Source organism: Solea senegalensis, linkage group LG15, assembly GCF_019176455.1.
Source record: "Solea senegalensis isolate Sse05_10M linkage group LG15, IFAPA_SoseM_1, whole genome shotgun sequence".
NCBI lineage: Eukaryota > Metazoa > Chordata > Actinopteri > Pleuronectiformes > Soleidae > Solea > Solea senegalensis.
In genome coordinates, this window is record NC_058035.1 from 3,204,006 (window position 1) to 3,276,094 (window position 72,089).

The following is a 72,089-nucleotide window of genomic DNA, read 5'->3' on the forward strand; positions in this document are numbered from 1 at the left end:
CTTCTGCCTCCATCAGTAAGCTCAAATCTGTTATTTTGTGAATTCTTCACTCTTATTCACCTCAGTAACACAAACATACTAAACAAGACAGCATTCAACCAGCAGCTCCTGTGGTTTGCTGAGCTTAAAATGCTGATTTTTCTCTATGGACTTCTGGAAATCTGACACAAACTTCAGTTTCCAGTTGGAAAAGGCTCGCTAACCGTGCAATGAAGTGGTGAACATATTCTCAAATTACCATAGATTTAAGCTGGGGAAGATTGTATTAAGTGAGTCTTTTATTAGGTGGCTAAAAACGTAAAGGTGTAATCGTAGTAACCCGAGGGAAATGTTCCTGTAAAACTACTTAATGATCTTCATGCTTCCTCCCGTCCCATGTTCTCACCTAATCTGACTTTTATTCCTTCTTTTTTGACTCTTTTTTAAAGCACTGCACATAAGCTTCTGGTTGCGATCCATGTTTGTGTTGTTTTAAAAACGTGGCACAACTGCAGAGGAATCTTCCACTTGTTCGGCGTGTGGTCAACCGTGTCTCCTCCGTCATCAGGTTTATTTTTCCTCTGGACTGTCAACACAAATTGGTGCAAGTTGATGGAAACAAACTCTGTGTGGTTTTGTCCAGCCTTTAAGCTTTTACCCTTAGGACTGTCCTGAGTTTCAAAGGATTTTGTCACGTCTGTCAAAACAACTCTCACAGGCTAGCATGTACAGTGGAGGCATTATTGGTTTGTGTATTTGTTCCTCTTGCACTAGTTCTTTTGTTTTCAATAGAATTGAAAAAAAAAACCACAATCTTAGTTTCATGTAAAGTGCTCCACTGAGGTTTAAACAGTCTGAGGCGCTCAAATTAAGTGTGTGTCTTCCATAGTTGCGGTCCAAATTTCCTCTTTGTGTTTCCACAGACGGTGTTTTCTTTGCCGTCTAGCTCACACCTCTGAAACGTTGTATAAGCTTTGGCTGAATTTGGAATAAATCTTCATGGGTCGTGGGAAATGGGTTTTGTCCTCCAGCATTTATACTGAAACAGTGATGATGGACAGGAGAAAGCAAAACAGACTTAACAATGTGAACATGTCCTTTAACCTCCAGGCCACTAGGGTGCGCAGTACTATTTGTTTTGATATGCAGATGTGACATGCTGTAACTAATAATTCAATAAATGGCATTTAATGTAATAATTAATTATGTATGTTGTTATTCACACACATACAGACAGTTTTATTACAAAGCGCCAAATGAACTTCCAGACAGTGGAGCTAAGATGACACCTCTGCACTGCTTCCTTCATCTCGTATTTCTTCGGCACAATCACACAAACATAGGAAGTGTCTGTCTGTAAAGATTCATAGACACGTCTCTCGTTCTTATTCCCCCCTCCCCCACTTTCTCTCAGTTGACTTGTCTTGTTTCCATAGATTTTTTTACAGCCTTCAAACTCTTAAATTTGTTTGTCGCTCTCTGCTCTGGCTTCGGCAGAAGAGAAGTACGTTACAGTGCAGCCGTATTCCAGCCAAGGCAAGGACGAAATTGCTTTTGAGAAAGAAGTTATTGTGGAAGTGATTCAGAAGAACCTGGAGGGATGGTGGTTTATCAGGTAATCCTCCTATAATCACTTCACTTCAGAGACTGTTTTGATTTCTTTTATTCTAAAAAATATATATATATGGTCGTCACAGGTACCAGGATAAAGAGGGCTGGGCTCCGGCTTCTTACCTGAAGAAGGTGAAGGACGACTTATCTCCACGCAAGAAGACCGTTACTGGCCCAGTGGAGATAATCGGAAACATCATGGAGATCAGTAACCTCCTCAACAAGAAGGCCTCCAGTGAGAAGGACGTGCAGACTGAAGGTGTTCCAGAGAGCCCCCAGGTGGCCAGGAAGGAGATCAGCCTGCCGATCCCCTGCGCTGACTCCAGTCCACTTAATTCCCCGCAGGATGTTAAGAGTAAAGCAGAGCCCGCTTCGCCGGCGATAGCCCGCATCGCTCCTCATCGGGTGGAAATTGGTAAGTCCTGTCAATGGTTAAAGTAGTTGAATGAATGGCTCCGTTGTAATTTCTCTTTCTGTCATGAATTACGTTCCTGTCCAAGATATTTTTTGAGTGTCAGAGGAAACTGTTTGGTATATATGGGGAAAATTGAGCTACTACAAACACGGGAAAGACACACAAACAAGAACAAAAGACCAGAATGCAACTCACATAAAGCAAAAATGCAATAAGTGATTGACTTATACTGTATAATATGCATTATGTACTCTTAAATCTATGTTTTCTTCTCTGTGATTGTTTAACAGGTTCCCCTGTTCTCAGACAGAAACCTCCTCCTCGTAGAGACGCAACCCTGGTAAGAATGTACTTGTTTTATAAAAGGTTAATAATGTTGCCATAGCTTGAAGAGCCCCTATATCCTAACAGGTGACGCACAGAAAAAATGACTGTATAATGACTATAGCTGTCAGAAGTGGAAATCATTTAAATTATCTCACAGTGACCTTCTCCTATGATGATTGGTGGATTAGAAGAAGGGAAATAACACATTTCTGGAATAAAACACAGATGATGATAATTAAACACGTTTATTTATTTTTTTCAGACTAGATTTTCTACTCTGTAAATAATTGGTCATGGTTCCACATGTGCGGAACCATGACCAATTATTTAAATGAAACCATCTTAGGAGTTAAAAGGGCAGATTTGTAGATTGGCAGAGCTTGACTGGGGTGCTCTGTTTTATAAGATTTAAAAGTAATATCTACTGCAGGATGATTAATTCAAAACTGGAGTAAGTGCAGTACTTGAGAAAATGTACTTATTCAGCAGTAAGTCAATCTTCTTTTCTTCCCAGGGATTTCAGCTGCCCTCCCCACCAGAGCCACCTACAGTTGAAGCAGAGTATTACACCATTGCAGACTTTCAGTCCTGCATCTCTGATGGTATCAGTTTCAATGGAGGACAGAAGGCAGAGGTGAGAGACATTGCTCTATCAAAGACAAAACCTTGAAATTAACCATTGAATGTCTTCATAAAAAGCGTAAACTCTCTCTTGAACCTGTATCGTAGGTCATCGAGAAGAACTCTGGTGGTTGGTGGTATGTCCACATAGGAGAGAAGGAGGGCTGGGCTCCCTGTTCCTACATTGATAAGCGTAAAAAGCCTAATCTTAATCGCAGAACAAGCACTCTGTGTCGCCCTAAAGTTCCACCCCCAGCTCCACCTGTAAAAAAGCAAGACTCGGCAGAGACTGCTCCTTCCAGCAGCCCCAGCAGCCCCGGGTCTGAAGCTCCAGAGTCACCCGTGTCTCCCGGAAGGCCGGTGTATGAAGAGCCAGAATATGATGTCCCTGCCATTGGAGATCTGGACCTGGAGTCTGAGTTTGAGTTTTTGAGAGGAGAAGGTTCCTTGGTGGACCCAAAGAATGAGGACACGTCCTCGGAGAAGGGTTCCCATCTGTCCTCTAAGCCCTCGCCTGCGTCATCGCTCCACAGTGCTTCATTCAAGCTGGGTGAGTCATTTGAAGATGGCCACGAGGCAGAGGGAGAGGAAGAGTGTATCTATGAGAATGATGGCTTCCGGCCCTTCAGAGAAACCCCGGAGAGGCAGTGCAGCAGGGACTCCAATTCGTCCAAGACAAGTGCTTTGACAGAAACTGGCAAGACTGCAAACTTGACCTCGGCGGGACGGAAACGTGCAGGGAACAAGCTCAAGATTGACTTGAATGGCAGCCCGTTTTCATCCAAAGCTGAGGAGGCCTCTGGTCCGAAATCTGCCTCCTCTGAATCCACCCCAGATCTTTCCAGATTGCAGAAAGAACAAGAGGAAAGTAAGGTGTCCTCTCACACCAAATCCTCCTCCAAACCAAAGCCAGTGGTGAGGCCTAAACCACAGATAACCAAAGCCTCCAGTGCTGAGAAGATGGACATCAGCTCCTTGAGAAGACAGCTGCGGCCAACAGGGCAGCTGAAGAATGGCACCAAAACTAAAGGGGAGGACTCTGAGACAGCTTCAGTCATCTCCTCTGAGGACTCCTTCTCTTCTCAGAGCACATCCGATCTCTCCTCCATCTACTCCAAAGGCAGCCGCGGAGACTCTGACTTGGAAGGCGGGTGCAGCCTGTATCGTACCACAGATCCCTATGAGAAAGTCCTAGAGTCTGAGCTCAGTTTCCCTGCTGGAGTCGAGGTGGAAGTGGTCGAGAAGCAGGAGAGTGGTTGGTGGTATGTCCGCTGGGGAGATACCGAGGGTTGGGCTCCAACTTACTTCCTGGAGCCTGCCAGGCAACAAGATGACATGGCAGGGTCCGAGTCTGATGGAACCCCAACTAAACCTGGAAGCCTCAGTAAGTCCAACAGTCTGGAGAAGAATGAACAAAGGGTGCAGGCATTAAATAACATTAACCAAAACCTGAAGAAGGTCACCCCACCCATTCCCTCAAAACCTCCAGGTGGCCTCTCCAAACCTACCGGCTTGTTCAGCTCACGGAAACAGAACAACACCAAACAGCAGCAGGTTGTCAGACCTCAGTCTGTTTTTATATCAGCCCCGATCAGGGACGGTCCCAGCCCTGTTGGCTCTCTCAGGAGAAACGAGTCCCTCAACTCCACAGACCATCCTCGCGCCAGCCCCACTGTGCGGCGCAACGCCTCCTTTGGCACCGTGCCACGTAGCCTGGTGTCAAACAACTTTGCGTTGCCCAACAGGAACAGATCTGGTACGGGCAGCGCTGAGTCCCTCGGCCAAAGCTCTCCGAAGAACGCTCTCCCTGTGTCCACAGTGAGGCCCAAGCCCCACATCATCCATAACAACCTGAGAGAGGTGTACGTCTCCATAGCGGATTATCATGGCGACGAGGAGACCATGGGATTTCCCGAGGGGACAAGTCTGGAGGTCCTGGAGAGGAACCCCAATGGGTGGTGGTACTGCAAGGTGCTGGACAATGGCAGACCGAGGAAAGGATGGGTCCCGTCAAATTACCTCGAGAGAAAGCACTAGCATCCGAGCGTGGAGGCGGCAGAACTCTTTAACACGCGTGTAAAGACTACTCACAGAGATGCATTTATTTTGTGAAAATGGCTAACCCCTTTGATGTTAAATAAGGACTGACTGATATCTTACCCCGGTACCTTTGCCAAAATAAGCAACAACCGATCAAATTGTGACTGAAAATGACAACGAGAGATCTGGTGAAATGAGTCGTCGCCATACACTGCAGGGTATCGAGGACTCAGATGACCCAGACAGAGCGGACACCAGAATGAGTTTGTGCTATTTCTCTGTAGTTACCGTTAACTTGAAATAAGATGTAGTTTTGTGTCCACTCATTGAACCTTTTTGTTTTTTTTGTAAGTTTATAATGTATTGTTTTAAAAAGCATTTAAAGCTTGTTTGCATGTTTGAAATGATTCATTATACTGACGACGCCTTGAGCTGTTGAAATTAAAGTGTTTTTCTACTCCTTCATTTGACAGAAACTCTGCCTAAGCTGCTTTGTTAGTCTCATTTTGGTGCTCTCTGCATGTTTTTTTATATCTCTTTATACTGTATGTCGCCTTTATGTGAAATATTCTACCCATTTCATTGTGTAATAATGTCCTTGTGAAACAATTTGTGAGCATTTACCTAAATTGGAAAAGAGTCAAGAGAAGGTTTTTTTGCTGGCTTATTATCTAAAAAACGAACTTCCCTCACATCAGCGAAGATCATATTTATTCATTTCATTAATATTGTTTTATTATTACTTTTTTTTATTTTGTACCGTTTCAAAAAAAAAAAAAATGAAAACAGCGCTAACATTTCCAAGAACTGCTCTGTTAAATGTAACTTCCTTTGTTTTTTGAATTTCTGCTGGGCAGTAAATTTGACATCAGTCTTCAGCGGCAGTGTTACTGCGATGCTCACGTTTGTTTCACGTGAACTGTGTTGACCAGTGACGATAAACTGAAGTGCCAAAAAAAACGAATGAACCAAATAAATGCACTTTTGAATAACGACATGTACTTTCTCATTTGACATTTTACAGCTCAGCACCCCACCCGTTAGGTCAGGGGTGTCAAACACAAGGCCTGCGGCCCGAAACCGGCCCACCAGAGGGTCCAATTCGGCACTTCAGGATGAATTTCTGAACATTTCACAGATACATGACTAAATATTTTGTGCCTTTGTAGATCCACTATGATCTGTAGATTGTAAAGCACATGTCCATCCATCCACAGTAGGGTCACGCCATCCCAGCTGACATAGGGTGATAGGCGAGGTCACGCCCTGGACAGTTCGGCAGGTCATCGCAGGGCCACTAACAACTATTCACTCTCACTCTCACACCTATGGTCAATTTAACGTGTATTACCCATATTGCATGTTTTTGGGCTGTAGGAGGAAGCCAGAGAACCCGAGTGTGGCCCATGTAGGCATAATATTATTGAAATTGCACTTATTTTTCTCTAGAAATTTGTTCATAATGTACAAACATTTGTAAAAAATATACTTCATTTATGTAAAACAAACTTGTTTATAGGTTATTATGCTATTACTTTGCTGGTGTGGCTCCTGAACTAAAATGAGTTTGACACCCCCTGCATTAGGTTATGATCCTTAGTTTAGTTTCTTGTGTGGTACAGTGTATATAATATAGCCCAGTGGTCAGTGATAGGTGGCCCGTGGGCCAAAAACGGCCTGCCAGCATTGGTATCTGGCCCAGCAGATGATTGAACAAATCTCATCTTAAATGAATTTGCTTATCTATAAAATGTCATATTGAGTTCAGAGTTGACAGTTGACAGTTAACATAAACTACACGTTTGGTTTGACAAATAACAATAAAAACACTGCTGTTAGGAAGGCAAATAAACTGCTTGGATCCAAATGCACGAGACAGGAGGCACGATGAAGGATTCAAGAGTTTTTATTTTCCTCTTGAGAAGACAAACAAAATCAAAATCACTTCTTCCTTGAAGTAGAAGAAACAAAACAACACTCGGCACTAGAGCTAACTTGGCAAAAGGCGACACAGACTGTAGCATAAACGACGCACTGGCACATGACAGAGGGACTGGGGACACTATATAGCGAAGAGGGCATCAAGGGCAGGTGCCAGTGATTACTTAAGGATCACCAGGTGAAGTGCATGAGGGAATTAGAGGAGATGAAGAAACCATGTGACAGGAAGACATGAACCTTACCAAAATAAAAGAGGAAGTGAAAATAAACCCACACCAAAGGTGACATGAACTTAACCTGACTTTAAACAAAAACACTAACAGATCTGACGCCTCCTGACAACTTTGAGGACTAAATGTCTGTAAAATAACTACTTGGCTAAAAGAAGAAGCAGTAATTCTTAAAATTGAAAGGATGCACAGTAAATATTAACAGTACAAGCACGTATCTCATTTGTCTTCGTAACGAGCTGCTGATTAAAGACAACATCCACATTATTGTTAGCTTAAGGCAGCAGACGTGTGTTCTTGTTTCTGACCGAAGACGTTTAAGACACTTTTGCCTGATGGAGATATCAAGTTTTGCCCCAAATATTCTATTGCTTACAAAACCACATTTATCCACCACATTTACTCACCGATCCCTGCTGTTGTCGATCAGATAAAAAGACAAAAACAAAAAACAAAAGCTTGACTTCATCGACATCCTGCAATTGAGCTAAACTAGACAAGTGAAATAAATTGGCGCAAGACGCCGGGAGTTTGCTGTGGGTTGAGATTTAGCAACTGCCTCTAATTTGCCACAGTTAAACTATTTATGAAGGCAATTTTCAAACACTCTAAATATTAACAACTCTTATCCGACTCCACACACACACACACACACAGCAGTATACACTCTTTGTCCCCGTTGCAAATCAAGCCCGGCGTTCAGCTAAGGTTCAGCTTGTGCTGCCTTCCCTGCATAATGAACTCAAACATTTAAAACATTATCTCTGGTTGTAAACAGCGAGCCTCTCAGCTGTATTGTATTAAGAGCCTGCAATAATGGAAGGATCACAATATCAAATGTGTTTCTATCTAATATAAACTCATAACTGTGAAAAAATATATGATCCGACGGAGATACTGGACCAGCTGGATGCTGTTATGCAAATAAATTACATTACACACCCCTTTCATTTCTTCCCTGGAGCTCTGAGCCAGAATTGTTCAAGACCTGGCAGCTTTGTGCTTCGGGAGAACCTGCACCGCTGCACATATGACTTTGCTTAAAAGATAGTTTTCAGTTTGGGCTGCTCAAAGGTTTAAGTTACCACTCTGGAGTTCTGATATAATACTGTTATTATCCGCTATGATTTGACAGATGTCGGAAATATAATACGATTGACGTCCTGCATGATTTGAATCGTTTTACAGTATGTTAGTGAAACACATCCGTCCCACACTTTGATACACTGCTCTAATTTGATTGAAAGTTGTGCTCGCACACGTCGTATAGACGTCAGAAAGAAAGAGGGGGAAAAGCAACATTACATTACATGTCATTTAGCAGACGCTTTTATCCAAAGCGACTTACAATGGAATTGAATACAGTCAGCGAGGCAGGTGAGACAAAGACGTGTGAGACAACGTGTGCAGGTGAGACAAAGACGTCCATGAGTCTAATGCGATCACATATGGAGGACGTAATCTTGAGTTTAAAGTTTATGGTTGTTTCTTCGTGTAGTGTAAATCCAAAAGAAAGTCAAACTATAAATAACGTTGTCAAAGTTCATAACTGGTGTCATGATGTGATTTTTAAGTCTTTTACAGATAAAGATTACTAGAAAGTGCAAATTGTTTCTGTGCACTTTGCCCCAAAATGAAAGTAATGTAAACACATAATGTGTCAAAAAAATGGGTCAAAGGTCACAAATGCTTTAACTTTCTCACTCATTCTGGGACCTTAATTAACGCCAGTTCACCTGTCCTCCGCATTCACTTGTCCTCATTATTCATTCACCTGTCCTCCTCATTCACTTGTCAGGGGCATTCACGTGCCCCTGAGCAAGGCGTCCAATCCCCATCACTAATTCACTATCACAAAATGTGTGTGTGCAAAAATAATTCTTTCTAATCCATGAGGGCGTCTCTCTGTTGTGCAACAAGGTGTTGTTGCTGCATGTGGCCACTGGAGGGCAGCAGCACTCAGCCTCTCAGCATCACAGTAACCTTCACGTCTGTCTTTAACAGTGATTAAAAAAGTAAGTGCACAAGTGCAATGGATATTTGAGAACTTTGTTGTGCTTTTAAATAAAATCAAATATAATCAAACCTCTCCACAGAGTTCGTCCTTTGGGGATTTTGATTTTTACATCAAACACCAAAAGCTCAAAGCCTGAGCAACAACAAAGGGAGAAGCCCTAACTGAGACAAGTTAAAATGTCTGGTTAAAATTCTTTGTCAATCGTGTCACACTTGACTGGAATATAAATTGGGACATGATAATGGTGGACGTGTGTGTGTGTGTGTGTGTGCGTGTTTGAGAAGAGACACCACAACCCGCCGAGTCCCTCACAAGCCTGGAGGAGGAGGAGGAGGAGGAAGAGGCCGCGGTGGCGGCCGACAGCCAGGTTCACTGAGAGGTCTGAGTGGAAAGTCTGCGAGTACACAGACACTGGGTGACACACACACACACACACACACACTCAGTGTATTCATGTCACTTTCACAGACCCCGGCTGTGCATTTCCACCCCCAACACCTCCAGAGAACACTTGGCCACGAGCAGCAGCAGCAGCAGCCTCTGCCGCCTGTTTCATGTCTGGACGTCACAGCTTGTGTTCGCTCGGTATAAAACAGTGTTGCATTTAGAGGCTGCTCTCGCCGGGGCAGTAAATAACAGATGATGTTCACTCTGGACTCAGGTCTACATACCACAACTCTAAACACTTTCTCCCTGAGTTATAGCTGTTTACTAAAAGCCCTCGCCTTTGTTATTCATGTAGTATATGGCAGGATGTTAGTCATGTATACTATTGTGAGGATGGATTGGGTTGGACGTGTGAGAGATGGCTGCCTCTCTGTTCTTTAACTCTTGTCCAATTTGACTTGGGGAGGAGGTAATTGCACTGATGCGTCCTCATGTCCTCCCCTCCCCTCGCCTCCTCTCGCCTCCTGCTTCTGAACCAGAGTGACTTCAGTCTCCTGCTGTGCATAAAAATCTGATAAAGATTATAGCTGTGAAATGGAAACCGGTCAGTCTTAATTTCATTTTATTACAGTCTCACTCAAATGCCAAAAAAAATGAAATGAAAAGAACAGGCACAAGTGACTCAGACTTTGACTTTATTTACCAAACATGAACAGAACTCTGAAACATCTCAAAACATAGAATATAAATCCCAAAGTCCAGGAAACCAAAGGTACTGAGCTTGATTTCTATGTGCACAAAGCTCAACATCACTTCTTACTCGTCGCTCATGAAAAGATACAGAGGTAACGCCGTCTTCACCACATCACAAAGTCAAGAGAACGTCAATATGCACAAAATTTCACACACATCATTTTTCACCCACTCGTATTTGTGCCAATTCTGAACATTAGTATTCCTTCCATATTTGTCGTTATCATTCAAATGTTTTACATTTTTGGGGAAATACGCTCGCTCTTTGCAGAGAATTAGATGAAAAGATGCCTTTAGCACTCTTGTGATTTAAAATTGCAGGTGGTTACCTTAGCGAAGATACTTAAGATACATTTACACAAACATAAAATCCACACGAACGCTCACTACAAAAGAAATAAAAGTGAGACGAGTGCCTGTGTTGGTCCATGTGATCCAACATTAAAAGACACAAATAGATGATGATTGTATGAAACTTTGACTGGTACTATGTCGCCCTGAGATTGGCACATAAAGCGGTAGAAGATGGATGTTTGACTGGTTTCAGATAAACGTTGCTTAGAATAATTCTGTTTGATGTAACTTCTGCGCCCGAGTGTCAAAGTAGTTTTGTTGTCATCAACAAAACGGCGGACCATGGAGAGTTGGAGTGTAAATGTTGGATGATTCGAAGGCCGTGAATGAAAAATAAGCATTTATTTGCTGAGGGCAGGTAGTGGGATTTTATTTATATTTTCAAACCTCTCCCTCTGAGTGATTTCAGTAATAAAATCTAATTTCTGCAGGATCTCAATCAGCCACTGACAATCGCTGTCAATTTAAACAAAACTGCTCTCTTGTCTCTGTGATCATTTCATTCCCCCCCTCCTCCATCACATCCACAGCTTTTGGTCAATCGTCCACTCATCGTCTCCGTCATCATCTCATCACCTGATGGGCTGAGTGGATGGCGGCGCTGGTTTTCAGCCACGGTGACATCACGCTGTGCTCTGAGCACAAAAACTGACCCATTTATATCACTCTCTCCTCCTCCTGTCATAGCTATCGATAAAACCTGCTCCCTTTGTCAATTGAGGTCTCTGCAAATTTGAGTTGAACTCGATAGATTGAGCAGACGGCGACACAGAGCAACAGCACCTGTCCACCCGGTGACTCTGATTACAATATTACCGCTTTTTCAGCTCCGTTTTGTGGAGGAAAATCCGTCTCTTTATCTGCTCATGCTGCACTGTGTTGTCCTGGCTGTGTCCTCTGGTGCTGGTGCTATCACATCAGTGCTGTGATCACAGAGTGAACTGAAGCTGCAGGTGAATCATCTTACTTTGTATAAACACGCGCGCTCTGACATTGGGTCATTTTATCACTTTATTCGGATTTATATAATTGTAATTTCTTCTAAGATCAGAATTCCCAAACTTTTCTGAGATTCTGTAACCAGATTATTCCAGAAGTTTAACTTTGTTGCTCTAAATGTTTGTATTTTTAATGCAAATCATCCCTGGACCCCCATGTGTGTCACGGCCCCTAGTTTGGACACCACTTTTCTAAGTTGATTAAGTGTCCTAAATGTGAATCCAACAACTACAGCCCTCAAATGAATGTATGGGACTAAACATTAACATTTCCTTCTGAATTGTAGTGTTTAATTTGGGAATACAGTTGGAAATAAAGTACAAATACATAAAAATAAAACCGTAGAGAGTGAAGGCACATCACTTGTTAAATCCCACCACTGAAGACAGATATTGACTGATCGTCTCATCTAATTCTCCCACAAATTAGCATATTTTCCCAAAACCAATCATTAAAAACAACCACCGCACGTCCTTCAAGTGAAAATCAGCTGACACGAAAAAGAAAATGCTCTGTATTATTCTTCGCCTGTTGGTTTTTGACGATGCAGCACAAGGAAATTATTCTAAAGTCATACACATACAGTGATAGTTCTTTATAGTAGCATTGACAAAAATAAATAAACCTCATAATGTACAGCTAAACGTTATACCCATCAACACCATCATTTTCTATCAGAAAAAGAACGAATCACAACATGTTATTAATGGTCGGTCATATTTGGTCAGGAAGTAAAATGAAACAGAAGATAATATAAAAGTTTTTGGGGGCAGGAGAGGGGAGGAGGGGATTCTGAAGCACAACAAAATTCCAGTATAATGCAACACAGTGACAAACAGGACAAGGCAGCATTAAAGCATTTTAAAGCATTTCATCTCGGGCGTCTTCACGCACTGATATTCTGGTTTTGTGTGGTTGAAAACACGGCCGGAAACTGAAGTTTGTAACTTCCTGCACCAAACCCCAGAGAGAAAATCAGTGTTTTTAGCTCACAGGAACACTGGACTCGTTGGTCTACTGCTGCCTTGTTTTGGTAAGTTTATGTCACGTAGTTAAATCTATACGAGAGATTTCTAACACAGAAGTCACCAAAAACACATTTAAACTTAGAGATGAAGGCAGCAGGGCGTTACCAACCCCTGTGTGCTGTGATGTAAAACTGATGATTTTCTCTATGGAGTTTGGTTCCTTCAGCAAAGACCGCGTAACGTCGAGATAAAACACAACCACTTGCAAATAAACCAGAACGATCACTTTGTGTTTGAAAAGTCAACCTCAGAGACCTCACAACCACGCGAGAGCGATGTTACAACACGACCGTCGACCTCCTGATTTTTATGGCGAGGAGTAAACGTCGGTCCAGACTCCTCTTCTCAAAGGCACACGAGGAAACTTCACCGCTGTGCGACATAATTGCCAGTCAAAGCGGCGAGTTGACGGAGCTTAAAACGTAAAAAAAAAAAACTAAAACCATTAGCAATTACTACTTAACAAACTACGGAGTAATGGTTCAGCGAGGCCAGAACAACACCTGGAAATAGCACGGCAATTTAAATCAGCGCATAATGCACGAGATTAGTCGAGTGGAAATGTCCTTGGGAGTTTATTTATATCGACACGAGCAGCAGCAGCACTGACAAAGTGATTCTCGCAATGTCCCGCAAACAACACGCTACATCAGGGGTGTCAAACTCATTTTTGTTCAGGGGCCACATACAGCACAGTTTGATCTCAAGGGGGCCGGACCAGTAAAAATAGTAAAATAATAGCATAATAACCTATGAATAACAAGAACTCCTTTGTTTTTTCTCCTTTGTTTTACATTTAATGAAGGATAATTTTACAAAACATGAAAGTGCTATTTCAACAATATCGTGCCTAAATGTACTATTTACACAGCACACTGGGTCTATAAAGGCACAAACATTTAGTCACGGGTACCTGGAGCATTTGACATTACGTTTAGATTAGTGTGAAATTTCAACAAATTCATCCTGTGGGCCGGATTGGACCCTCCGGCGGGCCGGTTCTGGCCCCCGGGCCGTATGTTTGACACCCCTGCGCTACATCATTGTCACCAAGTTTTACGGATTTATTTTCCACCTGGAGACGCAGTGTACAGAAATACATTACCAACGCGCTAACGTTCTTAATGAAAGACGAGTGAGTCACCTGAAGTACGCACAGCCATCTGGAGCTTCAACAATTCACGGGTCCATTCATCACACGGCCTTTTCAGAACCAAAGGGTTATTTATTTGCGTCCACACACCAAACCTATGCATGTCCCACATTTGACTTCTGTGAGAGCAAACACTGTCTCTGCACCTAAACACTGTCTGCAGACGTGTAGCAAAGGTTCCCCCTCTTCCTGCAACTGTCCACGTCCTAAACTTACAACATCCTCCCTCCCTCGCTCGCTGATTTACGTATATCCTCATTTCACCGCCAGCGTGACCTTCTATGGCGACAACATTCACACTTCTTTTCTTTCTTGTTTAGCCTTCGCCCAATCTCCCCCTGCTTTAAGTTCACTGAACAGAGCTGCTCGTGTAATATATGCCAGACATCGTTTCATGTATTACACAACTGGTGAGGTTAAAGCTGCAGTGCGTAACTTTGTGAACAGAAATGATGAAACAAACCGTCTCTTTCTTACTCTCCGTCTTATCTTGACATGAAACTTATTACTTCTACTCGAGCTTCATCAGCATTTCGTGAACTCATTATCAGTTAATACTTAAAATTACGCACCACAGCTTTAAGGGCTCGGGTTAAACCATTTGCTTTGTGTTTTGTGGCCAGTTAGAAAGGACCACTTTCTAACTCCTTCCTCTCAACCCTCACTGGCAAGCGGAACCTTCCTGGGGAATCAAATACAACGATCTTATCTTGATTTTTTTCCACTTTTAGGGGACAATTAATTCTCCTTGTAAAGCAGCATTTTCTTTGACCCAAAACGCTTCGTGACAAGCGGAGAAGAAGCAGCTGGAGAAACGGTGGATTTACTCTCCCTCATTTCTTCCGCAGCTCTGGACAATTTTACTTCCTCTGAAACAGACGCGGGAGAATATTGTGACTGCGTGTGGGACACAATATACAGCCTTTATCAGATTTACCCTCTCTCTTCAAAACATGCACAGAGTCACTCGTAGGTCGTGGTTTCAGTCGATGACTCTGTGGTTTTTCATGGTCTCCAGTGGAGTTCATGAGTGTGGGACCACTATGAAATGTCCAGGTGATGGCATTTAAAGTCCTGCTGTTGTGTACCTGAGCCAAAACAACCACGGTTTTCACGTGTGCTGCGTCCATCTACGCAAAGTCTTTCATGGCTTTGACAGTCGCCCAGCGCCGATTTCCTGATGATGCGAGAGCGACTACATGCTCCTGTACGTCTTGATGATATCTTTGATCGTCCGCCGACAGATGGGACAGGACGCGTTGTCCATCTTCTTGAGTTTGAGGCCGCAGGAGTAGCAGAGACACATGTGTCCGCAGGCGTAGAGGACCGTGTCCACCACGTTCTCGTAGCAAATGGTGCACTCGTCGCTCCACGAGCCCGAGCACGGGGGGAAGTTGGGTGACTCTGGGTGGCCGGAGAAAGGAGAGCTCGGGGTCGTACCTGCGGTGATGAGCGAGAAAAGACATTAGCGAGGTGTGAATGAGTGCGAAAGGAGGGAAAGCAAATGAAAAAAGGTGCCAAAGGGAGACGGGAGGAAAGCTTTCAGGTAGTTCAGGCGGACAACGCGCGCCGACACCCTCTGCTCACTGCATCATATACGTGACACACCTTTTATTTCGTCTGTCAATACGCCGCCAACTGCTACTCCCTGCTAATGAAGTGTCAGGACGACTTTATCGAGGAATAATTGTCCCTGCCCGGCCTCCAGCCCCCCCCTCCCGCTCTACCATCACCTTCCCAGAGTTTTCCTGTCATTCCGTCTGCAGCAGTGTCAAGAGATCAGTGCTTCACATCGCCGGGGTAAATATTTGCTCCATGAGCTAACTAGCATATCGCCTTGGTGCTGTTGAGTCAGCGCCGCCGGCTGCATTTTAATCAGTTTCATAAACAAAAATCTCATAAACACACAGAGAGAGAAAAAAGACAATCAAGACAATTTGGGTGTGGAATGCACAGCACAGAAATCCTTGAACTCAGAGGCCAAGGATGTGGCTTTTATAGATTTTTCTCCTAATGAGTATGTGGTTATTATTAGGACGCTTTGATTGTGGGGACCGTTGGACATTAACCCAGGAGGAACTCACGGAGAGATAGAGAGAGGATGAATACATCACACAAACCTGTGGAGGAAGCAAAGACTGCGTGGTAGCTGGAGTTGAAGCTCGAATTGAGGTTGATGTTCAACGGCGCGTCGAGGCTGGACTCCGAGTTGCCGCCGCAAAGCATTGTGGGGGTGTTGGGTGTGCAGGACGGGGAGCTGGGTATCGAAGGACCGCGCAGATCTGGGTGCTGAGATGAGCCTGGAGGTACAGAAGAGAGCGTTTACGCAGATGAATTAAATTAATTATAGTAAGTGTAATAACTGTGTAGTTGTTGGGTGTACTCGCTCAAACAAAAACAAGAACAACAAGAGTAAACACTGACAGTGGGGAGAACACCCTTGGCTGACGGACAGCCTCAAACTGAATCTGATTGCCCAAAGTCTTTGCTGGAGTATTTACAAAAAAAGGTTTAACATTTCTCAACTTGTACTCGGCGTGCAAAACACAAACAATGCATCACATTACAGATCTGGCAACCCACGGCGTAAAAAAGAAAAGAAAAATGACATCAGCCAATTCCAAGTGAATGAGCAGCAGTTTCAGTTTGAAACACACGTGTGAAAAGTCTTTGTTTCCTCAGTGAAGTCAATCAGGAAGTAAAGCTATACTGAACAGCCACCAGGAGGCAACAATGCTGGTTGTAAACTAAGAAAAAAACATTTAGTCTATGTCTCACCTGATTTAAAACGTCAGTAATATGATGGTGAAGTGAGCACATGTGAGTGGACACTAGGGGTGGGTCAAAATATCGATTTGGTGAGATATCGTCGTCATTCGTCGCGCAACACGAGAATCAGCGCGCCACGGCAAACATTGATATTTTAATGAATAAATTAAGGCCAGTTTCACTCGTCAGGGGCCGTCACTACTTCACGTCATCACACGGCGGCGCTGCTCAAATGAATGAATGGGAAACTTGGGTGGAAGTTACCTGGCCGAAGAGGAGGGAGTTTACAGTGGGATAATGCTACGCTAAGAGATGCATACAAGAATACATACAATAGAACCATACATAGACTGTATGCACTTTGTTCTCGTGCACTTTTAACTTTTCACAGACGTTTTATTCGTGACTGTCTTGATATATATTGATTATCACAGAATCGTGATATTATTTGATATCGTGGACCATGTATTGTGGATCATAAAGCGAGGGACCCTGTGATTCCAAACCCCTAGTGGACACCAGTAGGTACCAATGACAGCTGGTATGGTCCAATAGGAGCCCGCTCGCAGGTGACGCCTCTGAACTTTCCGCAGGCTTCATATGGGAGTCCAGATTCTGTGTCGTCTCATCAGAGAAACCCAGCACCCATTCCTCCGTCCTCCCTCATGAGCCCCTGATCCCTGCGGCTGGGACACAAAATGCCCCGGCGGTCAATCCGTTGTCTTTCCCCCACCCCCGGTTTGATCCGTCCTGAGCTGCGCCCCCCTCCCCCTTCTCCCCATAACCGCCCAGCTCTGGCATGAGATCACATATTGGCAGCTCATGCCTCCTCACAGATGACCCTGATTCCACAAACAAAATTCTGAACCGCTTTGGCCTGCCAGTCACGCTGCATCATTGTTTACATATTGTCCTTCAACTGACCATGGCGGAAATAATCCTACACTGCCTGCCTGGCTATTCGCTTGGCACCGGCCTCCTTCCATGTGTCAAACAAACCAATATTGGTAGTTTACATCCGATGCCACAATTGTGTGACTACAGTGTGTGTTGGACCACAGACGGTGAGAAATTCCAGGGAAAAACAGAACAGAGAGAGACACCAGTGTGGTCCACTCTTGGCAAGAGAATGTACACAGTTGAGTTGCATAACTCCGGCTATGTCATGTGACCTCATCCATCGCGCTCTGGACCACTTCAGCTACCACAGTCTCAGTTTTCATCTACATATATAAACAAATCATAGTAGCTTTTTAAGTCCGTGCAACAAGAGTCACTCTGCGGCCAAAGCAGTCAACAGTTTCTGCACGAGCATAGCACCTCTGGTAATCCATACTAGTCAAGACTGTATATTTATTTATTCTTCCATTACCCACTTAACATGACCAATGTGGCAGCCCGGCGATGAGCAAATACCACCGTCATCTCTAATAAGGCACGATGGATAACCTTCGTGTCTATTCATGCACCCTCTCATCAGGGATACCTCTCATCTTTTCCCCCCGTGTTATGAATTTATCGCTGCCTTTGTGGGTATGCGAGCGTCTCTAGCTGTTGCAGGACATTTATTTGTGGCGGAGCATGTGCATGGAGGCGTTCACCACTCACTTATCAAAGAGAATCTCGGAGAGAATTCGCCCTCGAGGACCCCTCCCCACATCAGGCTGTTTTTGTTTCAGATTAATAACTGGATTATTTCTAACACTCATCAGCTGATTCTTTTGGTCACTTGTGATCCATGAGAAGAGCCACGTAAACACACCACAGACAATAATATCGCTGTGGCGGCTGCTGCAGAAGGGCGGACGCAATTACTCGATGAATAGATGATCAGTTTGAGTGTTTTCTTTAAAGAATTTAAACCAAGTTTTCTGATTTCTTCTGCTTCTTAAACGTGAATATTTTCATTTTCGAGGTTTGAAAAATGCTGAACAAACATTTTCTGACATTATATGGACCAACGGATTACTAAATAATCCACAGATTAACGCTTATGTTCTCCTCTCACTCCACTGGCCCTGATCTCGTCTTCAGTTAATATCTTGTGCTTGAAGCAGTGAGGATAAGGAGCAGGAGCAAGTGCTACAGTGACCTTTCCAGACCTCACTTTTGCTCCCAGTGGCAAAATGTAACTGTACTTTTTTTCTTTATTGAAAAAGGTTTTTTTATTTTAGGGCAGTCTGCTTTTAGACAAGTGTTCCATTTCCCCCAGAAAAAAAGGTCAGAGGTTGTGGTTTGGGAAACGAACAAAACACTGCAACAAATGGGCCATTGGGTGGTGGAAGGAATAAAAGTCCCAGTGATGCTATCAAAATGATGGATGAGCAAAAAAAACTGGACCCAAAAAGAGAGAGAGAAAAAACACAGAGGGAACAAAATAAACGACCATGAGGAAAAACACACTTGCAAAAGACAAGCAACTCTTGATTTTCATTCAAAACAGAAACACAGAAGGTGTGTCGACCTTCTGGAGTCACAAAACCCAACAGAGCACAGAATCTCCGCCTGAATATAAAACCTCCCTCCCGTCCAGGGTGATTGTCCACAGGTGTGGCAGAGAACACAGGTGAACCCAATCACTCCTGATACCTGGATTCTGTTTTCCTTCTTTGATGGAAATATCATTTTACTAAGAGGAAAATGGTTACAATACAGCTTATGTAGGTTACTTCCAAATTAAATGTCAAGTGTGAAGCAGCCAGATTTCGAGTGTTTAAAAGCAAGTTTTAATAGATATTAACTCTGTTTTTGAGGTTTTTATATCACCGAGAGGGACAAAAAAAGAATAAGTACTAAACACAGAGGATAGTACGAAAGCTTACACATGGAGATCAACTCTAAATGTCTACTAAGTGCATAAAAGCACAATAAGGTATTTGTTTTTGTTGATTTGCTCTCATCTTTGGTGGAACAAACATCAGCCAAAACAAAACATGACGTTTGACAAACTTTGTTTGAATGTTCTTTTTGAGTTCAATTATAATTATAATAACTCATTTCCATACTTGTGAGCACTGTGGCCTGACGTCAGTTCTGAACGGACTTTTCTGCCGCCCACAACAAAACTTAATCTTATCACAACTCTTATAAACTCACACATTCCTCTCTCTCTCTCCACCATCAGTCACTCGTGCCAAACCCAGCACATAATGAATTAATGAATTATTCCATCACATTTGGTTCCCACCCTATTTTCAGAGGATTTTCCAGCCTGAACTTGAGGAGTCAACACTTCAGTGACACCTATTATACTGAGATCGTTGTAAAACAATCTGGATAAAGAAGAATATAAAGCTCCTTTTTTAAAACAACTTTTAGTGGCCTACCGACCCACTTGCAGTTCCGTCACAGCCCACTAGAAGGCAATGGTCCACACTTTGTGAAAATAATGATCCAAACAATGAACAGAAAGATTGATTTGGGAGCTGCACAGTTTGGATGAAAGTTTCCTTCCTCTTTCATTTATTACATAAAAAGCCGCTTGAACAACACAGTTGTATGTAAACTGAGAGCAGGACACGTGTCATGAGGGCACACACGATTACCACAGAGGCCATCACATGACTCCCCGATGGAATCATGAAATCTTTCATTCCTGCGACAACACTGACAAAGATGACCGAGCGAGAGTCGCACACTCCCATCTGTTCCACTTCACAGGCTCCGACAACGCCCCAGCCATGACAACCTGTCACTTGCCTCGGTGGATGGATGTTTCCATGGCAACTCGTGGCAACGCGGCTGCAGCGCGTGGGTGAGCGGAGACGTCACAAACCCATCTCCCCCCCCCCCACAGATGGATTGGGTAATGGCTCTAAGAGCGCTCACACCCCATTGAATCGAAGGGGGGGGGAAATGCAAGAGGAAAAGAGGACGGACAGAGCTCAGTGGAGGACCAATGATAAGTGGAAGGACTGTGGGTGGAAAAGCCAGCATCTCAGACCTCCCTGCATTTACATTTTAATAATACATATAAAGAACATCATAAGGAGCTATCACGGACCCCCTCCTGATACATAATGCTGGGTGCGAGGAACCCACGCAAGACAGAAATAACCTCGTCAGCCCGGTCTGACTGACTACATGAAAGAGAGCGAGGAGGAGGAGGAGGAGGAGGAGGTGGAGGAGGACGTGTAATCCAAAAATGAATTATGAGAGAAAATAAACCCAGAAACTTTGATCATCTGTGGAGGAAAAACTTCACCTACAATTATTGATTTCTTGCAAAAAAAAAAAATGAAATAAAAAAATCATAATCAACTGAACCAGAATAGAAATGAAACACACGCTTTGGAACGTGAATGTTTTTCAAAGACTTGAGATGAACTAACGCCTGGAGCCGCGGCAACCGTAAACAAATCAAAGGCAGCCACATCTGCTCGCGGCCCTATTTCACACTCACATGGTCAGATACTGAGTTCAAGTCACGCCTCGGCTCCATCTTATGAAAAATAGAGAATAAAAAAAAAAACCTCTTTAAGTGTTCAAACTTACCATGTCAGAGTAAATGTTTTATTTAAACTTCAATTACAGTTGCACAGCAGAATGTGGTGGAGTAAAAGCATTTTCACGTCGTTTCCAACATTTACACCCGGGGGTGGAGTGGTCTAATTGGTTGTCTTTTAACTGCAAGGTTGGGGGTTCAATCCCCAGACCTTATGCACATATGACAGAAGTGAAATGAGAGGAAAAATGAATGAACGTGTGGTGTTTGTGGTCATCAAGGCCAGAAAAAAGCTTTATAAACACATACATATTTACCCTTTCACCGAAGCTCTACGTCTATTTTTCTTTTGAAATTCTCTAAAGTTGCCACAGTGAACTGTAATTACCGCGCGCACAAATCAACAGTTAAACAATAAAATAACCTGTCGATCGTCACTGAGAGACAAAAGCAGAAAAGCCTGTTTGGGTCTACAAATCATCTAAACCATAATCTTCCACATGTTTGTATCCCGGGCCTGTGATCACCACCGCAGCGTTTCGATGGTACATGTATGGTTTGACTTAGAGACTGAAGAATAAACACAGCGCGGGACGTCTTCACGAGAAGGAAATTATCGCACGGCTCCTGAACCTGTTAGCCATTAAATGTTCTTATTCGGCTAGTTTTTCGAGTCAGACAGTCATAAACTGTGCATGCAAGGCTGAGAGAAAGCCTTCTTAACCGCAGCTTCAAAGTCAACAGTCGTATGCAAACTGCGGGGGCAGAAGTAAATCCCACAGATATAAGAGTTGATAAAAAGAAAAGTCAGAGAGCTCAGCCCAGGCAGCAAATTCATGACTTGGCCGAATGAATGCTCCAAAGGTCGTTCAAGGACAATGGACAGCATTATCCTCTGAATGGAAACTTTCCAATGACATAAGATCTGAGGGACAACTATTAAATGTCAACATTGATGAAACCTGATATTCCTTTATTTTGAATAGGTGAATAAGTGATAAAGCGACATTATTTGTTCAACTGAACACTGCCTTTTCTCAATTAATCGATGAGTTATTTGGTCAAATGTCAGTAAATGTTAAAAAAATGTTCATTAGTTCTTCCCAAACCTCAAAACAATGACGTCTTGTTTTGTCCACAAACCAAAACTATTCCTTTTTTAATGATTTACTGGTTATGTGGAGCAAAGCTGTTAAAGAGAACTTGTTGTTAATTACTAAAAACACTCATCATTTATCAAAAGACTTATGAATTGTTGCCCTAGCAGGTACCATGTTGTGCTGTGTCATAATAAACATCCCTGTGTGTAAAAAACACAATAAATACCAGGTGAAAAGTGTCGTCTTCTTTGTTTTGCACATGGAATAATGCAGTTACCTTGAGCCATAAATCCGATTTCTGCCACATCCCAGAAAATATATAAAAACAAGGCTAACCAGGGACCGACATAAACATGATTTGTGTAATTTCTCTTTTACAAAACCATAAAACGTTGTCTGGTCTTTCTTCAAGTACAAGTAATTGTGTTTTTCTTACATGTCTCTGTGTCCAAGAACATAGGAAAGGTCACGCTATTGGTCTCCTTTAAAACTAGAGCAGCTTTTGTTGTGGATGTGTTGCTTTCCCAAGCTAGTTCTGTCCCAATCACAGTCTTTTATTGTGAAAAGCCCTTTCCTTAAGTTTCACATCTAAAAAGACTTTAATTAGAAGGTTATAAATCTGTTTTATTCATCCATTTACTACTGCTTATCCTCTTAATGGTCACAGGGGGCACTCCAGTCAAGTATTTTACCGGGCCAACACCTGTTTCAGGTTGTAATAGATATATTACTAATACTTCTAAAAGAGAAAAGGTGGACATACCTAAAATCCTGAGTTGTGTGACGGTGCCGTGCAGACCGTAAAACATCCACAGAGGTCTGGAGTTGTCGACACACAGCTGCATCCCTGCGCTGACGCCATTATGGCTCATTACGACCTCCCCGTCTGAGTTCACCAGAAAGCCCAGGATATCTCCACTGTGGAGTGGCACCCCGACTCGACACATGGCCCAGAATTCCTTGCGGTCAACCAGAGACTCTGGGTTGGATGGGAGGTCGCTGGGCCTCAGGGTGGCCGGGTCACAGGACGTCACGCCGTAAGAAAGGCAAGCGGGCCGCGAAGCGCCGGACTTCACCTTCACGAACACAGTCTCGGAGCAGCGCATGGGCCTGCTGGTGAACACCAGGGTCCTCTCGTCACCGCGGTGATCCAGCCGCGCGACTGTCTGCTTATCCAGCGCGGTAACATGGCTGCCATGCACCGAGTGGAAGTGGAGATCGGTGTCCAAATGGCTGGGCAGCAGCGAACACTGCTGCAAGTTCTGAGAGTTTTGGGGAACATGGCAAGAGGTGGAGCTTAAGGGTTGCAGTCGCTCTTCGTCCTCTTCATTATCTTCCTCCAGATGCTGCAGGCTCAGGTCACACAGGCTGATGGAAAGGTGAGGCTCGTCGCTGCTTCGCTGAATAGACGCATGGTGGGTGGTTGCAAAAGACCGAGGGCGCAGGCAGTCCAGAGGGACCATCTCGCTGTCTGTGAAAACAAACAAAAAAAAGCACATTGAGGTTATGTCAACCCTTGTTGTGTTTAGAAATGAATATTCCTAAATACATTTTTATTTGGATAAAGCTGTATTTGGAAGGGGGCTATTATTATCTGTGCGGAGAATCTAACCCATGCACCTGGTATGTATTTTTCATTTCCCCTTGTACAACACTCTGTATTCATTGTCTGCACACTGTTCATTCATCATACCTGTCACTGAAAAGAATCTGTGGCCTCTGGCTTGCTCGTTGTGTAACTGTAATGCACTCAGTGCGTGACACTCAGGCTTGTTGCTGAGCAATATAAAGAAAACACGTCAGAGTTTATACGTTTTAAATACATATCAGGGCCGTAAGTGGTGGCATACTGTAGCTGCAGGCCAGTGGCTACATCACAGTAAAAGTTTCATGATGGCTTTGTGCAGCGCAGAAGTCAGAGGAGATGTACAGTACAGGAGCAGGAAAAGTGGCAGACAATAAAGCTCAACTAATTTTGAACCTCCTACTCTTTGTTGTCATTACAAGTTCCTGTTATTTTCATGTGTGTGTTAAAAAGCACTAGTGCTAATCCCTGCTGACATAGGGCCAGTCCATCACAGGCCCACATGGAGACAAACAATCATCTCACACGCTCACACCTCCACTCAATTTCAAGTGTTCAATGTGCCAAATCCCCAAATCTGCATGTTTTTGGACTGTGGGAGGAAACCGGAGAACCTGGCTAGCACCCACACACATGGGGAGAACATGCAAACTCCAACAAACCTGGGTCTTCTTGCTGCAAAGGTGAGAGTGCTCATTTTTGTAACTAACTTTTAAAAATACTGTAACAAACTGACCAGTATTTCTATTTCTATGGGGTTATTTATTTTTATATTTATACTTTGATTCAAAGTTGTTATTCTAGATTTACTAAAAAAAATACTTTTGCATACATTTTTGTGCAGCTGTGTGAAAAAGGTGCAGAGACACAGGGGACTTTAATTTCCCCTGCTACTGGAGCTACTGGAGTCTGGCTACAGCATCTGATACGTCAAACACCAATGCCACAGCAGCTGGCTACAGTAGATGCTAACATCAACCACTGATGCCACAGTGTCTGGCTATAGTAACTGCTAATGTCAAACACGTGGTGCCAGGGTGTCTGGCTATACAATAGATGCTAACATCAAACACTGATGCCATGGCGTCCAGCTACAGTAGCTGCTAACATCAAACACTGGTGCCATGCCATCTGGCTACAGTCGCTTCTTTCGTCAAACACTGGTGCCAGGGCGTCTGGCTACAGTACATGCTAATATCAAACACCGATGCCGCGGCATCAGGCCACGGTATATATGTTGTTGTCAAACGCCAATGCCATGGCGATTGGCTTCATCGCTGATGCCACAGCATCTGGCATCTGCAAACATTTAGCAGCTACTGTGAAACACAGATGCTACTACGCCAATGCCGTTGTTGGCAGCTATCGTACTTTGATGTTAGCAGCTAACATCTTAGCAGTAGCAGCTACCTTCTTCAGTCATTAACTGTAGGCAATTGAACTTGCTTGAGTTTAGGTTTGAATTCAAACCTAAAGTTGGGGACACACTACACAACTTTTACTGTCATTACTGAAGTACACGCTAAGCGATTTCAGCACATTTTTTAATGACAACTGAAAGACTGGGGATCACGCATTTGTCAAACCAACCAAACACATCAAACTCTTGTGAGAGTGACCATGTCTACGAGAGAGACGGTTTAATTAAAGGGTAAACAAACCATAGCCATCTTTGTTTTGATATACCTGCGACTTTCCTGTCGTCTCTGTCTCCTGACGCTCATTTCCCGTGTCCTACTTACTGTTTATTCATTGGCTGTTGGCAACATGTGTTTGCAGTTGGGTCGGTAGCCAGTAGACACTACCCGTCTGCATCCAGAGTCGGCTAAAAAACATGTTTGATTGACTGAGGTCGGGTCAAGTCTGTACCCCTGCACTTGCCGATTTGAGTCTTTACCCGTCATACACTAACAGATTTCTGTGCCAACTAGCCATACTGACTGTCACCAACTAGTGTTGACTGGTGCAGACTCTGCCGTCATGAGTTGTAGGTGTTTATATAACCCCCCTGTTTTAGCTGCAGTGACTTAATGTGCTGTACTCTGTCCACGCACACATTTGTAGTTGTGTCTGGGTGCTAAAAGAAGACCTTCTTTCCGATCACTGAAACGGGAAAGGCATTCTCGAAACTGTATCGAGTGTCTGCTCATGCTCTATCGCCAACTCCAAAATAACTCTTCCTATGCTAATTCTGCGCTGTAAAATAGAAGCCACATGGGAACATCGCCGCGGAAATGAAAACAAGAGTTATAGCGTGTCTTTCCATGCACAAGGTTGGTACAAACGGATCAGCATCGTGCCACGTTTAGGGACGTGCTGCCAAATTTAACATAGCCCTGTAACACAGGCTAAAATGAGCCTAATTGGACATTTGAAGAGAGCTGGGAGGGGAAAAGCCGAGGGATGAGTGACACTGTGGCTTAGTTGTGGGACTCTTAGTCTCCATGTGCTCTGGGCTTCCCCAAGTAGATGGAGAGTAGAGTGTGACAGTGAAGTAAAACATGAAAAATGGGTGGGGTAGACACTTGAGAGTAAAGGCATACCTCACAAGCTCCTCTTTATCATACAAGGGCAGCAAATCTCCGGTCAGCCTCTGATAAACTGCTTGAACGTAATTACTTCCTCTGTCAAGAGTGTCCAGAACCAAGTATGAGGCTCTTATCATTAGGAGCCTTATCATCTTCAAGGCAACACGAGCCAACTTTAGGGATGCACGAGATAATCTCTGTTCTCCCTGCTGTCATGGCTTCCTGCGGTTCACAGTTTCTGTTTATGAGTAGTGCAGCTCTCAAAACAAGTCATGAAGTGAATTGCTTTACAAAAAAAACAAAACAGAAACAACATTTTTTTTTTAGATTGTGGAAAAAGATTCAAGAGGAATAAATATGACAAAACCATTAAATACATATGTGCAACGTTTCCCTCTGTTTGGTCTCACAGGAGTCTGGGATAGAATTTCACACATAAAACATCTGACAAATATGAAAAGCATCAAGTCCCCAGTGCTTGAAATACACAATACACTGTGTGGTTATGTGTGCACATGAACGTTCATAACATGTCTGCAGCTCTCCTAGCATATCAACAAATAAACATACTGGAAAACATTAAATGGTTGACCACACTTACAAAGAACTACTTCAACTCAACACTCAGAATAAGTCCAGGGTCAGCGAGTTATATGAAATTGTCCTTATAAAACTTTCTAGGTTGAGTTTGTATGATCTTAATTAATTTGAATGTCACCAAGAGTTTTTTGTGTTAAGTTTGTCAACTAATTCCTGCCTGAGCACCTGCAGGTACTAACATTTAATTAAAAAGAATATAGAGTCCAATGTAACACAGCACCACGGGTCCTTAGTGAACCTTCAAGAAACTTGCAATAAACGTGTAGAAAGGCATAAATGTTGAGATTCTTCTGTACATGCTCTTAAGTTGCACACTTAATCAAACCAAACCTGACAATGACAGTGAAATTGTACATTGCATAAATATTGCAATTACCATCCACTTCAACAGTGCAAATAATTAAATGATATCCACTTTATGGGCTGTGTGGGTTTAATGTCGTCCCTCATTCACATGTCGCTCCCACACAGACACGTGCTGTTCTGACTAATGTTAGGGAATTAGGTTTAAAACCCACTGAACGACTTTGCATTTGCTGTTGCTCTGGTGGTTTTTCAATCCCAGGTACTGAACACAGCGGTGATTTTATTCCCCTTCAAAATGGCAAACTTGAAGACCCCGAGGCTCTTGAACAGCAAACTCAAAGTCTGAATCACTTTTCTCAGGCACGTAAACAATACAGATGTGATTAACTGCATGGCTGAGACTGCCCCACTAAAATTAAGTGGTCTTTGAACAGTTCCAGCAACTCAATCTCAAGAGAAAAGCTTCATTTAAACAGAGGAACACATACCAGACTGACACCGCTCTGCAGGGTCAGCAGCTGACCTCTTAACTTTGCTTTGGCTTTTTATTAAGTACAGTAAAAAAAAAGACTTCTTAGGGAGGAATTTCTTGGCTTCATGGATATTAAAACACACCCAATGCCAAAACACACACATAGGAAGGGAAAAAACATGGAGAGGTGTTCAAGGTTTACCCATTCAAACAACCTACAGAAACTCTCCAAACGTTATCTGGGAAAACCGGTTCCACATCCCAGCAAGGGATAATATCCAGGATACAAGTGAAAAAAAACCCCCAAAACTGGCATCCTGTTTCACTTTGAACACATGCCCAAATGACAACTAATGCACTGAGGTTCAAAAGCTGTTTGTAAAAATGCACCACCAAAAAGAAGCAGGTTGGCTCCACCTCACACTGAATTTTGGAGAGGCCTGCATGTGTTACAGTAGACCATTACTGGTAAATTCCTACAATTTAGTTGAGGATTTTTATGAATTCTATGCCTTTTTGGTCCCAGTCATGCATTGTATTGAATAGGTTTCAGTTTATTCCTTGGCTGGTGGAACAGGATTAGGAGGCTTTTAGGGTTTTTGAACTGGCGCTTCAACTTCCATACAAGTTCAGCTGTACCGATTGTGCCTCTGATAATCTGATACCCCATTCCCACTGGTAAACATTAATGAATTAAATGCAGCAGACATTTTATTTTATTTATATTCAACGTTACAAACGCCAGCATTAATGTTTATTCAGAATTGGTTCCTGGGGCAGTGCTACATTATCCTTTATTCCATTAATCAGAACATTTAAACAAGATTGATTTAAAGAGAGAACGAAGTAAACAATGAAAGTAGAATTCAATGGAACATTATCACTGAGACTTATGTTGTTTTTGTTGTCTTGTACAGGGCAGAACAAGCAATCTGTTGGCGGCTTTACTCAGGTTTAAAATCACGTACATACCTGCTTATTTTAGTGTGAAAGAGGCTTGCGTGTCAGCGTGTGTGTGTGTCTTTGGGGATTTGCCTTCACTATGCATGTGTAAGGGGCCTATCCTGGGCTTTGCCTAGAATGAGTGAGTGAAGTCATCTGTCATGAGAAAGTAGGCTGGGGGTGGGGGACGGTTGTGTGCTTATCCCAAAAAGGAGAGGGATAAGCCTTTACTTATCAAAGGAGAAAGGAAATAGAAAACAGGCTCCAGAGGGAAATCTGCATTGATGAGCTTTTAAGGAGAGGTATCCCAGTCAAGATAATGGCACAAGTATACAAGTGTGAAGCAGCAGCAGCAGCAGGGGCTAGAAGGCACGAGTGTGCTATGATATAGTTATACAGCAGGGGTCCAACAGTTTGAGTGTCTGAGATGGCATGTGCAACAGGAGCCACGTACTGTATGTGGAGTATTCAAGAGATCAAGGCGAGTCACTGGTTTGGTGCCAGATGTTTCCGAGTTTTTGGACCGCGATGGTGGAAAGAAGACGGACCGAGCGAAGGTGACAAATGGCAGCAGTTAAAACGACGGCCAGCAGGCACCTCAGGGATGCCACAAGATCCCTGTGTCTCTGAGGCCAGTTAAGAGACAGTTGACCTCAGTTAACAGTGTCTCTGCACCACTTTACACACCAAAAAAAGCCCTATATTTTCAAATAGAGAAAACATGCTTCATGAAAACTACATTTATATACCAGATTATTCTTCCTATTAATATAATAAAGTGTCAGTTCGCTTGAATTGATGTTAAAAGTGGAAGTTGCCAATGTTGCCAATGCCATGTCCGCTTAATTGCATAGATCAGCTTTACTCCGTATTACATAATGTCATCTTCCACGTGACTAAAAACACAATGGTAACCGAAAAAGTAAGACATGGAAACACACTCCAAGTATCCACACAAACACAAGGAAGTCCAGAATTGAAAAGAAGAAAGCATGATCTCATTCTATTAGTTTATGTAAGTCATTTGTAATATCATGCATACAAAGCAATATCTACATAAGTCATCTTTACTTCAATAAATCCACTTTCTTGTACTGTTATGACACCCAGAGTCACTGGTGCCAATTTTTGAAATACAATTATTACATTTAAAAAAACCAAACATATGACCATTATATAAAAAGATGAACTGTTTTAGTTTTCAAGTTGTGGTTTCCAAGCTTTTAGGCACGTACCTCTCACAAATGCCCGCCTGTTCAGATGCCAGACTTGTTAACTGTTACTCCAAAGAGAGGTCACTGCCTTTAATTTGCTTGGCTGATTTCATTTAATTAACTGGAAGAGGTAAATTTCACGAATAACAGCCAAGATTTGAGAGGAGGTTAAACTGAAAATCAGACATTTGTTTATTTTTCTACTTTCTTCCACCATTAATCATCTCATGACCCCTCAGGTTTATCTTGTGACACTTTTTATGGTGCCTGACGGAATTAATGGACCACTACTCAAATATACACGGTGGAATGCTTCAACTGAAACGCTTCTCATTCATTTTGAATGGAGCAGCGTCAATTGCTGCTGAATTGCATTGTGGGTCTGTTCCCGAGCGGCAGAAGTTTAGAAACTTCAACTTTCCAAGCATCAATTAAATCATGGTATCTTGTAAATATTCCAGCACCAAATCACATTTAACATGAAGCTCAAACACTAAAGAGCCCAAAAAGAACTTTTTGTCTTGGACAATTGTTTCCCCCCGCTACCAAGGATTTTTATTGAGCAAATGGCTTGGCTCTACTCGGTTTGGTCAGTCACGTCATTTTTCCATGACTTCATAGTACCTCTTCAACGTGGGCGGGGTCGTCATACATGACGTCGTTTTATACACAAACTAGTGACTGTTTTTGGTGGAACTGAATCATTAGAATCACTTACTTAAAAAGATTTGTTCACCTAACTGAAATACGGCTAAACGATTGCCGGCTGTCGCTAAATACACCAAACTCCTCTGTTAAACTCCTCGCTAAATGTTGTAGATGTCTTTTTAAACTGATCACTCTCTGATCTCACTCTCATCATGGCTAACAGTCTGTTGACGTCACATTTTAGTATCGTCTCAGCTCGCTTTGGAACATCTCCAGAGCAGGTACTAAAAAAAGTACCAGGTACCATCACTAATGGAGAGTAGAGTCGTGCCAAGCTGAGCTTGAACCATATAATGGAAAAGTGCCAAAATTGCTCCCAAAAATGGCGGACATAACAACACCATCACTTTAGCAACATTAGCAACCCTTGCTATGTAGTTAGCAATGACAGACAGTGCTCTGCTAACCTGTGATAGTGACCTCTGTTACCGCCAGAGTCCGCCGCCAGGTGTTAACGTGACACACACGTGTGACTCCAGTGTTATTTCCTGACATTGTTGTATATGAATTCTTAGTCATATGGGGCACATTCGACCGTGAAACGAGCGCTTTTACTTCTGATACTTTTGCTTGTCTATGTTGCTGTTAGCGCTGATCTCAAACACATTTCACCAATTATAGATTCATCCCATTGTTTTGGTCATGGCGTTATGAGGAAACTACACACTAAACACACACACACAATTCACACAACACAGTCACGTCCTCACTGGGACTATAGACAGTTCATCTGAAAGTGATTAGCCTCTCTGACAATCTCCCGAGAACACAGCCCAGCTCCCAGTATCCAGACCTGACAGGCTCCATTACGATCTCTATTTTGATTTCTACGCAAATCTGTTCAATTCCATTTGGGCCGATTAAATCCCAGCTGAGGCACTATACAGTCTGTCCAACGGCATTTATTTTGGTTCAACAAATCAAATGAATTCCAAGCACTGAGATCACTTGAAACAGAGCTCTCATAAATACATGGACCCTAATCCCGGTTGTGTACATGCTGGCAGATGTTGGGTCAAAGGACAGTCCTCCAAAAGTTTTTAGTTTGCACCAGGCCTCTCATTTCACTGCAACCAACTGACAAAATGACTCAACTTCAGTTTTAATAAGTGTCCAAAGGAGAAATTAAAGGAAAATCAAGATATTTTGGCAGCCAGGTTTGTGCATGACAAATTAGCTTTAACATCTGGAAAGGGGATGAGGTTCCTGGTTACTCTTTGGTTTAGTTATAGCCCTGCAACCAAGAGATGAGTGAGTATAAAGTGACTACAATCAGTTTTGTCCTTTTTTTTCCCCCCACTATGACCAGTGGATTAAACAAATATGTGCACTGTGTGAGGGGTTGTACATAGAGTCAAGCCCACAGAGAGTTAGCATCCATCCGCGGTCCATGTGCTGCTCTTCAGAGGTTTCTGATAACTCACTGTTCTTATCAGGCAGTGGCTTTTAGTGAACAAACTCAAAAATAAAAAAAGGACTGTGTGCTATCAGCTCAGCAACAACCTGCACAGTTATCAATGATCTCTTGAACATAATGGAGCATTTAGCAACTAAAGGGCCAGATATTTCCCCAGGAGCTGGATTTTGGTAGAGAACAAAATCACAGCTAAAATTAGAGTTGTTATTGGGCCCAGATTTATCAGGTGGTTCAACACATAATTCTGAAAGAATGACAATGTTGTTCTATAAATGCAGGGCATGGCTCGTCAATTAAAATGTGACGATACATTATGTATGGCATGTTTACGTTTTGTTTTCGACAGTACAAAATGGGCTAAAGTTGGTTATTGCAAAGTTTATAGATACAGTGGAACAGAAAATAGGATTTTTCTCGAAAACAGACGAGTCCAGAATTCAAAGAATCAGCAGCAAATAGACTTATAGATTTCTTGGAGACATTTCGTCAATGACACAAGAGGCTTCTTCATTTCATGAGTGGACACCAGCGTAATTGAAAGCTAGTATCTTCCAGCATCTTGTCTGACGTCGGTCTGTGAACTTCTGGTTTCAAAAAAGGATTGACAACAGGAGTTTGTTTTGCAACTAGAAGACCACGCCCTCCTTTTATATACAGTATGTGACAACAAGTCCAAATTTCAATTGGCATTCAGTCTCAACATAAAATACCCAAAGTTATCAGTTTTACTAGGGAACCAATCCAGATGGGCTGCTGCTGACATTAACACTGAACTCTCCCACTGGACAGTTCAAATTTAAAAGCATCTCATTTAACCAAAACCGTCCATTACTGTTACTAAACACAGGAGATGAGAGGGTGGAAGATGAGTTTCTACTGACGCTGATCATGTGCGATGATTATAACATACGTGTGGTATTTTCAGTATCCTTAATGTTGTATTTTAAATGCTTCTAATATCCTTTTACACAAGCGCAATCCTCTTTTATACTGTAAATATTAAGGTCATACTGTTAATATTCTGTATGTATATACACTGTAGTCTATATCTTTCTAAACTCATTCATAGATGTGGACATACATGCTGCTGTGACACTGTAACTTCTCCCATTGTGGGATGAACAATGAATTATCTTATCTTTTTTTAATCTTTTCTTAATGCATATTACAAAAACTGCTAGCTTTACAAAGAGGCTGAATATTCAGGGTTATAGATAGCGATAGAGCACGGTGCTAGAAACAAGTCTCACAAAAGCATAAAGCTACAGTTCGATGAAACAATGTTAGAATTGGACAAGGTTATGTCGGGCCACGATAATCTCTGGCCTTACACAGTTTCTACCCAAAAAAAGGCATCATCATGCCTGGGCATTAACTGTCCTCTTCTCTTGGACGTAAGCTTCTTGAACGGGCTTCAATCATTTCCAAAAAGGGAGAAATTGGGGAAAGTGCCATAGTCTTTGCGAAATGTGAACGTGACTACAATCAGGTTTTAAACGTCCTGTCCCATGAAAAATGACTACTTTTCATGAGATTTATGAGTGCGATCAGAAAACAAAGGACAGAGTACAAAAAAACAGAGCGCTAGGAACTGTGTAGCATGATTCATGATTTGAGGCAAATTCTGCCAAAAGACTTGAGCTCAAGGAAATTGCTAAATGTTTACAATATGGAGACATTGAACATCTCTTTGTGCAATTCCCCCTCACTGTCTGCTATTTGCCTTTGGCTGGAAACTGACTTTTGACGGATGACTCTGCACATTGTTATTACCATGCTGAATTTCCACGTTATTGTTTTTGGAGGATTCCGCCGTGAGCAATAGACCCAAAATTACACATATTAGTACAACATCCATTTGCAGTACTTCGGGGGTAATCAGAACCATCAATCAAAATGAACAGCATTTAGTTTTACTTAAACAGCTCTATAATGACAACACAAATACACATGTAAATATGGCGTGAAACTTCATTCTGTCCTTCACCGTGTGGTACTGAGCCGTTTTAACCTGCACTGTTTCCAGGCTGACTTCACGCTGTATATCTGGCCACTTGTGTCAGACTACACCCCGCTGACCTCTCTATATTTAAAACACTTTTATCCACAAATCAAAACCACATGAAACTCCACATAATCTATGTTGACAAGTGAAACAATAGGTGAGATGTGTGGTGAGTAAGCGTGAGGTGCGCTGAGTGAGCGTGGACAGAAATAGACACAAAGCAAAGGGAAGTGCAGCACAGTTCAGGCCACCTCAACACGTTTGTGCATAACAACGTGTTTCAAGCATTTTAGACACATTTTCTTTTACCTGTTTACAATATGTGTAAAAAGTACAGCAATCTGATAAAGTTCTACATGAGTGTTTCATTTTGTGAGATTATGAAATACATTATAAAAATGCTAAATAACATGCTGAATAAAAAAAGAAAAGGGAAAGCACATCGGAAGACTACAATAACTTTGCACACCAGAAAGGATGTGGTTTGTCTTTGTTTGCGTATTAAACCTCTACTTCAAAATGGCTGCTGTAGGAACTCAAGATGGCTGCTTCTATGAAGCAACGCTCCTATGTAAAGAACATACAAATTCTACGGCAGGGCTCTCAGTTTGGTCAGGAAGTTGCCGGTCAAGTCAAAAAAGTCCACTTTTCAGTAGGGGCAGTACAAAATATATCACTTTATACTCACTCATCTCTTGGTTTCAGGGCTATAACTAAACCAAAGAGTAACCTGGAACCTCATCCCCATTCCAGATGTTAAAGCTACTTTGTCATGCACAAATCTAGCTACCAAAATATCTTCATTTTCCTTTAATTTCTCATTTGGACACTTATTATAACTGAAGTTGGCAACAATGACATTTGTGATGATCATTTCAAAATAAAAGTGATTTGATTGACATTTTCTGGACTATAAATGTTATCTATAAACAAAAAAAACTGAATTATTTGTTGTCATTAATTAAGCTAATCATTAGTTGCAGCGTCATATTTTGAGTGTATTGTCTTAAATTCAGTTTTTTGAATACTTGAACAATATGGAAACTTATATTTCTTTGGCATTTAATTCACATCTGGGGACTTATTGGCATTTTCAGCCATCTTGCTTCATGAGCACAATGTTACTATTGCGCTTCCTCCTTGCCTCCATCGGTATTAATGTTACACTAATCACTTCCTATGTGCAGCGGGGAATAGCAATTCCTTGGAACGTAAAGGACATTTCATTCAATTGTATTTAAAAGTCATGCACTGCAGCTTTAACCTGCTTTAGGCTGGAGATGAGCAAATCATGGACGTCTGTAAAGAATTTGTTGGGACGCTTTACTCACGAAAACAAATGATTAGGCTTCATCCCCTTCAGACAGTGGATGTCTGTGCAAAGTTTCATTGGCACGCAAACCTGTAAGGAGTGACATGTGGCATCTACCATTCCGCCAAGCCATTATGCAAAAACCTGCGTCTATGTAAACATTTTTCAAATATACAGACACGGCTTCCTCCATAAACCCGTTCCCTCCGTCCCCTGGAGTGGAAATGTCAGTGATGTGTCTCACAGAATGTTAATAAGCATGAAGAGCATACAGCGGGAGGTTTTCCCCGCCATAAAGCTCTACAGGCTGAATGCATCGCAGTGCCGTGTGCAGAGATGATTGATGTCAACACCCTCCTCTTAATCACCTGAGAGCAATGCAGCCTCTTGGAGGTCTGGGAGCCATTTTGGATTCTTCTCTAATGACTGAAGAGACAGATTGCGGTGGATGTTAGCTGATGCAAGTCTCGCGGATCACTACCATCACATCAGTGATTAAGTGACTCATCTACGTCTGGTAGACAAACCCCCAGTGGAGCGTCTTGTATCCATCAAAACATGCCTTTAGATTCCACTTATCTAACTTGGAAGGAATCCATCATATACCTGCACAAAACCGTGGATGCTGTGTGGTCTCTCGTGATTTTTTTGTCCCACAAACAAACACGTTGTGATACTGCAGCCGTACATGTGGAGAAGAACTTTTTTCTTTTTCTTTGGGTCTATATAGAAAGGGATACCATTCCCATGTGTATCGCTTCTGGGAAACACAGTGTAACTGAAAACACTCATTATTAGTGACCTGATTTCTGGAGCCTTTACAACAAACAACTTGATCAAACTCAAAGTGAACCATCAAGAAGAAGATGCAAGTGATGTCATCTTTGCCATTTTTCAACAACCGTCATGGGCCAATTCTTACTTATTTTCTTACATTTAGCCAGAAAGATGATAAATGAGTCATACTTGGACTAATTTTAACATTTTCACATTTGATTTATACTTTATTTTCATTTTAATTCATACTGTAAGTGCACTGCAAAGCACAGATTTGAGAGACAAGACATTTACTATAGGATATTAAGAAATTTGTCTTTGTGCAAAAGCCAAGTTAACCTCAACAAAAAAAAAGACGTAGACTTTCATACATTATTTCAAAAAAAGTAATTGTATTTTTGTGAAAAGGTTCTACATAATACTCCCCAAAGAAATACGAGTAAACAAAGATAATTGTGAAAATACTGGAATAATCAAATCAAGCTTTGAATACAGTTCTGCTGCTTGAGACATAATATACACTTGAGGATGCAAGTCTGTAAGTCCCTATAAGGGCTAATGTGCCTCAGCAGAGACGAGCAGATGCTCGGAAGGCTGTTCTGTACAAAACCCAAGCAGGGCACTTTAGCCAGTATTGATAGCCGTGTGTGTATGTGTGTGTGTGTGAGAGTCGGACAAATGTGGTGATGTAACAGATCTTTTCTTAAATTGCAAAGGCAGCATTGTTGGGTCCGGACATCCCCCCGAGGCTCAGTTTGATTTTAGAGGATTCAAATGGCTTCCTCACTTACATAATAGCATCTCAGCTTTCAGGCAGCCTCACTGATCTCAGGCTCACCTTTGACTCCTTGCATGGGCGGTAAGCTACTGAACTGCACTCCCATGATAACAGCTCAGAGAGGAAACTACACCACTCTTAACCAATCGGAAAAAGACCTGATGTCAAGAAAAATGTTCAGAAACAATATGTTCCAATTCAGTTTTGGTAAGATTCTACCCATTGATGATGTCATAAAGAGATGATCATAATTTCAAGAAATCCCTATCTCTTTTAAAGGGCAAAACTGTTGAAAAAGACACATCAGTTTAAGTCATATCTCTGTTAAAACTCATAGGATTTGACCAGCAAACCAAGTTTCATCATGATCTACCATACCATTTCAATAATCCAAACCCTAATCCTGTGTTTTACGGTGGTTAATCCCCCAACTATATACTCGTTTAAATTTGGTAAGAATCTAACCACAGATCATGTCAACATCAACAGCCCTACCATCTCCATAACCAAAATCCAAACCCTAACCCTAACCCTAGTCTTGTATGGTTGGCCCTCTTGTCCCAACTACTGTTAGGGCAAGGTGATTCTGAACCCAAGAGCTGGCAGTTTACTGAAGAAAGGTTTCACAGACGAGATGAGCAAAGCAGGAACCGGAGGTGAAGGCAAAGATCTGATCCAGACAGTAGAGAAGGTAAGCGTCAGTGACAGCATGCAGCAAACACGAGCAGAGTACAAGTAAATAATTAGACACTAGAGAACTGCGATATCTTCGAGTGAGCCGCGACGTATACCACACAGAGGTCTGTGGCGACAATGTGGCGACGCAATGTGCTTTCCTGGGCTCTGCGAAGTGGATCGGCACTTCCGTATGTTGATGTTGTCATCAGAAATCCTCACCACTCCTCTCACCACCGTAGCGCCTCCTGGTGCGGGCACTAGTCCGGGCACATCCGGTTGCGTACATTCAACCGCAGAAGAAGAAGAACTACTCTCGTTGTCGCTGCTGAGATGCAGAGCATCCACCGTGCCAGAGGGGGAGCTGTGTATCTGAGAGCTGGCCTACCAATTACGTCACTTCCAGGTACCTGGCCAATCACAGCACAGTGGGAAAGCTCTCGTTGGCTGGCCAATCACAACACAGTCCACGTTCTGGGGTTGTGATTTTGGTCTGAAACAGCGCGGCTGACGAGAGTGTCAGTGAGGAGATATTTTGATCAACTCGTTTGCAGCGACTAGGAGATTTTTAACCATGAAAACAAGTTAATATATGTAAGTAGACCTCCATAACTAACATATATGTGTGATACAAGCATTCAATGTCACCTTTAAAAGACCAATACATAAACAAATGTACGGGAATCCAGTGGACGAACAGTTTCAAAATAACCACCATTGCTTTGGTGTTATACAGAACTATTCACCCTGATAAAAGCAAAAAAATTCAAGCAAAACAATCCAAAAAGATTTTTATCAGCGGAGCAATGACGCACTGTGCAGTGCAACACAAGTCCCATTTACACAGCCTGTTCAACACAACGGCGGGCTGCCCTTATTCCACCCTGCCATTCCGAACAAAAGGTACAAACAGGGAACATGGGCTATTGATGTTCTGCCTGATGCAGTAACAGAGCGAGATCTGTGCAAAAGAGACACAGATGACCCAATCTATTAAATCAAACCTCACGTATCCAGTTTGTTATGCAGAAGATAAAGCTGCAGTAGGCAGGATCTTGAGAAAAAAACAAAAACATTTGATTGTTTTCCATCTGCTGGTTGTTAAAATATTGATGTTAGCATGTTCTTTGGGGCTGTTACTTTTCCCCAAAAAATCATTCTGTATCATTGAAGACATTTGGATATTTCTCTACCCACTGCACACACAGGCACACACATGTGTCGACAGACGTTCGACTTTGAGACATCCATCAACTCTGTTTGCTGTTAGCTCCAGCTATGCTAACAGCAGAGTCTGCAGATTTGTTAGTTACTTTGCCAACACTGGATGTAGTAGCAGAAATATTTTCACATGCTGATTTTCAGGCACTTTGGTGTCATCATTGTCTCTTGGGAGGATAGTTTGTGTCCTCCATATCGTCACTGTTGTCTTCTGATGAGCAAAGAGGACTATGGGTGAATCATTACCTTTGTGTCATCTGTTCTACAATTCTGTAATTACTTCAGAGTCTGCAGCACTTGGAGGCTGTAAATTTGGAACCCCAACAGGTTTTTAGACTTTCCTGTCTCAAATTTCATATGAAAAAGGGGCCCATACGACAGATGACTCAAGCTAATCTCTCCATCTCTGACAATGCTGGCACATGTTTCATTGTGATTATTGTCCAATTTAACGATTTATCGATTGTCCAATTTTTTGATTATAAAGTAGATTCTACTTTTTTTATGTTTCTTTGCAGTTTTTATTTCCTTATCTTATTTCTCATTTTCTACATTGTTGTGATTGTATGCTGCTGTAACACTGCAAATTTCCCCATGTGGGATGGATAAAGGATTATCTTACCGTATCTCTTATCTTAATAGAACAACCAATAGTGTGCACCTTCTCTCTCTGACCCACCTCAAGATTGGTCAGTGTTTCAAGTGATTTACAGCACATTATGCTGAAAGGTTAATATGGCATTATTGATCAATGTGTGGGCCCCATAAGGTTTATATTTGGGCTGACTAATATGGGTTCCAAGAAGGTTTGTCCTTTTTTTCCATGGTGGCCCCACCCGTGTTTGCCCTCTTCAAGCCCATTTTCGTTTAGTACCCTTTTCAGTCTACATGGGTGGGTACTGATAAAGTATGGTTTCAGTAACATTTGGGCAAACACTGGTGGGGCCACCATGGAAACAATGGAGAAACCCACTCGGGACCCATAATGACAGCCCAAATACAGTATAACCCTTATGGGGCCCACACAGACCTCCTCACCAACAAAGACATCTTGCATTCTGCACTGTTAATGCAATCTGAAGCTTGAGTAAATGTAACACTCTGCTCAATGCCAATTATTGTTTTGAAATATGTGTAATAGGTGTGTCTCCTGCTTTACAACTTTTGCAATGGAAGAGGTACCGTGACTTTTTCATCCCCATGTTTTGTGCTGTGCCTTCCTTATTTATCCATTTTCTTTCATTATGTCATGTGTCAACGTGGTTTTCATCATTTCATTCATTTAATGGCTCCACATGTTTCTGACTGCTGTGTTTTTTGTTTGTTTGTTTGTTTTATGCGCTTTCTGTCAGACATTAAACCTCCAAAAGAGTTTGTGGTCCAGTCCTGGCTTTTTTTAAATTTGATTTTTACTTGACTCAACTCAATGTTTTAAACTGATGATCTTCTTGTGAACACACTATCTCACTGCGTCTGCAAAGGCATATTACTGAAGTCAACAGCCTTTACAATCAGTGAACTGTCATCATTTTTTTTTTTTTTACTGTGCATGTGTGGACATTTATCAAAAAAGCCAAATCCGAGTCTACAAAGCAAACCATTGTCTTCACTCCATCGAGCTCATTTACAGCTCCAAGCTCCATTAGTCATGTATATAAAAAGAAAAACAACTGCAGCAGTTCTGTAATTCCCACCTGGACAGATTGTGTGATAACAAACCCACAACAGGTGAAATTTGGCTGAAATTATCAGCTGGTGTAGCATTCATTTCAGACCCTTGTGTAAGCATCATTAAGAATCAAAATCCACCCTCCTGCTAACGGAAAGTTTGCACATGTGCCAGGTTTGCAACGCCACACTTTGATGTCTCCACCCGTATTTCAGAGCTTAAGTGTCTACTGAGCTGCAGCCAACCTTCTGAGACAATACCGGAGCCTTTGATATACGCCGCGCTCTCGAGGAGTGACGGACGGTCTTTGGGCTGTAGGGGAAAGCTGATAGTAGCCAAGTGATCCGTCAGCTGACTGACGGCTGAAGCTTTTCCGTGTAAGACATCAATGTGCGGATGATGGTGATCAATGTGGGAAGAGCGGAGGAGAAATAGTTGGATTTTGAGGCATCTGGTCTCATTCACGAGCAACGATGGCATTTAAAGTTCAGCCACAAACTGCCCGAAAGTCTTGCATGATTTATACTCTGTTACACCTTTAAATGTGCCAAGCGACAGAAAACACTTTGATATTTATATATATATATAGATTAAAAATAAAAATAAATTATATTTTAAAAAGTCACTTGATAACACTTCTTTCATTTTGACCATATTTACCCTCGAGCATATCGCTTGCGCAAGTGCACTTTGCATTGCCGTGTTTACGTGCCAGTTTGTGCTATGGGAAAAATTCCACCGGTTTTGTACATTGTTACACTGTTAATACACAATTTCACGATTTCAACATGCAGAAAACTGTAAATAACTGCCAGATATTGAAAGTTATTGAAAACTGGGCAACAGCACTTAACACACAATCTAAGCAAGAAAGGCTCGTAGACTATTTCATTGTTTCTATCACATAAATATCCTTCATTTAACATTAAAAAGCCAAATAAATAAACATATATCTGTATCATAAGCATGTAATACAGATCACAAACAGTAGATATTTTATTTTACAGTTTATTTATTCACTCTTTGAGAAGCGCAAACATCTCAAAAGAAATCTCACAAGTCCAGAGAAACATCTTACATCCCGATATCTCTCGTATATCTGGATATCGCCGAAGAATATCCAGATTTTTATTCATAAGCCATGTCGCCAAGCCTCACTCAACATGACTGCATGTGACTCTGTCATAGCGGCCGGTGACTTCATAGTGACCGCATGCCGAGCGAAGTCAAATTAAGACTTGGATCCACAGAGTGAGACATTCCACAAGCGCGATTGTCTTGGGGGGGGAAACAAAACCCACCGCAGACATGTCATTACCTGACTTCACCCCTCTCCCTGCGATGACCAACGCGCTCCTCGCGCTCTGCGACAAGAGCTGTGTGCCGGTCAGCGCCACAAGGCCAGTGAACCCCAGATAGTCGCACTCTGGCGCTGGATACCGAGCAGCCCATCACGAGATAGCACGCCTCCCGTTGTCAAACACACCACAAGAAATGAGGTTAAATGACACTATCTACACAATACGGTAGCCTCTTCTATTTTTATTACCGGGCGCTGACAGCCGCTATTCTTTTTGAAAGAGGCAGCACAGATTCTTGGAAACAGTTATAAATAGGCACTGAGGCAACTGCAGGATTCCTATTTATCCGTTTTGCATATTTTGTATTGATTCAGAAAAATAGGAGGCAGCTGTTTTGGACACATTGGGGACAACATGTTTGATAAAATTCGTAAAGTGTGAACGGAAGATGGTCCAGTCCAGTTCTGTGTATTTACTTCTAAAAGATTACGACATGTGAAACAACACATAATCTACTTATCTGTTACTTCAAATTTGTTCCGCGTTGCTTCTAATCCATGCTGTGTTTTCATCTGTGCTGCTTAATCCCAGCTGATTAGACACGACTGAAAAAATATTCACAGATCGACGACTCACGAGCGGTAAATAGTGAAAATGCAAAAACAACAAACAACAAAAAAAAACCCAACTCATTTCATTCATATTCATCTTGTTTGCACCAGATTCATTTCTCACATCAACGGTCGACCGGTGATTACACTGCAGCTCATGCTTTTGTGTCATTTTGGTGAAATTTCATAACTCGGCCTCTAATGCAGTAAAGTGTAACCAAAAGTTATTTCACACATTAAAAACCTTCTACTGGTTGTAACTTTCTTTTTGTATTAATTTGATTGGATTTGCATTGGATATTATATTCAGGAACTTATATCTCATATAATCTAGTAATAAAAGTTACTTAACACCCCTTTTTAAGTTAAATGTAGATAATAAAATATCCATATCTGTGATAAAAGAATAATATTGGTTACAGTACTGGTTTAACGAATAGGAATAGGAAATGTTGTAGTAGCATTAACAAGAATTTAAAAATACTTTCACCCCGGTGTAAATGTAATTCAGTCTACAATTTAAATTGTCCACCTTGCTTAAAAGAAATTGCTGTAAATGATTCTGATTTCTCAAACCCTTTTAAACCAAACTGTGAAAGAGCTTGGTAGAGTGGATTTCAGACACTGTGAAGTTTTCCCCCCAAGTTTCTTTGATACTAACGACCGTGGTAACTATACAATCAGCTTAATCTCCCCACCATCTTTTTCCACTGAGCTATTTGGAGGGTTTGTGGGGGGGTGGGGCAAAACAGGGCCACTGCAACATCACCTTTAATCACTCACAGAGGAGGTACAGCAGATGCACACAATTTACAGCGGTAAAGCGTGATTGTGAAAATCACCCAGTGAAAGAAAGAAAGAACGCCAAATACTACTGCGATATAACAATATTCCTCATTCACTATAGTTCACAATTTGAACCGAGTGTCCGGCGTATTTGTATGTGAGTTTTTAGTGCTTTCATTACTTGTTTCATATTTCATTGTGGCTTTTTTGTTCATATACTTTCATGATGTTTTTTATATATTAGCTTTTATTTCTTTACGTATCTTTGGAGTGCTTCATCACGAAAAGTGCTTTGAGTGAACGACTAGAAGAATTCCCTAAGAATTCAAAAGACAAGTGTTTTCAAATTTAGACCCAAATCCGAGCAGATGTCTTGCCCTTCTTTAAAAAGGTAAGTCCCTCAGTTTGAGTGTATGAAGTTACTCCTCTTAAGAAAAATGCATGAGTGATTGGAGTTGAAGTTTTTAAATATATATATGTATACACATATATAATAGAAATGATATAAAATAGAAATTATACATCTATTTTTACTCAAAGAAAAGAGAATATTACTCACCCAGCAGCTGGACTCCTCTGGTGAGGCCGTAGACGTCTATGAGAGCCCACAGAGGTTCGGCGACATGCACCCCACTGAAGAACAGCATGGGACTTGAGTTGTTGATGCGGTAAAACACCCGGCCCTTCTTGTCCACCCAGAAGGCGATGACGTTTCCCTCGTTGGAGAGTTCCTCGGGCAGAGCTTTGGCCCAGAAGCCGCTCTGGGACACCAGGTCGGGACAGGCGTACTTGGGCAAAGTGTCCGGGTTGATCCGTGAGGGGTCTTTGCATGTAAATCCAAGACGCAGGGCGCCACTCCAGCAACACTGCTTTTTAGTAATCTGCAGAGAACAGAGTTTTTCAAGAGGGTCAGATATTGTGTTGTTTTCTCTTTTGTTAAGTTAACTGTAGCACGATAATGTGCGCTAGTAAAAACACTAAAGAAGAGAAGAGCACTTGTTTCGTTCAGGAGTTTAAAGCTCCGATATGTAAACACAAGACGTTTGTTTATTCAAAAACAAAGCACTACAGCTGTAAATGTTACGACTTCACAGGTTGCACTTAAAGACAGTTTGAAGATTTGAGGAAGGTTCCATTTCTCTGTAAACAGTACCAGCTGCGCAAATCTGAACGCTTTTGCCACAACACACACTCTGATCGGTTAGATATCTACCTAAATTTGAAAAAAAAAACAAAAAAAAACAAGCAAACAAATAAATACCACAATATCGCTCAATGAAATTCTGCAAAAAAAAAAAAAAAAAGGTTCCAAATGGGCAAAGGCATTTAATTTGTTGCCCGCGGTGAAATGGCGTTCATTTTGCAGGCTTCTGGCCACAAACCATTTTCACATGATGACTAATGAAACAAGTTCTTCTGTGACAAAAGCCTGAGGGGGGAACATAAAGTTGCTGAGACGTTGCACTGGCATGGCTTAAAAAACAACAACACATTTTCTTTCTTCTTTCTTTCCTTCGCTACCTTGGTATGTTCATCACCTGCAAGTGATTTTTGTCTTATTTGGAACCTCTATTTGCTTTGCATTTTACTGTACATGATAACACGTATCCCTCACATGGCAATCATTGCCCTGCGCTCTCACTTTCGAGACATAGATGGGCTGATAAGTGAAGTGGAAACTTGTTCTAAGCTGCTGCCGCTGTGGCCCACACAAGAGCAGAGAGAGAGAGAGAGAGAGAAGGAGGGTGAAGAAAAACATACGGAGAAAGAGAAGTGACAGTATCACAGACTCTTCTAATATTACAAAACACAATATGAACTAATGATAACACTGATGTTTCTTGGCATTGGTGTACAAGTAAATGGGAAACTGTCTCGTGTTAAATGAAGCAATGAATTTTAGAGGAAATTACGGACGTCAACGCGTTGACTAATGTTCGTCACGCTGCCAACCTAGCATAATGTTTCAGAAATTAATGCTAATTGCATATATATGGATCGTGTATGCTCATGCATTCATTTTGATTAGTGAAACATGTCAAAGTGAGCGAGAGAGAGAGGAAATGTATCTCTAGATATTAATATTAATGTGTTTAAATGAGAAAGGGTTGTGGAGTATAGGTATAGTTCTTACATTTTTGACTATTTTCTGACCTAGTCGGAGCTACGCTAGGTCAAACTTCCAACTCGGAAAGTCTAAGTCAAAACACTTCACTACTTCAACTGTTAACTGCACTTCTGTCTTATTTGTTTCACATTGACTCAGTTGTACACATATGGCACTTTTCCATTGTACTCTTCTATTTAACTTGACTCTATTCATTTAAGTATCCGTCATACTTCCTCAACATGGACGGGGTCGCCATAGCACGGCTGCACGAAACTGCCGTGACATTATTTTACGCGCGACGCAAACACACAAACTAGGGACGGTCAAAGCAATTGTTTTCGGTGTAACTGAATCATTAGAATCAGTTGATTAAAAAAGATTTGTTCACAGAATCGCTCAGTACTTCCTGCAGGACCGGAAGCACAGACCTCTGTTAAATATTGAGATTTTAGTGGGATTTCCTGGAGATGAACACATGTTTTCCAGGATTTTTAAGTCTTTTTAACTGCATTGTTTTCTTTGATTCCTCATGACTCTTCCAATGACGACACTCCCTGACCAATCAGTGACTGGCAGCAGTTCGTGTGAAACCTCACCAGAGCAGGTGGTTAGCACTGTTAGCACCAGGTACTATCACTAATGGAAAAGCAAGTTGAGCTGTGATACCACAGCCTTGAGTATGTTCTGATACTGATATCAGTCTGACAAAGTCTTTACATGTTTACACAAGTAAGCTGTGTGATGCGTTTACTCCTGTGTTTACTCCCACATCTAATGCAGTGATTTTGACCAGAATCAGACCTATACTGAGTATGTTATGTCATTTTAAAGTGTCACAATAACAAACTGGCTTGAACAGCCAACTTTCCTCTGTACCTTGAGTCGAACTTGCTCGTACACAGCAATAGGTCTGTTGCTGAAGGTGATGCCGTTACAGAAGCTGCCCTGTCTCTTGACGGTCCTCTGGGACACGTCCATGACGATCTGTGAGCCTTTGGTGGTCGGGTGGAAGTGCAGCGGGATGGACGACAAATTCCCACATGGCTGCATGGGCAGACACCGCCTGGGTTTGTAGTGGCATCGGTGGGATGTTGCAGGAAATGGTCCGTTCAGAGTATCTGTGTAGACGAGGAAAAAAGTGACAGCTTGGTTTGGTGAACAGTAATTTTACCAAAATGTTCACCATACTCTTTGTTCCACACTCTCATCATTTCACATACTTTTGTTTTCTCCCTGCACCTGTCTCATCCAATTAAGAGAGAAAAATCATTAAAATGATCCAATGCTCTCATGTTCTATTTCTACTCTCCCCAACCACACACCTACAGAAACAGTATGTTAAGTAAATTACTGACAAAAATGTCCTTGATGGAAAAATAAAATCACAAAGACACAATTGCTCACTTGCTTGTGTAATTACAGAGAACAAAACAGCTGCGAGGAGTTCATATAAAATGGTCTAATTTCAGTAAATGGTCATTTCCAGTAACACTCGTCGGTATTTGCTATTCTTCATCTTGCCAATTTCAAACTGGTGAGTGTTTATTTGTGGTTTACTTCTTTCCATGCTGGAACACGTCTGTACAATAGCAAGTAAAAAAGTAAGAAAAAGAAAACTAAGAAGGAGGAGAAGGATAAAATAAAATAAAATACAAGGTGTGAACACGGCAACTGTTCTAAATATGAGATGTGAAGCTTGTGACTAAATTATCTTGACCCAAATAAATTGTATTAACAATATTATTGCAATAACTGAAACATTTGGAAAGGTTTATTTGGTTTGACTGACAAAAGTTTCAAAAAGATATTATTTTTGTTTGTTACTAATGTTACTAATAGTCATATTCATTGTTTTTAGTGAACATTTTAAAGTGAAAAACAAGACCACAATAAAACACGAGGTTCTGCAATGACACAGGCTCCCCTTTGTGGCACTACAAAGTAAATAACTAGGCCTGTATGATGATGATCTAGACAAAACTTAAAAGTCACTATTAAAATAACATTGAGTTCATTAATGACTGTCCTGATAATGATAATTTACAAAGCCATCAATCCATCCATCCATCTTTTGAGCTGACATTGGGGCTATTAATTACTTAAATGCTATTCACTCAGTGTGTTTACGTGCATGTTAAAAGTCTGATTTTAGTCAGATTATGACAATATTTGTTGTCTTTTGGTTTTTGTTGTCGACACGTTAGTCCGACTAAAAACAAGCTAGTCTTAGTCGGACTAACATACCTGGATAATGGGATTCATAGTCTGATTACTCTAATTTGTATCACAATTAACATGAACAGCAGGTGCGAAACATACAGAACCACAGCACGATCCATCTGACCGTCCATCTCGCTGTTCACTGTTTGTTTTTCTGTGGCTTACAGAGAAATACAGCTCCTCCGCATGTATATTTGGACTCGGCACGGTTTTCTAGTTGCCTGTCTAAGTCAGACTATCTTAGCCTTAGCTCGATTAAACTGTGCATGTAAACGTACTGAGTGATATTCCCACCCTGATTCCTTGATCAACAGTTCCCATCGCATGTTTCTACACACTACAGATTTGTGACCATGCATTATGACTGATCTAATAAGTAATCGACTCAAAAGATCTTTTATCTCACCACCATCAGATCTATGATAAAGAATTTGCTAGGAGTCATCATGAGTCTGTCTTCACACTCACTCTCTTTCATTATGACCAACAAAGCTGATAGGTCACTTTGGTTTAATGAGGGAGACATTGTCTCCCAGACTGGGGTTCTCATGAAATCCAAGTCAGGGTTATTACACGATGAACAAATATCAAGGGATTTTATAGTTTCCTGTCTTACAATGCTTTAGTCATCTCTAAAAATGACATTTTAAGGTTTTAATGTGCCACGAAATCGAGCCAATCTGCCAAGATGGGATGGCAAATAAATAATTCAGGCCGGATTAACACTTCCATGTCCCTGAGAACTGCTTGTGTTTTCACACTTAAGATTTGTGTGGGAGCTTCTCGCCTGTGAGAGAAGAAGAAGAACAAGAAGAAGAAGACTTTTATTTATAAGCCTTTGCTGAAAAACAGCAATTCTTGTGATTCATTGTGTGACCTTTAAGGGTCAAGAGTGGAGACAAATCAGTTTGGACTGTCAGCATTGGCAGTGACTGATCAATTGTCATTGTGTTGATTCCAGAGAAGAAGACAAAGCTTATTATTGAGTGAGCTTAGAAAAAAACTGAATGATTGCCTTCATCTGACTAAATCAGACTTCTGGAATACATGTAAACACATTAGTGCCAATGAAATTGTACCACATTTACAGTAATTCCTCAAAGATAATATGTCTGGGATATGTATATGTATATGTATAAGCTAGTCTGAGCGCTCAACTGAAACCCAGAAATAATAAAAACAAAAAAAACACGAGACAAAAACCAAGCTATTAAGGTTTTTGGACAGTCAAGGAGACTGATTTTATGTTGAGTCAGCTTCAAAAACGTGATATTTTTGAGTGAATGGATGGTAAGAAGACTAGGGGTGGTGCTCAACATGCTAAATAGCTGCTAGCTTAACCAGAAACCACCTAATACAAACTAGGGGAAAAGAGGTGCGCCATCCCCTAGGACTTTACTGTGCATGATAATCACTGACTACTTGTGTTAGTCAAACTAACAACTGAAATTGTGTTAAATCAACTTCGTCAAAGTCGGACACCTAGAACATTGCTACTATCACATGTACAGTTGGACCAAAACTAGCCTGTACTTATTCTGCATGTTCCACAGTTCCTGCCCCTGTGTATTGATCCGGAAATAATAGAACAACAAGAAAAACATGGAGTTTATCTTCTGTTAGCTTAAAGAATTAAATATTTTGAAGTTAATGGATGGTAGAAAGACATGAAATGGCGCTCGACAATGACTAACTGCCAGCTAAAGCTTTTGTGAGCTCAATCAATTCTCCCGCTAGTGTTTGGGAAGGATAAGGAAAGGACCTTTATTGTCATTATACAACTGGAATTGCGAAAAAAGATTCCGAGGTCAGACGCTGCTGCGACTGACCGTGCCGCCACAATGGATACAACCTGACCGAATGTGTCTAACATTTACATATAGACACGGGGACAACATCCAAACTCCATACAGCTGTGAAGCAACAGTGCTAACCACTGATCCACTGTGCCGCCCCTGGAACAAGGTCAGTCGTCCAATTATAACTAGATTTGTAGCTCGACTGGACATGGAAACCCGCTGATAGAAACATTCAAAATCTGTCGTCTTTGCCTGTAAATCACAATCAGAGGCTCTGCCAAGTGTTCTGGGCTCAGCGCAGTGTGATTGTTAAGATCTTCACATGCTCTCGCATCAAGCAGAACAATGCTGAATTGTACTTGCCGCATAACATTGGTCTTACATGAAGTCATAACAAATCCTTTGACCATATTACATCCATGATGTCACGTCAGACATGATGTCCTCGGGGGGGAAAAATACACAAAAACAGGAATGTATTGTACTCAGCACTCACCAGACCGAACACTGTTCTCCTGTGCACTGTGAAAACGAGCTGTAACATTATTTCTGCTGTCCTTTCTTATGCATTTACAACATTAGATTTGTCAAGGTGTCGACTCTATGTCCTGCTTGTTTGACAACAAGCAATTTAAGGAAGGCTAATGTAATTAATGCACCACCAACACCATCACAGCACGCAAAACCTGACTGCCTTTGTTGTCATTGACTGGAAGGACAAACAATTCACTTTCAATGACCAGAGTCACTCCATCTCCCAACACTCGTCCGTGTTTTGTCCTCGAAACAATTGTCCTAACGCAGCGTGACGTAGGCATCAAGGTGACTGTAGCACATGGGCAGCTGCATGAGGAGCCACAGGGCAAGTCTTTGTTTTCTGCTTCAGCACATGTTAGTCATAGGTTGTGCGTGATATACAAATAAAAATGTAAAAAAGGTCCAGTGCCTAAGTAATTGTAACATCTAATGGTGAGACTGCAGAGGGACGTCTCTACTTTAGGACTTTAGAGGACCTTCTCTAAAGTACATATAAAAGGCTACAAAAGGGCTACTTTGTAGTGGTCATACAATTACAAACATACTAAATCCTCCTAAATGTTAAATGCATTTACTGGAACTAGAACTTTAATTAAATACAATATAATAAAACAAACAGAAACTGCCATTTTTAATGTGTCCAAGGGCTGTAAACAAACATTTCACGGCTGCATTTTTACAGCAGTCGTTTGACTTCTTCAGCAGTTGCCGCTTCCTCCAAATCTCAACACTCAATCACACAAAACTAATCACCCGTCTTGAACAATGGTCCGACCCGAGGTCACACGCTGAAACATCGACAGTACAATCAGGCAGCTTTGCCAAATGTCAACAGGTGAGAGCTGAATGATTCATGAGTCCTTTTGCTGGACGGAGCCGCTGACACATGACTGGGGTTATAGATATTTATATTGTCGGGGCCCGGGCTGAGTTCTTGTCAGAAGGCCAAGAAAATCTTGCAGCGCCCCTGTCCGCACCTGCACCTACTGTATGTGGATTGGCCCGTGTCCATAAGTCCATCTGGGAAATGAGTAATGTTTACCGTTACCAGGTACTGTCCTGTATAACATCAACCAGAACAAGTCAAAACTATAGATTAATTATACAGCAATATTGCATGAGCATGCTTTAAAAGCAAGCCAAATAATTAAGCCTAGTTCCTGACCGTTAACAGTGGACATCCCGTAAAATCACTGAAGGCCAACCTCATTAGCATTCACTAAAAGCTGCTCTGTGTCCGACAAGACGTAAGGTGCAGTCCATTAGCTCTAAATCTAATTCCACTATACTTCTATCTTGTGAATATATTGTGCAATTCATGATTAAGTCATTATTTTCTTACATAAATTGTCAGAAAAAAGACAAAGTGTTGTTGTTTTGTTCAAACAAACAGACAGATACAGTAGCCTGGACTTGATTTGCGGTAATATAAATCACAGTATAGAAAACAATATTAGAAAGCATTGTTCCCTCTCCAGAGTTTGAAGATCTAGTTCCACACAAGCTGAAAGACGAATCTAGGAGGAGAACTCAACTGACCATTGTCATCAGAGAACACAGTGTTAACTACTTTCATTTTACAACACAGTGACCGAGTCTTACATGTTGGGATCTGTAAGAAATAGCGTCTAGATCATCTGCTCAAAGCTGCTCAGTTTCCCACAGTGACACGCCCCTGTCTCACAAGGTGAACAATCGTTAAAAAGGAAAAAACCCCAAACAAACTGAATCTGGATCACGACCAAAATCTGATAAGTTCTTCCACGGAGCTGGAAAATTTTATCTAAATCTGCCCCCATTTGTTGAGCAATGCTGTTCACAAGAAAACAAACAGACAAACACGGCCAAAAAAACATAACCTTGGCTGAGTAAAGCTATTGTGGCCTGAAAATTCAAGCCACGCCATCGACTTCAAACTGCAACGAATGAGCACATGAAAGCATTCCATGCACCTGTTACCTGTGAGACATACAGCTCATACTCGTGTGAGTGCAATCAAAAGACATGATGTGGTGACATGTGCCAACTTGACACAACTGAATGTGGGCCAAACAAAACAAAACAAAGAAAAACGCCAAAGAACCAAGCAGGTGGAGAAAAGTAACTGTGTTGGCAAACAGCCGGATTCTGTTTGCTCACTGGATTATCCTGGTTTTCAGCCAAAGACGCAGACATGTTCAACACAACTGGTGTCTGCAGAAGTTACCAAGAGTTTTGAGTTTATCAGAGGCTGTGCTCTGCTCTAGTTCTCTCACGACGCTTTAAATGCCTTTTTCATTTTAGGCCATGATGAATCCCTCAGGGCTAACAACTAAAACAATTACTGTATAATGGCACTTTTCCATTATACAGTTCTAGCACCACTCTTGTCGGTTTATTTGCTTTTCCATTCCGGATGGTACCTGGTCCCTGGTGCTTTTTTTGGTAACTGCTCTGGCGAGGTTCCACGCGAGCTGAGCCGATACTAAGATGTGACATCGACAGACTGCCGGCCACTGATTGGTCATGAGTGCGACGTCCAATACAAGAAACTGAACAATGTAGAACTGTAGATCAGTTGAAAGAGACTTAAACATCCTGAAAACATGCGTTAATCTCCAACAAATCTCAATACTTAACAGAGGAGTCCGGCGATCACAACCCATTGAGCCGTATTTCAGTTCCGCGACTGTGTCAGCTGGACATGCAGGAAGTACTGAACGATTCGAGTGAATAAATCCTTTTAATGAACTGATTCTAATGATTCAATTACATCGAAAACAGTCACTAGTTTGTGTTGTGTATAAAACCAAATCACAATAGTTTCACGCAGCTGTGCCATGATGACCCCGCCCACATTGAGGAGGTACTATGACGTGATGAAAAACAACGTGACTGATACCAAACCGAGTAGAGTCAAGCTGAGTAGTTCTAGAATTGTATAATAAAAAAAGCGCAATAAAGACAAGCAATAAAGACAATGTAAACGTTTTCAACCTATATCAGAAATTCTAATCTCTAACATTTCAAATTCAAATGTTCCCCTTAGCTGGTTTCTATTTTAATATGCTTTTCAAACTCACAGCATGTACTTTAAGCCACTCGGGGTCTCTCAAAACATCACAAAGAGTTTGATGACATCAGGAAACAGTGTGGGACTTTATGTCTTGTTTGTTTTCACTGTGCATTTGTATTTTACAGGGAAAAGTCAAAGAGTCAAATACAATAAAACAAAAAACAACAACACACTGGCTAAGTCGTAGTACAGAATATTTCCTTCTTCACTAATTAGTCTTGTCGCTTTTACATATTTTAATGCAGAAATGTTACATATTATATCTTATGTAACTATGCAAACGTCAGAAACATACATCTGAGGTGTGTCTCCTATAAGAATTGAATTTAATTCAACTGAAAGCTTCATTGTCATTGTATAAGAGAGAGAAAAAACATTTTAGAGAGCTGAGAATCTTTTTTTTTAAATGTTTTTTATTAATAAATACTGTTAATATTGCTCATTTCCACAATAATTATGAAATAATAAATTTTTCTAATGGAGAAAGAATCGAAGAATCGAATTGTGGTTTAAAAGAATTCTTTATGGCCAGAAAACAATCAACACTTGTGAAAGAGACACATTTCACACGTCTGAGGTGAGACATGAACGCAATTATGTGTTGGAGCTTAATGTGTGTTTGCATATAAACATTATACACTGCAATGAGTCTATTAAACCTTTCTTATAACTGCTATTAATGACATGTTTTTGATAAATCAATCTCCATCACCCAATCATTTCTCATTTAAATGACAGTTTTTGAATTGTATAATACAATCAACTTTTAAAAGTTGTACCATTTGACAATGTATGATACATGTTGCTGTTGTTTTGTTTTTGTTTTTTTTGCTGCGATTGTTGTTTTATTATAGCCCAAGTGTCTCCATGGTGATCAACAACGTGATTTCCTGTGATTATTCTTTCATTCAGAGGCAGTCGTGACTTACAGTAGGTGTTGAAACTTGGCGAGAGCAGCAGCTACTTTGACTTCTCATTTATTTTAAGCATCCAGGGCGCGTGTGCAGTCTCCATGCAGGCAGATCCACAGGGCTGCACGAGCGCAAGTCTACACTTATCACACCGGCTTCTTCTTCCGTTATTACATCCATTAATAAGAAGTATAAGTATATGGTGAAGTGATGCCACGCGCGCTTACCGTAGATGGTGTTTCTGGTGATCTGACCTCCCATGGCTGGATGCAAGGTGCGTTCACCGCCTCTGTCAAAGCGCCTGGATGATCCACAGTCACTCACACGCAGCTGCGCGGCGTCCACAGCGGCGACATTGTGCGCACACGACACCGCTTACGCAAAAGTCCGGACAGTCAGTGAGTGAGTGAGTGAGTGAGCGGCGGGTTGTTGAGTGTGTGTGTGTGTGAGACTCTGTTGTCTGAGCCGCATCCGACATGAAACAGCAGCAGCTGATCTACAACACACAGAGAGCGCGGCTCCTTCCAGAGCGCGCATGGTTCCTCCTCATCATCATCATCATCACGCTCAAATTAACATAAAGGTGGTGGAGGTGGAGCTTCCCAGGAATATTTACGATGGAAAACCGAAAAGAGAGAGAGAGAGAGAACTCCAAGCGTACTCAAGCTCTAAATCAACACTTAAGTGCATTGATTCCCAAAGTCTGGGTCCTGACAAAGGTTGTATGAAGGTTTTGACAAAGTAACGTTAAGGGAACGTTAGGAAAACTTTACATATCAACCACAGGAGAACCTAGGGGAGAACCTTCAGGGAATGTTCCCACAACCAGAATTTGTTAGCTGGATGGGATCAGAATATCCCAACACTTGAGTAAAGATATCTAAATAAATATAAATAACATGCATAAAACAAAGTTGAATAATCAATTTATCAAGCATCTCTTGAAAATTGCGCATGACTCTCATCATGATTTGGGTCACAATAGTTTGTCATCGTAAAAAAGTCAGTTTGGGAAACACCACCTGCAGGGTAGGTTGCCTGGGGATTAGGCAAATTGGACACTCTGATTTGACCACAGGTGTGAGAGTGAATAGTTGTTTGTCTCTATGTGGCCCTGTGATGGACTGACAACCTGTCCATGGTGTACCCCACCTTTTTGCCCTATGTCAGCTGGGATTGGCACCATCAACCGCTGCAACCCTGATGTGGAGGATATAGCGGCAGAAGATGGATGGGACCTGATACATGCTGCAAAGTCACTAAAACTAAATATTATCATCCAAATATTAATTTACCACAGTTGATTTTTTTTTGAGGGCCTGCTTTGTGTATTTAAAGCTTCAGTGTGAGTCATACACTCAACACTGATGTCAGGCTTTCCTAACACAATGTAGCTGTTGCCTCTGTCTGTCTGTCTGTCTGTCTGTCCTGCTGTAAAATAAACCGCTCTTGAGTGTGAGTTTCCATAGAAGGTTCCATAGAAATAAATAACACATACTCTCACGATTGTCATCTTTATTAAGCTGGGAGTTGCAGACATAACAATTACAACAAAAATAACCATACTATTATCATGTTATTATTAAACTGTACTGTGGTTGATTTGTATGTCCTTATTTGCCCCATTTTGCATTGTGTGCAGTCTGTGTCAAACGGGTTGTATTCAGGGATTTTTTTTTTCCATTTCCACCTCTTGATGAACCTGTTTGTTGCCCCGATTATTTAAAAAAAAACAAAAAAACAAAAGGGAGGTGTTGCATGCAAACACTTGACATGCAAGCACTTGAACCAGTGGATGGGGAGAACTACTACAATGTATTATCTACTGGCAGACGCTCACTGAGACAAAGGAGCCAGTGTGAATAAATGAATGAAACTAGAAGATGGGTCGTGATTCTTCCCACCAGTCAATGTTTTAAGTGATAGTTTATAATTCTGAATTATGCTGAGCTGAGGAGGTACGCATGCTCACAGTGATACCAGATAGTTGATGTAGATGTGAAAAACACATGTTTGTCCATTCAGGTTCCTGTAGAAACCGACTCCGCCTACAGTGCATACTGTATGAAAACCAAAAGATATTTTTTTTATTTTAAAGCAGTAATAAGTGTTTACTGATATCCAATCATATCCAGCTTTACCTATAAAGCACTTTAAGACAACCACTGTGGACCAACGTGCTGTACAGTACAATAACAAATAATAAAGAAAAGCTCACACGGGGGAATAAAAAACAAATACAATATATTCAAAGACACAAAACATGGTTAAGGTAACAACAATACAATAAAACACAACAAAAACTAATACAATGACTAAATCTAAAGTTTGAAGACGACATATACTCACAGGTACTATCTTCACTTTATGTTAATGACCCCTCTTTAAATGTGACACACACAAAATAATCACCTATCAATAATGTATACTCCGCATACACATTTGATAATTGTTCCTTTACAATATTGTGTAGCACAATGCTTTCAAATGAACGGCTCATTAAAAACAGTAATCTTTTGTAACCGCATCACCTTCCACTGGCTCTTTCTGACTGGTACAGTCAGTTTGTTCATTTGTTTTTAATTATAATAACTTATAATAATAAATCACATCAGCAAGCACATCAGCACATCACAGATGTTTGAGTTTCAGGTTATAATATCTTGTTCCTCACTTTATCTTGTTGACTGCTCACTGGCCACAAAGGGATCTCGAGTATTTACTGATACCCATATACACTTATTTTAGACCATTTATGAACGTATGAAGCTGTTAGCATCAATTTATGCTGAGCCATTTCAAAGGCTCAATACTTCTCCAACGTCTCCCAAAAACAAGAAATAAACTGCGCAAACATGACTCAGCTAAAAATGCTTTTGCTGATTTTTAATTCAGTGACACCAAAGACACCAAAATCACAAAATAACACAATTTGAACATACTGATGGAGGCAGCAGTGGATTGACACTTCCTGTGTGCCCAGATGTAGAACTCTCACGACCACGCTTCAACAAAAATCTTAAACTATGCCTATAAGGGTTTGATAAGTATGTTTTTCTCAGTGATTCAGGATTTTCTTGGTCGTTTGTGAGACGCTGACGTGTGTATTGAAGTTGCCACGTTGACCGAGCTTAGGCCCAGAAGACTGTAGTGTAAATATAACTCAGTTTTAGTTTTATAATGTTGTTTCTTTTTTGGTCTTTGGGGTGAAACGTGATTATGTAACAAAACCTGTATAGATCTGTTTACATTCACAGCAAGAGATACTGGACCACTGCCACATATGGCGTCACAATACACCATCAAAATTGAAATTTCACCTTTTCTATAAAGTAAAGGAACAACCAGCCTCCTCTTTGGATTTGTGCGAGGCTCTGTATTGGTTTGGTAGCAAGCGCTATATTCTTCTTCTTGTTTATACAAACTGATTGCAGTCAGTTTGTCTGTCTGTCTGTAAGCGATTTACAGCATGAAGGGTAAAGCCATACAGCACAACTTGTTTTATTTCTTTTCTCCATGCAGCATTTATGTAGTGATTTCGAGCAAAAAAAGCAGTCAAGCAATCTCTGTTTGTTTTTCATAAGAAAATTGAGTCGAACTAAAAATATCAGCGCAAGGAGTGTGGACAGAACACTGAGGAATTTATGAAATGGACCCTGTAGCGATGGCAGTCACACTTAATGGAGTTTGACATGCCACCTGATCACAGCCCTGTCAGAATCTGTAACACAGAGAAAAGGATTGTTCACTGCGAGGTGATATATCACGATGCCCTGAGTCCTGCTTTGATATCAAAGCAGCGCGCTTGGAATCATGCACTGAGAAGATTCCCCAATGTCAAGACATTGAAAAAAATATATGTTATTAAAAAGTAAAAATGGTTTTATTTTATACATTCCTCACACCTGGTGCACACCAGGAGACATTTGGAATAGAATTCAGTATATAGTTCTCATATGCTTTCGTATACATCATCTCTTACCATGTCATGTGATCAGAATATCAACAACAAACTATTGGGATGTTCCTCTTAAGAAAACAGCAAAACTGTCTATGTTGTTGTTGTCAAAATCAAGATTGCTCCCTTGCCCAAAGCAGATCCTTCCATGACTGGTCTTGCAGAGACGAGGCAAGACTTTCATCCAAGCATACAAGGTTCCCATGGATCCTTGAAGTCATTGAAAGTCTGTCAAGTTGTAATCATTAGTGGTGTTGTGGACACTGTCCACTGTCTCTCTCTCTCTCTCTCTCTCTCCGTCATTGAAACATTGAGCGAGTAATGTTAAGCGAGAGATGATGACGCGATGTCTGGCAAGATCTCTGTCTCACCAAAGCAAATGACAAAGACCGATTTTGACCAAAATCCCAAGGACAATCTTGTCCAGATGCAGAGCGTGCTGCAAATCAATAAAAGTGGACGCCATCATGGACGAAGCCGCGCTTAAAGTTTGTCATCCAAGATGTGGGAACCCTGCAGATATATGAAGATGGTAACTGTGTGTCACTGCATCACTGATTTTTACTTATTTCATATGTTGTGTACATGCAATTTGTGGAGTATTAGCGATCATTTATGCTAACTAGCTAACATCAGCTAAACATAAGCATAACAGCTAAAGCAAGTGTCTTCTTGCCCCTTTTGCTTGATCTCCATGGAGGTAAAGTGGGCAGTGAACTCCCAGACAACTTGAAACTGCCATTCATTTTGCATTCGTTTTTTCCTGCCACCATGGTGGCATAAACAAACCTGAGTCATGTGACGCCTGGAGCTCTACACGCAGGACATTTAACATTTAGTGTGTATAAGCTTGTAGAAACGTTCACTCTGTCTTTAAGTGCTAAAAGTGAAGGCAACTGGACTTCTGTTAGGTTTCTAGAAGACATTTTGTCTCTCATGGAGAAGCCTTTTGAAACGTCAGAAGTCCGGTTGCCTTTGTTTTTAGCACTTAAAAACTACCCTGACTTGAATGACTGAGAACCTTCACAGATGACTTTCACTCAGGTTCGGATATAGCTGTAAACCCTGACTATAGCTGAAAACAGACTGACATATCCTCTCATAGCAGATTATTTGTAGATGGGCGCCTGGCAGGCAGCAGCTGTCTGGTGGGGTGTTCTGGCCTGGACATCTTGACAGCCTCGTTTGAGGCAGTTATTCTCTTCGGGGATGATCCATTTTGAACAAAAACACCATTCAACTCTGAGTTTGGCCCCTCGCCCCGGAGCCATATGCAAAACATTACAGAGCAACACAAGAGCATCATATGATCCTCGACATGGGGGCGTCTACAGAAAAGGAACCCCACCCAGCAGGCGTGAACCCGAGGTCAAACCGAGTTGTCACCTTGTATTGAAAAGTGACTGTGACTCATAGGTAAAGTGTAGCAGGAAGGGAACCACAGCATCCATCTAAAATGACTTTATAGTCACGTTTGTTTATTGGGAAACTATGTTAACAGAATGGTTCGCAGTGTACCGAGATGCAGTGCCAAAATGTGCAGATAAACAAACAGACGTTCAGATGTAACACTAGCAAATAGGCACACAAAAAAATCCCAGCTCACCACAAGTCATTATTACATTCCACAGTGGGTTGGAGTGGAGATTTTCAGTTTGAGATCCACTTTTATTTTCCCCCACTTACTGACACAAACTCATCCAGGGGCTTCATCTGTTTTTGTAGATCTGAGGAGGAGAACATAACAGTATTATGAGCTTGGTTTAAATTTTATTTAGCCTGGCGTTCGATGGCGTGCGGCGATCCAGGAAATGTGGAGCTGATCATCGCTGGTGTCAAGCCGATCACAACTCGACTCCTGGATCGAGACAAATGTTTTCCGGCAAATGGGAAATAGTACCGCAGGGTAGATATTGTGTTGAAATATTAGGAAATTTACAGTATACTGTTGTTAACACTGTTTGGGAAAACACTGTACTGCTTGGTCTACACTTCATTTTTGTATGGGTCATTCATATTATCAATTATTTGAATATATATTGGAAGTTGTTTATACCGTTTGTAACGCTCTTATTTGTGTGCCTGTGGCGACTCATGAATAAATAAATTCTACATGAAACTTTGCATTTTAACAACATTTTTACACATTTGCATCACACGGGCGAGGCTGTCATGAGACTGTGACCTGATAAACATGCTGTACTCACATGTACTTAAGTGCTTCATTCAAATCTGCTTTTAAAGGTGCAGTGTGTAAAATTTAGCAACTTTTAGAATTTTTTTTAACCTTTTTTCTTTCTTTTTTTTACTTTGTCTATTTTGGGCTATTGTAACGACATAGTTGTCCAAAATAGAGCTAATCTGGCTCCTTATATGAATATGGAAAATGTAGCATGGATGCAGCTTGTGAGATGAACACCCAGCCTGCTTTAGAGAAAGTCTTGAGCTGCTCTCTCACATTTTTCCCAAGTCCAGGTTCATTTCCTGCAAGTGCCTTGGCCAAATGCTCTTCTGGGAAGGGGGATATCAGAGAAGTATTAAAAGGTGCTTGATCGTTGGTGCCTTGGGTCAGCTCCTCGGTTCATCTGTCGAACCAGCTGAGTCTTGTCTGTTTGTCTCTGGATACACAGGTCAGGGCAACCCTCACCACATTTAATTTCATGATGCAAAAAAAACCTGACAGGGCAGATAGAGAATGTTTACGAGCAGCTCAATGAACTGGCGAGAATAACATCATCTGCGGCGTAAAATTGCGCCTCGGTGTGCAGGCCAAGAGGCGGCTGTGTGAGATTAATGTCTCAGTCCATCTTGTGCCGATCCAGTGAGGTGTGTAAAGCAGTGGTTAGCAGTCATTAAACCAGAGGGGGGAATGCAGTCCAAAAAAGGGGATTCTTACGAATACTGCAAATGTTATTGTAAATAACGTTATTGCAACTTTCTCTTACAGCTAAGAGGTTTTGTGAACAGGCCTTTTATCGTTTGCTGGGAACTTGAGTTATAATAATCCTGTAGAACACATCTACAGGATTATTTTTGGAAATTAAACATTTCATGACTTCGGTCCCTCGAATTACATGTTTGTTCAATGAGGTTTCATGTTTGTCGCTGCAGGCTTCTCACAGGCCCGTGCTCTTTTGGATGATATCATATTATGTCAATCAATACTATCGTTTCCATAAGAGATCCAGAGCCGTGATTAACAGCCTCCCTGCTGCAACTTTAATTACGTCTATAGCCTGTGTTTACAGTAAATCCTTCTCCCTGTTATATGTTAAGAGATAATCCACATTCAAAGACATGTATGTTAAACAGAGATGACATAATCCCTGTTAAACCCTTGTTATGAACAAACATTCTTACATGTTTTTGATCATTTCACACTCCACTTGTTCTACAGCTGGAGTCTGTGTGACCCCCCAAAACAAAGATTCCGCCATTTTCCTATTAAATGAGAAACATGCATGAAGTATGAAGTATGTAAATCATGTGAAGATCATTAAACTATTTTTTTTTGTGTGTGTTCCTGTGGTCATGGTCTCCAGAACGAATGCGTTATGTGAGAAGAGGATATTCAATTTCCTCCAAGTTCTTTTTCTATAATATATCCCATATTTGCCCGTTCTTGTTATACATTAGTTCACATACTGTAAAAAACACCTACAATTGCGGATCATTCTGTCAGGTGCTCTGTGAGGGTAAGTCCTCAAATAGCTGCCGACAGTGAGGATGCAGAATTATTGTGCATTTTTGTGTAATTGTGGAGTCTTTAACCGCCGCATGGTGCCCTTATAAATAACCAGATATGACCTTTGTGGAACATTTACTGGTGCTTGTTAAAACAGCATCTGAAAGGAGGCCTTCGGTGACTTATATTACCATGCAGGTTCCCATGATTACAATTTATCTCCTCATCCAGGGAGAGTAAAATGCAAGCCAGACCAAAAAAAGATCCTTGTAATTACAGGAGCAAGATCACGTCTACAGTTTTCCTCAGCAAATTCTAAGATGAATTCAAGAGTGATGTAGTATCACGGGAAAAGTAATGTATGCTGCCCCAGACGTTGTGTCGGGCTAATAAAGCAGGATCATAATCAAAAGGCTCGGCAAACAGTTCTGAACAGGAGGGATTTGGCTAATTAGTGTCTAAATTTTTCTGAGGATGTCTTTTGCATAAGTTATTATGCATTCACATGCGAGGATCACTGCGGGAGCTGTGGCTGAAATCAAGCACCAGCCACTCCACAGATGTTCCCATCTGTGCAGTTTGCGGTTCGTCTGATGCAACACAAAATGCAAATCTATTGATTTTAGTGCAGCATTTTTCTTTCCCTTCAAACAGCATCTGCACCAGCTCCACGTGCAGAGGGACTGAACAGACAAGCGCTTTATGATACCGCCGTATGGTGATGGCGATACGACATGGCATGAATCAACAAATACTTACGGTGTTTACGTCTTTCTGCTTTGAGTTCATTGCTAACATAGACTCAGACAGTGAGTGACGTAGAAGCAGACACGGAACCCTCCCCCCAAAATGCATTATTTTCATTCGAAATGAGATTCATTTTTGCAAGATTTATGTTGCAAATTGATTTTTCCTGCTTGAATCAAAGAGTGTGCTTGTATGTGTTACCTCTTGAGGATCTTTTATGGCATAAACACTGAACTTGTCAGGACCAGTAGTCCTCGTGGAGACCAAAACCTGATCCTAATGAGGCAAAAATGAATTTCCGAGGAACTGTTGAAGTTTAGGGCTCAGATTCACTGCAAAAACGCCTCTAAAACACACAAGAAATATAACCACTATTAGGGGAAAATGACTTGTTTCAAGCAAAATGATCTGCCAGTGCAGCAAGAAAATGGCACTTGTTATGTTTTCTTGAAAAAGAAAAATACCTTGAAACAAGTCAAATTATTTTAAGTATCTTCAGCCTTAATAAGTACAAAGTCCAAAAAATAGTGTGATTAGATAAATACACTGAATTCTAGTCAGTTACACTAGTACATGTTTTCATTTTTTGCACAATTGTAGTCGGACTATGACTCGCATTATCCAGGTATATGTTAGTCTGACTAAGACTAGTTTGAGTTTACATGACATTAAGAAGAGTGAATTATTGTCTTAGATGACAACATCTATGTCACATGGACCATAGTTGTCCTCATTTGCCATTCTAACAGTGTCATGTGACCAGTGTGACCCAAAGCAGAGGTTTTAAAGTGGCTACTTTCTACACAGCCCTGAAACACCATCACATTCAAACCCTGGTGTACGATGAACAAAATGCCATAGTGAAGTGCAGCTGTTTACAGTCTCTCAAACCATTGTTAGCAGTGTATTATAAACTGTTTAAACCTTCACTAATATAGAGCCTGTAAAGCACTGTGACTATAAACATGTTGGAACGCTAACTGAAGCAAAGAGTAAACCGACCCTGAATGAAGACGGCTTATAATGAAATATGACATTTTATAATCAATAAATATTTAAGGTGGTCCCCCCCCCTCAGCTTTGAACCGATGCATAATTAAAGCACTTTGCATGAATTTATGATGACGTAATGACAACGGAGGACATAACACAAACAATGTCTGTCTGTGTTCGTCTAACATTGTGATCTAATAGAGCCTACAGCAGCTCACTCTGTGTTTTGGTAAAACACAAACATATGGGGACTTGGACGGGCTACAACGGCGTTTTATGGGGATTTTTATCTCTGAATGACGACAATCCAAACGACATATAGGGGACATTATGAGATTGAGTCACAGAGTCACCAAAAGTGGACGGGCCGTCATTTTGTCAGTTTCCTGGACAGAGGAGAGAGAGGGTTAAGGATTAATATTTACACTAGGTCGCTGAATAATAACAATAAGTTTGCAAACATTTGTCCAGGTGCGGGAGGTAGAGTTTACCAAATGTTTGAACTGCAAATAATTTGTTTTCTAATGAGCGGTAAATGTAATCAGTTTGGAAAATGTTTGCTTTATGATGTCACATTGTTGAGTTTATTCAAAGAGCTTACTGTGAAGAAGAAAGCAGCCAAGAATTTAAAGTCTCAGGTCTCTTTGTCCCCGTTTTTTTTTTTTTTTTTTTGTGCCGCAGATTTATTTGCTGCATAGCAAAGGAAATAATTTTTAAGGGATAATTAAATGTCTGTTCAATTAACATATTTATTTGCAGCACTGTGACATTTGGCAAGGATTTGTGCAGTTTTGAGGGACTGAGCTGGAAGGCATAAGAAGGAACAGATGGATTTCGAAAATAAGGGCTTTAGTTAATTTACAAAAAAAAAAAAGCTCATAAGTTTTGGGTACATAAAAACACGTCAACAGAACTAAGACTTTTTTTTTTTAAGTAATTAAAAAACAACTAAACAAAACCAAACTTATAGAGTTTGAACTAGAGGACCCCGAGGCTTCTGCCCATTCTGTGTCACTTCTTGGTAAAAAAGCAGGAGACATGAAAGGGAATCACATAAAAAAATCATATATAAAAAAAAAACAACCACAGCAAAGAAAAAGAAATATGAGACAGTTATAGTTACTAATTAATCATGCCTGAAAGACTTCATTAGGTCAAACATCCATCAGCCGGACCGCTTATCCTTCACAGGAGGACCAGAGCCAAGTCCAGTGGAGTGAGAAGCAGGGATGCTCCACTACAGGCCTGACACACAGAGCCCCCAACAACATGTTCAGCTACATCTCAGAAAAGAAAACATGGTTTCTTTGATGTATCACAAGATTAAATGATGAGTTTAACAGTGATGAGTCTGTGACACCAATTAATGCAGTTTGTGAAGTGCAGAAAACTCAAGTATGGACATGAGGTGAATATTCAGACAGTGCTAACTTCTGAATCTTGGGACTGTTTTTTAGGCTTAAGGCCCCTTTATCTCCAATGAAGGACAATCTTAACTCTTCAGCATATCAAGACATTTTGGACAATGCTTTGCTTCCAACAGTTTGAGGAAGACCCTTTTCTATTCCAACGTGACTGTGTCCGTGTGCACAAAGCAAGGACTATAAAGACATGGTTTGACTTGGTGTGGATAAACTGGAACAGAGATCGTGAGCCAGGTCTTCTCGAAAGTCTTCCAGGAAGAGTGGAAGCTGTTATAGCAGCAAAAGGCGGGCTAACTCCATATGTATGTATTTGAATACGTCATTACAGTCTCACAGTTGGTGTCGCAGTACTTTTGTCCATATAATGGATGAAGATACAATAAATTGACTGTGGATATTGGCAGAAATCCAATGTACTTTTATAAGAGTATAACCACTTGGTTTTTGTAGTCTTACATGACAAATTCTTCACATCTATCTTTTTTTAAAGTGTCTTGGGATCATCTTTTTTTAAATTTACATGCACAATTTTCCAGAACCCTGCATATTTCTGCCAGAAGATAAGACAAGGGGAGAGGCTGTGTCTTCTTCTTCTTTTTACCATCAACGATGCCAATGCTGACTGTCATCGAGGACAACATGCAAGTAGAAATATACTTGTTTGGGCACTCTTGAGAGAAATTCACTGTGTTTATTGGCAGAAATTGAATAAACTACCCATAATAATATTTGTATAAGAGTTTAATTTGTTTTTTGTAGCCTTTCATGACAAATTGTGTCACATATATGACTTTTAACAGGATCTTTTTACCATCAAGTGGCATTACATAACAACTCCAAGAACTACTTTCACCTCTAAATAAACTTTTTTTGTATTTTAATCAATTTTTAATGTGTGAGCATGAATATGACTGCATAATAAAGTCAAAAACTTCACTGTGAGTATTAATATCCCAATAGTCGTGACATTTAAAGTTACTGGAGATGGTGGAATATATCATGACAGCATTGAAGTTAGAGACAGGATGAGCTTTTGCTTCTAGTGCCAAAAAAAACCCAAACTCTGTGGTGTCAGCGTTGGTGACAATGGAAGTGCGAGTAGAGACATGACAGGCGTGGGATCTGATGGTGTTTACCGAGTTTTTACATGGCACATATACCGCAGGCAAAGACAAGTTAGAACACGGATCAACTTAATTCTTTTCTTTTTTTTTTCCCATCACACACAAGATTAACTTTGAATAACATGTATCTAAAAGCCTTTCTCCAGCTCCAGCATGAACACAATACTGATGAGTGAATGCAGTTTTGGGTGAAATGAGAAGATCGAGAATCAGAGGCAATGTTTTTGTTTTGATGACTGAAACACACCCATCAGCCTTTCAATGGCTCACAAAAGGAGGACTGAAGAATGTTGTCGCTCTTTGTGGTTGAATTAGCATGAGTTCCTGAATTAGCAGGGACATGCAACACAAACAATACAGGCCAATCCATCCCTGAAAAATAACAACACTGTGCAGACATACATCCAAGGAGATAAATGTGTGTTAATTGCTCTCACTCGTCTGTTGAGTGGGCCTGTCCATGCTCTCCTGGAGAGATGAGCTCAGGACTTAAAGGACTAAAGATGATCCTGCAGTGTCAGTATTTTAAAGCCTCAGATGACGACTCTAGGTCCATATTACCTCACTCATATTAAAGTGAACTGGGGTTCATTCCTTAATTTAAAGTTTGCTGTTGTGTCATGGTACAAGTGAAGTTCTCATATTTTCTGCCTTCCCTCCATCAGTCTCCAAAGACATGAAAACAAAACACTGCTATACCGAGAATCGCTGTCATTTGACAACGTGTTGCTTGTAAATAGACATTCATTTATATGGAAAAATTGCATACTACAGTTTCAATGAACTACGCTGGCCGGCACGAAAGAAGTTCAGTCACTTCCTCTAATAGTTTGCTTCGTAGTTAACGTACAAGCCTGTGGGAGCAGTGTTGATGTTTGCTCACTACCTAAAAAATACTGTATGACATGTTTTATGACAAAAGGACCTCAAATTTGCGAACGGATGTTTGTTTGGGAGCATGAGTCATCATTTCCATCATTAATAAATGAAATAAACGGTGTGTGGCTAAACATCGTCCAGGACATCTCCACAGTGGTTCACAAACTTTTTATACCAAGTACCACCTGAGAAGTGGATTTGCTCTCTCGTCATCCTCCTCCTCTTCCTCACACATACTTGACACAATGATATGGTGACTTTAGAATACGATGGTGTTTGTTTCACTTTCCTCGCACTCAGGTCAAAATTCCTCAGCTCCACTCAGATCACATACCCTGGTATATGTACAAAAAGAACAGTATTTCAGATTTTCCTCCATGTACCGCCAGAGGAAGCTCGTGTACACATACCACAGCTGAAGAACCATGGCGCTTTTAAAACCATGTTTATTATGACAACACTGTCCTTTGTAGTGTTTGTTTGCAATCAAAATATAGATGAATGAATCATTCACACACGTACTGTATACATGTACGCCATGCTGCATCCGTAGACAATGTCTGCACATATTGGCGTCTTCTACTACCAGCAGATTGAATAAGATGTATTTGAGCCGCTTGAGTGACAAATGCAGATATGACACAGATTGCAAGACCAAAATCTTTCCACTCCTGCATAAATCACTTCATGACAGAGGAGGGAGAGAGAGGGAGAGAGAGAGAAGGCACAAGAAGCGGCTAATGGAGCAACGAGTCCATCGTCTGTCACCTCTCAGCTGAGGCACGTTTAAAATGCATCTACTATACACATTTTAGACTTGTTTCTCCAAACTTTCTGGAAGCCACTGGCATTCGCACCTGGCCATCCAACTGGAAACTAACTTGATGAGCTCAGAGCATTTATCGTTGTCATGGAAGAAGTACTGAAAATGGATATGTATTTGCAGTTCTGGTTCAGAAAGCATGCAGCTCTGGAAAGTCACCCTAGATGTTCTTGTTGTGACTCGAAAATTTACCCTGCAGAGGACAGTTTTCCACATTACTCACTCGGAGCCGCGTGAAAACACGAGCAACTAAAGGGGCAGGAGTGACAACCGACGTTTGTCTGCGGCTGGAGCCCATCTGCCTCAAATTTAAATGTGGCGTGCATTCAGGGATGTTCTTCTCCATATCTTAGTTTTATTGAGAGATTATTTGAATTTAAGTATTGTGGAGTCGGCATGGGTGAAAATCCCAGTAGATCAGCAGTGTCTGAAATACTCAGACCAGCTCGTCTGGCAACAACCACGCCACATTGAAAGTAACTTAAATCACGATTCTTTCTCATTCTGACGCGCATGTAACCTTGAGTACAACAATGTGAGTGGCTGACTGGATATTTACGTTGAAGCTCCAGTCAACATGCACTTTTTAGCTCAGGTGCATGAAGAGAAAATAAATGAGGAACAATTAGTGAGGACGCACTCTCTCACACACACACACACACACACGGTTGGTATGAATGTACAGGTAAAAGATCAGCTTCTTGCACTAAAACCTGCTCTTAATCCTGAGAAAGCACAGATTATACAAGTGTTCCTCAATCCTGGTGCTCGAGAGCCACAGCCCTGCATGCTTTTAAAAGGTTTCCCTGCTCCAACACACCTGATTCAAATAAAGGGCTCGTTAGCAGGGTTTTGTGGCGCTCGTTGCTGACTATTTGAATCAGGTGTGTTGGAGCAGGGAAACGTGGACCCGGATTGAGAAACACTGGACTGGATGATCCAGTGAAGATGCAGGAACACACACACAGTGTTTAATTACATGATTTCTGGGAGGAGATTCCAGGAACTCACAGAAACCACTGTGATTTAGTGACATGGAGGCGGACTGTCTGCATTGTCATTTAATTAGTTAATAATGTTGTGTTTGCAACTGTGGATGAAGTCATGGATGAGAAGTTACGGTTCTAAACAAAGTTACACGACAACCGTTTCCCGGTCAGCTCACGCTCATTGGTTATTACGGGGTTCTGCAACATGTTTAGTACTTACAATTTATGTCCGATGACATTAAAATCTTGTCTGTTAATCCTTCACACTACAGGATAATCTGGACAGATAATCTGTTCAAGTCAGCCTAAAATCGGAAGACACACATGATTGTCGAAAGGGCCAGATCAGGACTGAAATCTGGCCAATTATCCTCCTGTGTGGGACGGGCTTTACTCAGTTTATGTATGTATGATGTGTAATTACATTCTGTATCATCACAGTTGAACATTAAATCCTAAATCACCCTCATTTTCCCCAGACAGCACGTTTGAAATTCCAACAAAAACAAAACAAAAAAAGACACACACATGAAAGCTGTTGATACGGACTCTCATTTAAAATGTCAGACCATAATTTAAGCTGGAGCCTCAACGCCCATGAGCACTCCCTTGTATCATTACCCTTTTCTCCACATCCAGGATGAAGCAGTGCTTTTTTTTTATTATAACAAGATTAACGACGCTTCACTCCGGAGTATTGATTCTTTCGTGTCATAAACAGATGCTCTGTCTTTGGATGTGACTCACAATCATATTACGCTGACAAGAAGGTGAAGGCCGTGTTAGGAGGGAATGACACTTCGTCTCCTATAGATACAAATAAGTTCATATTTCTTACCTGTATACACCTGCCTCTCCTCACATCTCAGCACATACACATTTATTTATTTATTTTTTTACATCTGTTTCAAATCATTTTTAGCGTTGATTTTAATTCTGTCAGACCTCCACTTGAGTCGGCGCGCGATTCTTTCCGTTGTTGTGTCTGTTTAGGGTCGTAATTCGAGGCTGCGTGACAATGTGCAAAACTGTCTGGTCCAGATTTCCACTCTTGTTCTGCCTCTTGTTTTCATGCTCTCCAAACAGATGCTCCATCAAATCTCTTCATACTCGACTGAGCAACGGGATTCACTGCACTGTCACTGCACGCCCCCCATTCAAAGACACTCAATATCTCAGCTGTCATTCATCATGATTGCTTTCATGAGTGTGTGACTGCCTGCTATAGAACATATGCTGTTGTTGTTTTTCCTTGCATGTTATGGTGCACCCCTTTATTTTATAAAACTGTTCCTAATTCAAGCTGCCAGTGATTTAATAATGTTTATACTGTATGTTTATTTACATCTGGTCTTTATCCAGACATGACAGCACTGTAGAATGGTTGTTTGTCTCCGTGTGGTCCTGTGATGGAGGACCTGTCCAGGGTGTGACCCCACCTTTTGGCCTATGTCAGCTGGGATTGGCACCAGCAGCCCTGGCTGTGACCCTCGTATGGGGGATAAAGTGGTAGACAATGAAAGGATGAATGAATGACAGCACTGTTAAAAAACAATCACCATCGAGCTCACTGCAGTGAAAAAACCTATTCTGTGTCGTCCCCATGTTTCCCTGCTCCAGCAAACCAGATTTAAATGGGTCGTTACCAGTCCTTCCGCAGTGCTCGTTCAAGAGCTGACTGTATGAATCAGGTATGTTGGAGCAGAGGCAAACATCGAAAACATGCAGGACAGTGGGTCTTAAAGACCGGGATTGCGAATCATAGCCATAGAGAACAGCTGAAACTGAGCTTCAAGTAGTTTTAATGCGGAAGCTGGTATGGCAATATGAAAATCACGGAGCAACCGCTATAAACGGCTGATTCTGAACTACTGACACGTTCTAATCATGTTTTGAAATGTAAAAACAGCATTAAAGTGCTTATATATATATATATATATGTAAAAATATAATGTACATTTCTGCCCAGTAGCATTTAAAATTGGCATTGCAATCCTCCTGTGGTCATGCACAGACACATATGTGACCTGTGTCTCATGTAAATTCATCTCTTTAAACTGGACAATTTGGTGGTAACAGCAGGTTTATTCCACTCTACATCCACTGCTCCATTGACTCCCAGAGAAGCTGAGCTTCCATGGAAGTGCCGTTTTTCTGTGTCATTCCATAGAGACGTGGTTTTAAAGCAGAGGCTGTTACGGGAATACGAAAATCACGTAAGATGATCCACTCTACATACAACAATGGACAAGAGAGTAGAGGAGTCTGTGATTTATTGTGGATAGCGTAATGCTAGCATTAGCTTCCATAATCTACAGACTCCTGTCTACAAAACACATAAAGAAAAAAGACAGTATTTTTAACTTTCAATTTTGTGCGTAGACTTTCACAGACTTTGAGGGTTACTCACAATCCTTTGCAACTACTATTCATGCAGGTACTAATTTACAGTAGATAATGTAATTATCCCATTTAGCACATATTAAACTGAATATTTATATGTTGCACATACATATCTGTCCCACAGTCTTTTATTTTATTTTTTGTAAACATCAAAACTATTTGATTAGTTTTCATGTGACAGGTGTGGAAATACTGTATTTGATCACTGCCATTTTTCTGCCACTGACTATTGTGATTAACTTTTCATGAACACAACAGATCAATTCCTCTAAAAGCTGGATACGGCGTATCACTGTTATAACACCGGTTATTGAAATCACAATCATTACTGTATTCTGTATAAAGCTGAATGCCCGTCTTTGTACGGGCATTCAGAAGAAGTCTGTCACACTGGTTAACTTCTTCACTGCTCCCCTCGTATTTCTGTGAACTCTTTTGTGTGTTATCAAACTCACTATTCGCTCTGTTCTCAAAGTTCTCTTCTGATGCTGGTCCCGAGAGTGAGCAACAGAGCTTCTGTCATCCTGGAGCCACTTTCAAAAGGACTTGAAAATGTCTGAACTGATCACCCTGGGTGAATTTAAATCAATTTTAAACAGTAGCAGTTCCTGATCTTTGAAACAAGAGAAGCTCATTTCATTTCCCATTTATTTATTCATACATAAACTCTTACGTAAGTTCTGCGAACGAACAAGGAAACACGATAATTATGTAAAAGTGAAACTTTTATTCATATGCAAATGGACTATATGGGTAACGACCAGCTCAATTAAATAACTGGCTCAGCCTTTTAGACAGTTCCTCCAATCATCATGCAGAAGGCCAGTGTCCAGCAACTCCCAGAGAAGCTGAGCTTCCATGGAAGTGCCATTTCTCTGTGTCATCCTATAGAGAACAGTTGCAGCTGAGCTTTAAGTGGTTTTAAAGCGGAGGCTGTTACAGGAATACAAAAATCACGTAAGACGATCTGCCATCCGTGGTAAACAAATCACGTTCTAGCGCACGTTTAATATTGAAACGTAAATTCAACACAGTACATAGCATTAGCTCAAGGGGAATCATAGCCACAATGCGTAAAATAAAAAAATGCTGCTTGCTGTCTTAGAGAAATCACCACTGATTCTAAGGGAAAAACAATAAGGGATATGTCATGAGGTTTAGTAACAACTGATTGTGTTTCAATGCCTCTTCTTTTAACCTTGTTGTCGAAGTGTCATGAGCTGCATGATTGACAAGGGGTTAAAAACATAAATACAGTTTGTCGGCTGCAAATTAAATTAAAATTTGAGTTTCTTTAAAGCCTTAAAAGCGAGACATGTCTTACATAAAAGTACCTTTATCCTCATATAAAGCCGAC

General features: G+C 41.3%; 2 protein-coding genes across 3 annotated transcripts in view; one reads left to right on the top strand and one right to left on the bottom strand.

The window, feature by feature from the left end:
* LOC122781806 (SH3 and PX domain-containing protein 2A-like) overlaps positions 1-5,985 on the top strand; it is a 61,799-nt gene extending 55,814 nt beyond the window's left edge. For both annotated transcript variants that reach the window (XM_044045827.1, XM_044045828.1), the window contains 5 exons: positions 1,477-1,594; positions 1,677-2,005; positions 2,296-2,345; positions 2,847-2,966; positions 3,062-5,985. In XM_044045827.1, the coding sequence (XP_043901762.1) occupies positions 1,477-1,594; positions 1,677-2,005; positions 2,296-2,345; positions 2,847-2,966; positions 3,062-4,990 (2,546 nt within the window). In that variant the 3' untranslated portion in view covers positions 4,991-5,985. The remainder of the gene's footprint in view (positions 1-1,476; positions 1,595-1,676; positions 2,006-2,295; positions 2,346-2,846; positions 2,967-3,061) is intronic.
* Positions 5,986-10,246: 4,261 nt separating this feature from the next.
* On the bottom strand, positions 10,247-54,265 carry neurl1ab (neuralized E3 ubiquitin protein ligase 1Ab). Its single transcript, XM_044045029.1, has 6 exons — positions 53,935-54,265; positions 46,062-46,303; positions 43,635-43,956; positions 22,932-23,639; positions 15,976-16,155; positions 10,247-15,295 (listed from the first exon to the last, which is right to left on the bottom strand). Exons 1-6 carry the CDS (start codon positions 53,966-53,968, stop codon positions 15,051-15,053), a joined length of 1,731 nt encoding a protein of 576 aa, XP_043900964.1. The 5' UTR covers positions 53,969-54,265; the 3' UTR covers positions 10,247-15,050.
* Positions 54,266-72,089: the final 17,824 nt, after the last annotated feature.

Coding starts and splice junctions, on each gene's coding strand:
- neurl1ab (XM_044045029.1), bottom strand. CDS start 53,968: ATGGGAGGTCAGATCACCAGAAACACCATCTACG. Junction 43,957..46,061: donor ACGAGCAAGTTCGACTCAAG/GTACAGAGGAAA, acceptor TGTTCTCTGCAG/ATTACTAAAAAGCAGTGTTG. Junction 16,156..22,931: donor CACACAACTCAGGATTTTAG/GTATGTCCACCT, acceptor CTGTACCTCCAG/GCTCATCTCAGCACCCAGAT.